General features: G+C 35.3%; 2 protein-coding genes across 13 annotated transcripts; one reads left to right on the forward strand and one right to left on the reverse strand.

Annotated features, from left to right (window-relative positions):
* Positions 1 to 24,005: 24,005 nt before the first annotated feature.
* LOC101251657 (uncharacterized) lies at positions 24,006 to 36,305 on the reverse strand. 12 transcript variants are annotated; one of them, XR_011219919.1, is made up of 7 exons: positions 35,935 to 36,257; positions 35,681 to 35,830; positions 33,403 to 33,467; positions 31,368 to 32,841; positions 26,966 to 27,031; positions 26,338 to 26,427; positions 24,006 to 24,668 (listed from the first exon to the last, which is right to left on the reverse strand). XR_011219919.1 is itself a non-coding variant. In XM_069294892.1 (5 exons), the coding sequence occupies exons 3-4, from the start codon at positions 32,443 to 32,445 to the stop codon at positions 27,000 to 27,002; spliced, it is 1,110 nt and encodes a 369-aa protein (XP_069150993.1). In that variant the 5' UTR covers positions 32,446 to 32,841; positions 33,403 to 33,467; positions 35,681 to 36,305; the 3' UTR covers positions 24,447 to 24,668; positions 26,966 to 26,999. The 12 variants fall into 12 exon arrangements, 1 of the variants encoding a protein (XP_069150993.1); XR_011219917.1 differs by having other exon boundaries at positions 35,681 to 36,305; XR_011219918.1 differs by having other exon boundaries at positions 26,338 to 27,031.
* Positions 36,306 to 47,112: 10,807 nt separating this feature from the next.
* LOC138347490 (uncharacterized) lies at positions 47,113 to 54,600 on the forward strand. Its single transcript, XM_069295784.1, has 6 exons — positions 47,113 to 47,600; positions 47,913 to 48,057; positions 48,171 to 48,284; positions 51,947 to 52,120; positions 52,427 to 52,831; positions 53,542 to 54,600. The coding sequence occupies exons 1-6, from the start codon at positions 47,113 to 47,115 to the stop codon at positions 54,598 to 54,600; spliced, it is 2,385 nt and encodes a 794-aa protein (XP_069151885.1).
* Positions 54,601 to 72,089: the final 17,489 nt, after the last annotated feature.

Below are 72,089 nucleotides of genomic sequence, written 5' to 3' on the forward strand. Positions count from 1 at the left end.
GAAGCCATGATAGTCCGAATGAGCATGTAACCTGTTAAGAGACCTAGATAACACTTCCGCACCTAAAATAAATAGGACAGGAGATAAGGGTTCACCTTGTTTGAGACCTCTTGTAGAAGGAAAGAAACCATGCCTCTTACCATTGACAATGATAGATTACCAATTGTTGGCCATGATTCTCCATACCATATCTATGAAATTTTCATCAAACCCCATTTTCCTTAGAATCAAGCAAATGTGTGACCAAGAAACCCTGTCATATGCCTTTGCCATGTTATGATGATATTGCTCCCATCATTGGGTTTCTTAATATGGTGGATGATTTCCTGAGCAAGCATTATGTTCTCAGAAATACTTCTACCTTTAACAAACCCGGATTGATTGGAAGATATCAATGGAGGGAGAATAGGTTTATGTTTGATACTCACTATTTTAGAAATATTCTTGCTAGTGAAATTACTCAGACTTATAGGCCTAAACTCAGTAAACTTGTTTGGACTGCTAACCTTAGGAAGAAGGACAATACAAGAATGAGAGAAATATTTACCAATTATCTGCCCACTAAATAAGGCCTTAACAACTCCCACTAATTCATCCTTGATAATGTGCCAACACTTCTGAAAAGAGTAACCGTTCATACCATCAGGTTCAGCTGCGGAATTAGGATTCATAGAGAAAATCACACTTTTAAGTTCCTCCATATTGAGCAACCTGGTAAGATGGTTATGTTGTTCTTGGTTGAACATCCTTGGAATTCAATCCAAAGAATCTTCATTGATAAACTTTTCCTCACCTATAAAGATCTTATCAAAATTAGCACATGCAGTCTGGGCAATCTCCTCCCCATCTTGTATCCATTCCGCTTCTTCATTGATAATCTTGTGCACAAATAATTTCCTTCTTGTTCCTCTTATAATTGAATGAATGTATTTAGAATTTGTGTCACAATCTTTGAACCATTGTAGTTGGGTTTTCTGTTTCAAAATAGTATCCTCCAACTTCAGGAATTTGATATATTTAGCATTAATTTCATGTAATTCACTTTTGTTAGCATCAGTTTGGTGTATAATGTAATCCTCGTCTGCCTTGTGAACCTATTCCTCATACATTCTAACATTCTTAAAAATATCCCCAAACTCTTTCCTTGACCAAGCACTAAGGGTGTTGGCCAGCCTCTTCATTTTCTGGTGAAATCTCCACATACTAGTACCATCCACCTCTCTGTCCCAACAAGTCTACACAATTTCTAAAAGGAGAGGGGTATCCACCCAACAATTGAGGAACTTAAAGTACTTGATGTGATTTGAGTCTTTGGAAGTCATTTCCATTAAAAGAGGACAGTGATTCGAAGCAGTAGAAGACAGGTGAGTGATAGTGGTTTGAGGCATACTTTCAAGCCAAGAGTCATTAACCATAGCCCTGTCAAGTCTCTTCCAGATTTTGTTGTTAATACCTCTCTTATTGGACCATGTGAATTTTTGGCCACTGAAACCAATGTCCACAAGGCCACATGCATCTATAACGGCTATAAAATCCATGCTTTTCCTCATATTGTAAGGTGCCCCTCCATGTTTTTTCCTCCACTGCAGTTATAACATTGAAGTCACCTACTTCACACCATGTTTCGGTCTCCTCATTAGCTTGTTGAAGCATCTTCCCCCAAAGAGGTCTCCTCAGATAATCTTACACTTTGCATACACAAAAGTAGTAATAAACTGTCGCTGTAACTCGTTGTGTTTGATGTCGCAAGTGATTTCTTTTTCATCTTTATCAAGAATATTAAAGTCAATATCACTGCTCCAAAAACCCAAATATTGTCATTACATTTACTAGTTTCATTTTCCATATTGAACAGAGCTTTGAAATTCTGTATATGAACACTATCTTAAAAAGGTTCCAAGATAGTAATTATTGATAATTGTTGGGAGTGGTTCGTCTTGAGTATGTTTATCCCTAGGACTGCCAAAGGCTCTAAAGTAAGGGCTAAGGTCAGTGTTCAACCCCTCATGAATAACATGAGGCAAACTCCCCCCTTTGGTGCCCTTTTTGTGCAGGTTAGTAGTTTCCTCCTGACTCCCCCCTTCCATACCTCCAAAAACATATTCATTCTCATTCAAAACACCAAAAGAGTTAGGTTGCATAGCTATGATACCTGATTTTTTGAGTGTTGGATTCTGATCAGCTGTTCATGTGTTCCTGCTACTTCTGTTTGTATTTCCTTGTGAGGATGTCTTGTTCCTGTCTAGCTACTTCTCTTGATTTCTTGCATGAGGTTCTTGCATAGACAAATTGCTGGCAGGAATATATTGAAGATTATTGAGGTTACCTGTTTGCTGAGATGTGTTCTGCATTTGTTCATTTGCTGGCTGATTAGAACTTTGAACTGGTTTTGATGCAGTCTTATTGTTTTTCTCCTCCTGTTTTTTGGAATTTTTCCTCTTTTGTGTGTTCCATTCTCCTTTTTTTTGCTTTTCTGTTTGTTTCTGCTTTCCCTTATCATTGTTGTTTTGTTTTCTTTTTTCCTCATTCTCCTTGGTTTGTTGTTGAACATTTTCCTTCCCCTTTTGATTTTGTTGTTCCCTGCTTTTGTCTTTTTTCTCTTTTTCCTTTTCCATCCTTTGTTTGTAATCATCATCTCGAATCTTTGCTGTGCATTCCTCTATATCATGTCCTTGATTTCTGCAATACTCACAATAAGGTGGGATATTTTAATATCCACGGGCTGCCAAATTCCTACAATATCATCCTCATTGTCTAAGCCAATCCACACATGTCTTGGTCTGGGTTTAGTCAAGTCAATCTGTATTTTTTCGTTTGCCACACCTTCTCTTGTTCTTGTAATAGAGGTTGTATCTAAATATAAAACATTGCCTATATTTTCTAGGAGTGGGACAAGTTTGGGCTTCTTGAAGCAATGCCATGGCAGCCCTGCTAAGAGAATCCAAACTTGAACAGTGGGAGTATCTTCCTTAGGTGTAAAGAAAGGTGTCCAAGCTTGTAATCTCATCAGCTTACTCTCAATGGTCATCCTTTTTTGAGTCCCAGTAGTGTTGTAGTCTTAACTCATTTTGAAGAACAATAAACACATGCCTAGAATTATAGTGAGCTATACTAACCCCCTTCCCCCCCTCACTTAGCTGGGTCTGTTGAATAAAGCTCTTTCTGATGAGCTCCATTTTAGGAATTGTAACACTAAATTTTCCCACCAAAGTATATTTACAATAAACTGCTAAAGTATGAAAAAAACCATACATATCAAAGATGACTACAGGCTGTCCTGTGTTGGTAGTCTGTCTAGGAGGAGTTTTGAGCACAATGGTGGGTTCTTGGGTAGCATGAATGTGTCTCAACCTTGCAGCCAAGGTCTGAACCACAGTGTAGGGAGCAGGTTCAGGTATTTTTTACTGTTGGATATTTTGATGGCTTTTAAGAAGGTTGTTTTCTATCACTTTTTGATGGGGGGGTGGGCTGGATTTTGTTTATCAAAATTGCTAGAGACTTTTGGAAAATCACTATGGTAATTTGTTTGACCTTTATTCCCCCCATTACTCAGATTGGTTTGTCCTCGATCCCGCTCCTTTTTCCACTGATTGTGCTCATTTTGAAACCTAGATTTATTAGCTATATTTTTTGTACTATATTACCATAATAATCTACATTTCCCATGGAATTTTCATGCACATGGACAACACTAGAATAATTAGAATTCTGAATTTGTTTAAGGTTGGGTTGTCGATACTTACCTGATTGTTGTACCTTCTCCCTTTGGACGTTGTCATTCTGCTTTTGTTCTTGTATCTTAGCTTGATTAGCTTGCATACTTGATTAATGTTTCCTCTCCTCTTGCATACCTGTTTGCTATTGTTTCAGTATGTTAACATCCCTGCCATGATCATTGGAGTCATCCTGCATACCTGCCTGCGAGTGATCTTCCTTTGTTATTGTGTTAGCAGTAGCCTTTACTCCAAACGAGAATTGCAAGGAATTTTCCACTTCAATCACTTCTCTTGGTTGCGTTGCTGATGTGCCTTGTTGAATATTGCTAGTATTCCCAGTTGTGCCTCTTCCAGTCCCTTCCCCGTGTTGGATTTTTGACTTGTGATGCACATAATTTCCAATTGGATTATAGTCTTGCGGAATTTGATTGAGTGTGTTAGTGATATGCACTACTTAAGTATCAGACTCTACTTCATTTTCCCCATCTTCAACCATTTTCGTTCGACTGATATTTGTGTCACAAAAATTCTTGTCGCCGGCAACCTAGTCATCCTTTGGGGTGGAAAATGATTCATTAGAGGCTCCTTTCCAAGAGAAATAAACCCCAGTAGGTATCTCACCTCGAACCAACTGGGAAGTTGTTCGATTTTGAGATCGAGTTTCAACATTTATCGCGACTTCTCCAGAAACGAATTTCTTGTCGCCAGCAGCCTGAGTATCCATTGGAGCTGAATTTGTTGTGGGAGGTGTGCCTTTCCAAGGGATAAAAACCCCATTAAGTATTTCACCTTGAATTAGTTGGGAAGCCGTTCGAATTTGAGATCGAGTTTCAGGGTGTTTTTTCGCGACTTCCTTAAGAGTCTTCTTTTCATTTCTCTCAATTGGCAAACCAAATTACCTAATTTTTTAGTATTTTGTTGCCATTGTTAAGGAGAATCATCCCCCATATCCCTATCTTCTTGATTTAGTCTGATGGATTCAGGGAAATAATTTTGCGATTCCCTGCCATTTCCCTGTTGGAGTTCGCACTATTTATCGCTTCATTCAAAGGCGAATTCCAAGATTTGTGAGATGAATTAGAGGGTGATTCTTGTTGTAATATGTTCATCTCCTTCATGCGTCTATGTTGGAGTTTGTACGGCGGCCTCCGGCGGCTCACGCGTTGACTCCATTTGGCTGAACTAGCCGTTGGAGTTAGCAGCTGCATTTTCCTAGAGAGTGTGCGTTTAGTGAGAGAAATTAGAGAGGTAGAAAATTCTTCAAATGATTAAGCGATTAGTTAGTTTTCTTTAGGTTTATGGTTTTGGGGTTTAGGTATTTTATTTAAAAATTTATGTATAAGGTTTGATGCTTGGGTTTTGATATTTTGAGCATGGGTTTAGGGTTAGGGTTAGGGTTAAGGTTACGGTAAGGATTTGCGCTAGGGTAAGGGTTAAGGTTTAGGTTATTTTTAGGTTTTACTGTTTGTGGCTTAAGGATCTGAGGTTTAAAATATATGGTTTGGGTGTTCGTATTTTGGACTTGGGTTTTTTTTTGGACATAGATTTTAGGGTTAGGGTTAGGATTAGGGTTTGAGTGTAGATTTGTTATTAGGATTTATCTTTCAAGGTTTAGCATTTGAAATTTCAAATCTATAATTTAGAATTTAATGTATGGGTTTTGGTATTTTGCACTTTGGGTTTTGGGTTTATCTTTTATGGTTAGGGTTAGAGTTAAGGTTAGTGTTGGGGTTAGGGTTATATTTTTGATTTTTTTTGGGTTTAAAGGTTTAGAATTTAGGATATGAGGTTCAATATCAATGTTTTATCATTTAGTGTTTGGGTTTTGGTATTTGGAATTACGGTTTAGGGTTTATGGTATGGTTAGGGTTAGGATTAATTTTGAGGTTAGGGATTAGGTTGTTTTTTTAGGTTTTAGGGTTTGGGGTTAACTATATGAGTTGTACTAAGTTTGACTTGGTGTTTAATGTTAGGGTTTTGGTATTTTGGGCTTTGGTAGGGTTTAAGGTTTAGGATTTGGGTTAAGGATAGGGTTAGGGTTAGAGTTTGTGTTAGGGATATGGTTAGGGTTTGGTTTGGTTTTAGGTTTTTGGGTTTAGGATTTTTTCTTTAAAAACTATGGTTTAGTGTCTAATGTTTTGGATTTGGTATTTTAGGCTAGGGGTTTCCTGTTAATGGTTAAGGGTTAGGGTTATGGCTTGGTTAGGGTTAGAGTGAGGGTTTAGGTTTTTTTCATTTTAGGGTTTGCTATTTAGGATTTGAAGTTTAAAATCTATTACTTAGTGTTTAATGTTTGGGTTTTCCTATTTTGAACTTAGCATTTTTTTTGGACCTTTTTGGATTTTTTTTTACTTAGGGTTGAGGGTTAGGGTGTAGGTCCTCTTATGTTTTATGGTTTAGGGTATATCATTTCAGGTTTAAAATATATGGTTTAGTATTTAATTTTTGGATTCTCGTATTTTAGGTTTAAGGTTTCGAGTTTACGATATATGGTTAGGGTCAGGATTTTTTTTTAGGTTTTTGGGTTCATGGTTTGGGATGTGAGGTTCAATATCAATTGTTTAGTATTTAATTTTTCGGTTTTTGTATTTTGGGCTAGGGTTTAGGGTTTGTGGCAGGGTTAGGGCTAATTTTAGGGTTAGGGTTATGGCTTAGGTTTGTTTTTAGGTTTTAGGGTTTATGGTTAAGGATTTGAGTTGCAATATCAATGTTTTAGTGTTAAGTATTAGGGTTTTGGTATTTTGGGGTTAAAGTTTAGGGTTTAGGATTTTGGATTATTGTTAAGGATAGGGTTAGGGTTAGGGTTAGGGTTTATTTTGAAGATAGGTTTAAGGTTAGTGTTTAGGGGTTTTTTATGTTTTCAGTTTTGGGGTTTAGGGTTTTTTGATTAAAATCTATGAATTAGTGTTTAATGTTTGAATTTTCAATTTTTTTTGGGGGGTTTAAGGTTAATGATTTAGGGTTAGGGTTTATGTTAATGTTAGAGTTAGGGTTTTGGTAAGGGTTAGAGTTAGGGTTTAGTTTTTTTAAAAGCTTTAAGGTGTGTGGTTTAGATTTTAAGGTTTAAAATCTATTGTTTTGTGTTTAGTGTTTGAGTTTTCATATTTGAACTTAGAGTTTTCTTTGGTCTTTTTTTTGGATTTGTACTTAAAGGTTAGGGTTAGGTTAAGGTTTTAGGTCATTTTCTAGGTTTTAGGGTTTGGGCGTAAGAATTTGAGTTGTAATATCTATGGATTAGTGTTTAATTTTAGGGTTTTGGTGTTTTAGGCTTTGGGTTTAGAGTTAGGGTTAATGATAGGTTTGGGATTAATGATAGGGGTAGGGTTAGAGTTAAGGTTAGGGTTTAGTTTTTTTTCGGTTTATGGTTTTGGGGTTTAGGTATTTTTGTTTAAAATTTATGTATAAGGTTTAGTGTTTGGGTTTTGATATTTTGGGCATGTTTTTCGGGTTAATGGTTTAAGGTTAGGGTTAGGGTTAAGGTTAAGGTTAGGGTAAGGGTTTGGGCTAGGGTTAGGGTTAAGATTTAGGTTTTACTATTTGTGGTTTAGGATCTGAGATTTAAAATATATGGTTTAATCTTTAAGGTTTGGGTGTTCGTATTTTGGACATAGGTTTTAGGGTTAGGGTTAAAATTAGGGTTCGAGTGTATATTTGTTATTAGGCATTATTTTTCAAGGTTTAGCATTTGAAATTTCAAATCTATGATTTAGAATTAAATGTATGGGTTTTGGTATTTTGGGCTTCGGGTATCGGGTTTATATGTTAGGGTTAGGGTTAGGCTTGAGGTTAGTGTTATGGTTAGGGTCAGGATTTTTTTTTAGGTTTTTGGGTTCATGGTTTGGGATGTGAGGTTCAATATCAATTGTTTAGTATTTAATTTTTCGGTTTTTGTATTTTGGGCTAGGGTTTAGGGTTTGTGGCAGGGTTAGGGCTAATTTTAGGGTTAGGGTTATGGCTTAGGTTTGTTTTTAGGTTTTAGGGTTTATGGTTAAGGATTTGAGTTGCAATATGAATGTTTTAGTGTTAAGTATTAGGGTTTTGGTATTTTGGGGTTAATGTTTAGGGTTTAGGATTTTGGGTTATTGTTAAGGATAGGGTTAGGGTTAGGGTTAGGGTTTATTTTGAAGATAGGTTTAAGGTTAGTGTTTAGGGGTTTTTTATGTTTTCAGTTTTGGGGTTTAGGGTTTTTTGATTAAAATCTATGAATTAGTGTTTAATGTTTGAATTTTCAATTTTTTTTGGGGGGTTTAAGGTTAATGATTTAGGGTTAGGGTTTATGTTAATGTTAGAGTTAGGGTTTTGGTAAGGGTTAGAGTTAGGGTTTAGTTTTTTTAAAAGCTTTAAGGTGTGTGGTTTAGATTTTAAGGTTTAAAATCTATTGTTTTGTGTTTAGTGTTTGAGTTTTCATATTTGAACTTAGAGTTTTCTTTGGTCTTTTTTTTGGATTTGTACTTAAAGGTTAGGGTTAGGTTAAGGTTTTAGGTCATTTTCTAGGTTTTAGGGTTTGGGCTTAAGAATTTGAGTTGTAATATCTATGGATTAGTGTTTAATTTTAGGGTTTTGGTGTTTTAGGATTTGGGTTTAGAGTTAGGGTTAATGATAGGTTTGGGGTTAATGATAGGGTTAGGGTTAGAGTTAAGGTTAGGGTTTAGTTTTTTTTCGGTTTATGGTTTTGGGGTTTAGGTATTTTTGTTTAAAATTTATGTATAAGGTTTAGTGTTTGGGTTTTGATATTTTGGGCATGTTTTTCGGGTTAATGGTTTAAGGTTAGGGTTAGGGTTAAGGTTAAGGTTAGGGTAAGGGTTTGGGCTAGGGTTAGGGTTAAGATTTAGGTTTTACTATTTGTGGTTTAGGATCTGAGATTTAAAATATATGGTTTAATCTTTAAGGTTTGGGTGTTCGTATTTTGGACATAGGTTTTAGGGTTAGGGTTAAAATTAGGGTTCGAGTGTATATTTGTTATTAGGCATTATTTTTCAAGGTTTAGCATTTGAAATTTCAAATCTATGATTTAGAATTAAATGTATGGGTTTTGGTATTTTGGGCTTCGGGTATCGGGTTTATATGTTAGGGTTAGGGTTAGGCTTGAGGTTAGTGTTAGGGTTAGGGTTAGATTTTTGGTTTTTTTTTTAGGTTTTAAGGTTTAGGATTTAGGATTTGAGGTTCAATATCAATGGGTTAGTATTTAGTATTTGGGTTTTGGTATTTTGAAATTATGGTTTACTGTTTATGGTATGGTTAGGCTTTTTTTTTTACCAAAACCACCCTTGTGGTGGGTCAGGGGCGGAGCAACACCCCCAGGCCTTATCATTAATAAAGCAAAATTTACACGAAGGGGGACATAAACCTTACCTTCTATCCTATGGTGAGTATAGAGATGATTTACCTACTAAGGTTAGTCAACTAAAACTCTTACATTGAGTTGAATTCTCTAGAAAATCTAACAAAATATAGAGAGGACTCCTCTCTTTATACAAGATTCCTAAGAAAATATAAATAAGTAGACTCTCCCTTTACACGTAAAAAGAAAGCCTTTAAAAATTGACTGTATTCTTAAGAATATATTTCTTCCAATTGTCCAATTGTATATCGGAATATGTTTCCTCCTCTTCACTGCATCAGATTATCTTCAATTGCTATCTTTGCTAAGTTTTCCTTTCCTTTTCTAACTGTGGTTGTAGTAATATATATTACTACTTGAAAATTAAACCTTATGATTGCCGCTCTCTTTTAACCTTCAACAACACAAATACCATGCAAGATACAGAAATCTATATCTATACAATATTAAGTATATGTTATAAGTAAAATAATGGAACAATCAAGGAGGTAAGTGAATCTTTCTCATTTTCCTACGTCTGAAGTTTTGTACACCCATTTTCTCCAGATTATAGCTACCTTTTGCAGCCTTTGGAAGTTGATTATAAGTGTAATAATGTTGTATGATGCCCTGTTGATGATTATTTTTGGCAAGTATATCAGCTGTAATGTTGGCTTCTCTGTAGATGTGCACACAAGAAAAGAAGGAACATTGATTAGTAAGCATATGAAGTTCTTGTACTAACCTTTGAATTTTCCAAGGAGGTTTTTGTTGTTGTAATAACCACTTGGTCAATAACTATGAATCAACCTCAAGTATAATATTCTTATAACCATGCTGGATACACCAATTCTGTCCATATGAAGCAGCTTGTACCTCTGCCTGATTGTTAGTACCTTCTCCAAAGGGAACAGAAAATGCATATAGAATGTTACCATATTCATTCCTAAGAATTCCACCTCCTCCACTCTTTCCTGGGTTATTCAGTGTACTACAATCTGTATTCAACTTGTATTTGGTAGTAGTAGGTGGTTTCCAAGTGACTATTTTAACCTTAGTCTCATGTTTGCAATTTTCCAGTAAATCTACCATATCAGTCTATTTCCCTGTCCACTGAATACTAGGAAAAACTAAATACAGAAACAGTAGAATATCCTTATGAATAAGGTATTTAACTCTAAATATACTGGACTTTTTTCCTCCATATTTAACAGAGCACCTATTCTTCCACAAGTTCCAGCAAATCACAATAGGTAATATATTGATAATTGTTCTATGAGCTTCATTTTTCCCCTTGGTGTTACACCACTAAATTAACCTATTACTCAAAGAAGATTGCTGAATTGATTCCCATAGTATTGGCAAAGTATTTCGAAATATGTTGAGAAAAGTACCCATAAATGAAAATGTGATCAACATCAGCCCCAACATTTATTCTTGCAGCAGTAACACTTAATAGGTTCCACACCAATGATTTCTATATTTTCATTGGTTGGTAACTTATGTTTTAAAGCTCTCCAAAGAAAAAATGATATTTTAAAAGGCAAATTTTTGTGCCAACTAAAATTATTAACCACATCATCATCACCTCTATTTCTGCAAATTTCCCAGCCAGATGTGCAATTGAAATTACCAGATTCTGTAGGTTTCTAGACTATGCTATCCTTGTCTTCAGTATTGTAGTGAAACTTGGTATACAAAATCATAGGAATTAATAAAGGATGAACATGGCTGTCTTACTTTCCTTTCATTCCAATATTAGAACTTGTGATGTTACTATTAAATTTTTCCAATGCTCCAATTCCTAGCCAATCATCCCACCAAAATGAGCAACTGCCTGAATTAATTTGCCACTTAATATGCTTTTCCACTTTAGTTTTATTCTTCATCATATATCTCCAAATCAAAGATTGACCATTCTCAAACTTCCTAGCAACTGGATTAGTTCTTCGACTGTATTTAGCTTGAAGAAATTGTTTCCAAATGAAGTTTGTAGATCTAAATAACCACCATTTTTTGTATTGTAATGCAGTACATATATCAGAAATCCTTCTAATCCCTACTCCCCCTTCTGCTTGAGGTTTACTCAATGTATCCATAGATGACCAATGATATTTCTTATTATCATGTTCTTTTCCCCAAAAGAAGTCTGAGATTAAGGAGTCAATATATTTGATAGTAGTATTTGGAGGAGATATAGCAGCCACAATATGAACAGGAATAGAATGAAGTACATGCTTGATCAAAGTTACTTTTCCTCCAAAACTGAGAATCTTAGTTTGCCAACCAGAAATCTTTTTGGAAATTTGTTCCACTAACTGTGAGTAATACATAATTTTTTTTCTTCCAACATACAAAGGACAACCTAAATATATAACAGGACTGTTCTTCTTGGAGAAGCCTGTAATCTCTTAAATATCAGAAGTTATATCATGAGGAGTATTATCAGGAACCATAAAATAACTCTTCTGTTTATTTATAAGCAGCTGAGAAATTTGCTGATATTCAGTAAGAATGTTCATAACTACATGAAGAGAATCCTTATTAGTAGAAGTAAAAATTATCACATCATCACCAAAACTTAAGTGATTTGTTTGAGGACCTTTACACTTCATGTAAAAGCCTATATATACATGATTATTATACAGATTATTAAGCATTCTAGACAAGACTTCTGCTCCTAATATAAAAAGGGCTGGAGATAAAGGATCCCCTTGTTTAAGACCTCTTGTTGAATGAAAAAAACCATGCCTATGTCCATTAATGATAATTGAATACCAATTATTACTCATGATTCTCCAAATTAAGTCTATAAAAATCTCACCAAAGCCAAATATTCGCAAAACAATACCAGTATAAGACCAAGACACTCTATCATAAGCCTTAGTCATATCTAGCTTAATAAAAGCATTATTACCTAATTGAGGTTTCTTAATTTCATGAATTATTTCCTGTGCAAGCATAATATTCTCAGTAATTCATCTTCCTTTTACAAAACCTGATTGATTATCAGAGCTTAAAGAAGGCAGAATCTTTCCCAGTCTCATACTTAAAAGCTTAGAGATAATTTTATTAGTAAAATTACTTAAACTAATAGGTCTAAGATCAGTGAATCTATTAGGAGGAGCAATTTTAGAAATTAAAACCAAACAAGCATGAGACATGTATTTAGGCATAACATGACCATAGAAGAAATATTGGACAGCAGCTAATAAATCATTTTAATGATATTCTAACAAGCTTGATAAAATTTACCCCTAATACCATCAAGACCGGGGGGGTTCATGGCAAAAATAACCTGTTTTAACTCACCCGTAGTAGGCATATCTTGAAGCATTTGATTTTGCTCAGAGATAACTAGCTTAGGAATATGATGAAACTGTCTTTCATCCACTCTACTAATTTGACCAGTAAAAATATTGTGATAATATTCACAAGCAGCATTTGCAATCTAATTATCACCTTCAATCCAATTCTCATTATCAGTACAAATTTTGTGTATTAAAATCCTTCTTCTCCTTCCCCTTATTAAAGCATGAAAATATTTAGAATTAGAATCACCATCCTTGAACCACTGTAATAAAGTTTTCTGTTTTAGAATAGATTCTTCCAATTTCAGATATCTAGTATACTCAGCATTTAATCTCTGCAATTCCTGCCTATTGATATCAGTTCTATGAAGAATAGATATCTCCTCTGCCTTCTTAATCAGATCCTCAAATTCTCTAACTTTAGCAAAAATGTCTCCTTATTCTTTCTTTGACCAAACACTAAGAGAAGAACTCAGCCTCTTCAATTTTTGGTGTAATTGCAAAAAAGGATTGCCATTAACCTTAAACTACCAACACTTTTTCGATTGTATCCATGAAGCTTGGATTCTCTACCCAACAGTTTAAAAACTTAGAATCTTTGATATAATTTTCTTCTTTCTTAACAATTTCTATCAAAAGAGGACTATGACCAGAATCCACACCAGATAAATGTTCAATAGTAGTTTGAGGCATGTTTTCAAGCCATTTATCATTAACCATAGCTCTATCTAGCCTCTTCCATACCCTTGCATTAGCATCCCATTGATTACACCAAGTAAAAGGAATCCCATTGTAACCTAAGTAAGTTAATCCACAAGCCTCTATAAAACTAATAAATGCAAAGTTGTTAATAATATTATAAGGAATACCCCCTATCTTCTCCTCTATAGAAGTGATGACATTAGAGTCACCAATAGTACACAAAGGCATATCCATATTAAAAAAATGCATTAATCTATCCCACAAAGGTCTCCTCAAATGTTCTTTACATTTAGCATAAATACAGGATATAAAAAAATTCTCATGATAATCTGCTAAAGCGAATTCCCAGTAATATGTTGATCATTGATTTCAAGAATTTTGACAATAAGCTCCTTAGACCACAATAACCAAATTTTACCATTAGAATTAATAATTGCATGATCCATTTGCAATTGCATCCTCACAATATTAAGCTGGTTAATATTTGAAAAAGGCTCAAGAATAACTATCAAAGACAAATGATGAAGTTTTCTCAAAGTTTGAATTCTTTCTAGGGAGCTTTTGGTGTTAATACTACTAGCATTCCAGCAAATGGCTTTCAACATTAAAAATCTTTAGATTTAGATCTAGTCATGGGCCTACTAGAGGTTTCAGATGTTCTAGGTTGGTATTGGGAAGCATGCTTGTCCTGTTTCCTATCTCTAGGGGACAGGCCTTGCTTCTTAGTTATATCCTGAAGTTCATTGGACCAAACATTCTGGTTTTTAGGAACTAAGTCTGTACCCTGAGAATTATCAATACCAGGCTCATCATCCTCAGAATCATAGATAGACTTATTATCATGATCCCATTCATCCTCAGAATTAATAGCCTCATAATCATCCTGAGCAATATTCTTATTTTTCTCTGTTTCACTTCAATTCTTCTGCATCTTTTTGATATTATCTCTTTCCTTTTACTCATCTTACTCCCAGATTTGTTATTAAATCCTTCTGTTTGTTGACACGTATGCAGATCAATTTGAGAACCAGTTTGTTTAGTAACAGAAATAGAGTCATCCATGTTTTTAGAAACATTTTTATCCCCCCTCCCAATGTTTGCCCCAGTCTGCACAGCAATAGGTAAATCCTTCACCCGATCTATAACTACAAAATCTACACCAGCTGATACAATATTTAGGGGTGTGGAAATTGCGAGCATTGAGTCAATACCTGTTCTATGTATATTATCTTGTTGATGTCATTCTCTGTCCTTTCCAGCCTCAGAATTATCTCTATGTACTCCCTGAGTATTTGCTTTTCCTTGATTTTGTTGATTGTTTCCACTAGCAATATTTTGAGGTCTTTCCTCATGTATGGGGTCTATATTTTCCTTCTTTTTCTCTTCTCCTGTTATATCATCCTGCACATCCAAGTCTATATATGTATTTTTTTTTGTAGGAATAGAAGTTATACCTGTTTGTTCTTGGTGCTGTTGAGTTGTTACTCTGTTTGGATTATATCTAATCTGTTGTTGATTATTTCTTCTCCTTTGAGTCTGCCATTCTTGTTGCAAATTCTTATGTTTTTCTCACTTTGATAACCTTGTTGTTGAGGTACATCATCCCTTATACTTGTTTCCCTGTTATCATACACTTGCAAATCTCTTTGAGCATTATTAGTATTGTCTTTTTTTGGCCTATTTTTTCCATTTGTTTCCTTTTTTTACTATCCTCATCCCTTTATTTAATAATACAATCACATTCTTTATGACCTCGATGTTTACAATAAAGACAGTAATCAGGGATACTATCATACACAATTTTCTGCCACCTACCATCAGTGATATCCTTCTCAATATAACCCATCCAAATATATGGAGGTCTATCTTTAGTTAAATCTACTTGAACTTCAACCCTTGCTTGACTACCCCTAGTTTTGTTAATAGAAGTTGAATCAAGATACAAAACTCTACCAATAGGAGTTAATAAACTAGAAATAAATTCCTTATTGTAGCAATGCCAAGGCAGTTCAGGGAGAGAAATCCAAATAGGCACTAAAGGGGTTTTTTCCTCAGGTTTGAAATTAGGATTCCAAGCATGAATTCTCATAGTTTGTCCTTCAATAGTCATATGTTTCTTAGTACAAACCATGTTATAATCTAACTCATTATCTAGGTCAATTTACACATGTCTAGAGTTATAATGGGCTATCTTAACACCCCCTGAAAGTTGTGTCTGAAGGATGAAGTTTTTCCTAATTAATTCAACTCTAGGCATAGTATAAACAAATTTTCCTATGAGAGTGAATTTACAAGCAGCAGCTAAATCACTAATAAACTCATTTTTAACATAAAGAACAACAGGAAGACCTTGCCTAGTGGTGATTTCAGGCTTAGATAGTTTAACACTAACACCACATTTACATTGATTATAATGCAATCTATTAGCATAAATTTGAATAACTGTGTAAGGGGCCGGTTCTTGGTTTTGATCTTGTTTAGAAAAATTATTAGGATTTCCAACAACATGATCAATATTTCCAGAGGCAGGCTTAGAATTATTCCTATTGAAATTGTTAGTAATCTTAGGAAAATTTGAGTTATAATCAGCCTCTTGATTTCTATCAACACCTTCAGCAGTTCTACGATTATCAGTAGCATTTGGAGGAGGGTTACCTGGCAAATTGGTTCTTGTATTGGGTAAAGTAACTTGAGGAGACTCACCAACTTGATGAACAGTATTGTGAATCGTTACTATACGTTGAACATCATTTGTACTAGTATTTTGTTGAGATTCAAAGATAAGGTTAGAAATAAATGTTTGGTTAGGGTTAGGGTTTAGGTTGTTTTTTAGGTTTTAGGGTTTGGGGTTAAGTATTTCAGTTGTAATATCATTGGTTTAGTGTTTAATTTTAGGGTTTTGGTATTTTGGGCTTTGGTTTTAAGGTTTACCGTTTAGGATTTGGGCTAAGGATAGGGTTAGGGTTAGGGTTCTTGCTAGGGATATGGTTAGGGTAAGGGTTTAGGGTTTTTTTGGTTTTTGGTTTTGGGGTTTAGGATTTTTGCTTAAAAACATTGGTTTAGTGTCTAATATTTTGGATTTGGTATTTTGGGCTAGGGGTTTCCAATTAATGGTTAAGGGTTAGGGTTAGTGTTTGGGTTAGGGTTATAGTAAGGGTTTTAGGTTATTTTTAGTTTTAGGGTTTGTGATTTAGGATTTGAGGTTTAAAATCTAAGACTTAGTGTTTAATGTTTGGGTTTTCGTATTTTGGACTTAGGCTTTTTTTTTGGACTCTTTCAGATTGTTTTTTACTTTTTTCTTAGTTGAATTACCCTAGGAGGGTTAGGGACTGAACAACACCCCCAGGCCTTATCATTAATAACAAAAAGCAAAATACTAGGAGGGGGGCATAAACCTAACCTCTAACCTAAGATGATTTAAAGTCAACTTCCCAAGGAAGCCAACTCCTCCCCTTACAAAAAAAGATGAAACCAAAATACTAAGCACCTAAGGACTCAAATAGTAGCTCATGATACTCAGTTGTTGTTGGTGAGCTCCAGGTTGATTCAGGTCTTTGTTGAGTCTTTAGTATGCGTATTTTCAAAGCATGGATTCCAGTAGAGGCTACGTAGACATTGTAAAACTATCATTTGTATTCATAGTTTCACTTGTCACATGTATTGGTTCAACTAGTCACTATGTGTTGTATATAAGGCTTTTCATCAGTAATTTGCATAATAATTTACTTTCTCATCATAGGTTACTTGTAAAGCATGTGTTCATAGGGTACTTGTCCGCCTCACCTAGGGTTGGGGTGTGAAATATTCTTGCCCTTGTTACTATTCTCCATTTGAATATTAGAATTATTCCTTCTAGTTTGATATTATTCCTTGGAGACTCGTCTTCCTCAATAATAATCGGAGTTCAGGGGACGTCACCTTATTTTTGGGAATCTCCAACTCTAATAGCTAATTGCTTCAATTTTTTAGCTTCTTCCTCACCTAAATCTGGGTTAAAACCCCCAATATTGGGATTCACTCTCACCTCACCAGAACATGATCAATCAGAGATTCCCTTGCTAACCGTTTAAAGATCATTATTGTGGATTTTTCCAATGGGACCTCGGAATCTATTAATTTTTTATTGAACCTGAATCTTGAGATGTAGATCCAATCCTTTGCTCGATTTAACCCACATCAAACAAGAATCATCCATATCCATAATTCTTGTCACCAGTACAATTCCCTTTTAGATATCACAACATGTATCGCCTCCTCACATCGCAAACACAATGAATTGGCTGATGAATTTGTGGAAACATCTTGTGGGATTAGATTAATATTAGCTTGCTGAATTTCCTATTGTTTATCTGATGGCCAGCGTTTCTCCACCGGCGGCGTAAGATCCATACTCGTTGAAAGCAAAACCAGCGATTGAGAGCACACTAGAGAGAGGTACTTTTTGTTTTGGGTTTAAAATTTATGGTTTAGGGTTAGGCTGTAGGTTTTTTTTTGATTTTATGGTTTAGCGTTTAGCATTTGAGATTTAAAATCTATGGTTTATTATTAATGTTTGGGTTTTGGTATTTTGGTCATTAATTTAATATATTTTAATTAGTCTTAGAGGGGAGAGCTTGAGCAGCACCCCTAGGACATAACATTAATAAAAAAAATATAATGAGGGGACATAAACCTAACCTGTGAACCTATGATGGTTCAGAGTCAATTTTCCAAAAAAGGTAGTCAACTCCTCCCCTTACAAAAAAAAACAAAACCAAAATACTAAGCACCTAGAAGAATGGACTCCTCTCAATACATAGTATCTAGGAAGCATAAACAAGGGAGACTCTCCCTTTACATTTTCAAAAAATTAAAAACATATTCTACCCCATTCAAAGAAGCTATAATTTTAATTATAGCTAAGTTGAAAAGGTAAACTCTGTGATCAAGGAGGTTTTGTAATATTTTTTGTTATTCTCCTTCTAAAATTGGGTTTATCCATTAAGTCTAATTGATAATAGGTCCTATCTTCTTTTGGTGGATATCGGTTGTTGAAAAAGATTTGTGGAGAGGATATCATATGACTTTAGTTAGAAAGAGCATCAACTACCCAATGAATGTATGTATTTGAATCTATGAGTCTGTGAGATGAGCTTTTGTAGTCGTTCCAGCTGAGTTGTGATGCTCTATCGTGGGATTGGTTTTTCCAGAATCCAGTTCACCACCAGCAATGAATCAACCTTTAAAACTATGTTTCTGTAACCCAACTCCAGTGCCCAAGTTAACCAAAAACTAGGTACTTCAATTTCTGCCTTATTTTTTTATTACCTACTCCATGAGGAGTAGTAAATGCCATGAGAAGTTTACCTATTTTATCTCTTAAGATACCTCCAGTTCCAATTCTTCCTGGGTTACTTACTACACTTCCATCCGTATTAATTTTGTTTTATTGGTCCAAGGGTCGTATTCATGTAACCATGTTAACCTTAATGACATCAACACTGTTTTCGCATAGTTGAAGTAATTTTGTCCATTTTGCTGGCAACCTGATTTGGGGAAAGGTTGTTTACAACATCTTATAGTTATCTTTGTAAAAGGCATACCTGACCCTACTGATATTGGGATTTTTGTCTCCATATTTGAAGGCACACCTGCTCTTCCACGGGTTTGTAGCAAATGAAAATGGGGGTAGCCTGTATTACCAGTCTGTGTGATGCATTGTTGTGCTTTGCTGACCATCAGTGTTTGATATGTTGTTGTAGGGAGTTGTGATGTGTCTTTATTCTAGTTGTACCCTCGAAGCTCTTCCATATATATTTTGCAAACTGTCTAGTGTTAAAGATATGCTTGATATTGTACAAACTTATTTTGTCACAACAACAAAAACAACTAGTCGGATCAATGCCAAAATTAGTCAGTTTCTCATTAGTAGGGAGTTTTCCTCTCAAGTATCTTCATAGTAAAAAAGAATACTTAAAAGGAATATATTTCTGCAAAGTAAGAGAGTTAAATTGATTTGTGTTTCTTTTTTCTCTAATCTCATACTAGTCAGATGAGCAGCTGAATAGGCCATTGTTGTTGAGTTTCCACACAGCCTGATCTGACAGTTGAATCTGTTGAGGTATATATGTTGCAAGAATGTTGGCTAATTGACATAATGGTTCTTGTTCCACTAGTTGGCTCCAATTTCGTTGTCTTTCATGTCCAAATTCAGCCACTATTTTGTTATTAAACATGTTACTGTGTGTGGAAAATTGAGCAACTGGTCCATTGCCAAGACAATTGTCCCACCAGAAAGAGCAGCTTCCAGACTTGAGTTTCCATTAGATGTGCTTTTCTACTTGTTGTCTGTTTTGCATCATATATTTCCAGGTTAATGACTCCTCATTGTCCCATTTCTTGCACATAGGATTGTCTCTTTGACAGTACTTTGCCTTCAAGAACTCACCTCAAAGTGTTTGTTTGGTCCTAAAGATACACCATTGTTTAAATTAGAAGGCCATGCAAACATCTTTGATGTTCCTTATTTCAACACCCCCTAAACCATAAGGGAAACTAATGTTTTTCAGAGATGCCCAATGACATTTCTTCCTATTGCTTTTCCATCCCCAGAAGAAGTCAGCCATAAGCATTTGGATTTGCTTAAAGGTTATGGAAGGTGGGGTGACAGCAGACAGTAATTAGATAAGGAGAGCTTGAAGTACATGCTTAGCTAGGATTACCCTACCCCATAACTTAAATGCTTCGTTTGCCAACCTGTGATCCTGCATACAAAATTGCTTACAAGGTCAAAAAAATATATAATTCTAAGCCTACCAATGAAAAGAGAACAACCTAGATAAACTAAAGGAACCTGTTTTTGCCTGAAACCAGTATATCTTTTGATTCTATCAATTGTGTTATTGAAGGCATTTGAATGAACCATAAAGTTACTTCTGTCACCATTGATAAGTTATCCAAAACTCTCTTCATAAGTAATCAAAGTATGCATGAGAATATATAAGGTTTTATATCTTCTAGAGGACAATAAAATGATGTCATCAGCAAAGCTTAAATGATTCATCTGAGGCCCTCTCTTTTCCATGTAAAGCCATGATAATAAGGGTGGTTGTGAAGTCTATTGAGGGACCTTGACAGAACTTCAGCACCTTAAATCAATAGGGCTAGGGACAGTGGGTCACCCTATTTAAGTCCTCTAGTGGATTGGACGAAAACATAACTCTTCCCATTGATTATAATTAAGCGCCAATTGTTTGCCATAATTCTCCATACCATGTGAATTAACACCTGAGAGAAGTTCATCTTCCTTAGAACAACACACGTGTATGACCAAGAAACTCTGTAATAGGCTTTTGCCATGTTTCATTTAATAATAACATAGCTCCCATTATTGGGATTCTTGATTTGGTGGATGATTTCCTAAGCTAGCATGATGTTATGTGAAATACTTCTACCCTTTACAAACACAAACTAATTAGGAGAGATTAAGGATGGAAGAATAGGCCCAAGATTGTTGCTCAATAGCATAGAAATAATCTTACTTGTAAAGTTTCTAAAACTTATAGGTCTAAACTCAGTCAACTTACTGGGATTTTTCACTTTTTGAAGCAATACAATTCAATAATGCTCAAAATTCATGATCACTGCCTCTAGTGGCTCAACACCGAGACTCTCTTCTATTTGTACCTCAGAAAAACTCTCAACCTTGTAGGATATTGCAGACACCGATTAGAGCTCACCATTCTGCCTCATTGACCTACAAATGTTGAAATTCGCTTCTTCATTGTTCAATCGAAACTTCACGGACTCCCAAGAATAATAGGCACCTCAAAGTCAACCTCACAATCAAGAATCACAAAATCGACATGAAAAATAAATGGCTCAACTTTTAATAGCACATCATAGAGTATCCCAATAGGCATCTTCACCGTTAAATCAGTCATCAGTAGCCGTATCACAGTGGGTTTTGGGTCATCTAAACCAAACATATTGTAAATAGAGAGAGGCATGAGATTTATGTTTGCCCTAAGACCACATAATGCTTTACCAAAGTGTAACACCCCGATTATACATTGAATAGTAAAAGCACCGGCTCTTCTTTTTTTTTGCACTCGAGACCTTGTAGAAATAGCACTACACTGTGGCATCTGATAATAATCCTCAAAACTAACCACTTTCTTCTTAGTGAACATATCTTTTATGAACTTGGCATTATCGGGAATTTGTTCAAAAGCTTCTATCAAAGGGATATTGATGCAAAGCTATTTCAACATAGTAATAAAATGCATGTATTTACCATCCTCGGACTTTTTCACCAATATTTGCGGAAATGGGAGTGGTGATCTACGAATCGGAGTATATTTTGGGGGTGTCTCAGCTTCTTTCCCCAATTTATCTACCAACTCACCACTAACTTCCTCTACCTCATCATCTTCTCTCTTCTCATCTTCGACGCCTGACGGCATAGGTTGATCTATGGTCTTCTTACCCCCTATGGTAGTGACTATCATACAACGTCCATCATTTTTCAGATTCACAACAATATTGCTAGGAAGAATACCCGGTTGGCGTGAATTCACAGTAGAAGAAAATTGGGCCATTTGCAACTCGAGATACTTGATTGAGAAAACATGTGCATCCACCTTTTACCAAATATTTTCTTAATCGCATCTCAACTCTTTGGTGTGCTCATCACTAGCATCAAACATCCTCATCATCTTCTGCAACATATGCTCAACTTGCGTCATACTACCTCCACCATCCCTAGGAGAAACTTCCACATTTTGAGGTGGAAAATAGGGCCCACTAGGATCGTATTTGTTCCCATACTTACCCCAATTGAAGTTGTTTTCGCGGATGTAGTTGTCATCTCAAACATAGACCCTCTCGCTTGTAATTCTCATAGTTTCGACCTTGATTTCCTTGATCTTGGCGTCAATTTTCCTGATTGAAGCCTTAGGCGTTTAGCCGGAAACATCCCTGTTTGCTCATTCACTGCATAAGAATCTTCTTCATAAAAGTACTCATCAATCGATAGTGGTGGTTTAGCGTAATAGTTCACCGCATTGACCTTTTTTGAACCCCCGGTAATATGTTTTAATACAAAGCCAAGCTCAGTTCTCATTTGAGTCATCTCTTCACGAATCTCATCTCCTGCTAGGTTATGTGAGGCTTGCACTGCAAAAGTGTTTCTCCCAATATTCGACTTCCTAGTGCTCCACGCTTTATTATTTCGAGAGATTTTCTCTAACTTGTCTGCGATCTCTGCATAAGTATACTCCACATAAGAACCACTCTCAATCGTATCAAGCAATGCTTTAGTATTATCATCTTTCCCCTATAGAAGTACTCTTTTGGTGACTAATAATCAATGCGGTGCTTTGGGATACTTCTCAAGAATGAGATGAACCTATCCGAAGAACTGCTTACTAACTCCCCCGGTAATGTCACAAAGTTGTTCACCCTATTTTTGTGGTTTAGCTTTTTAGAAACCGGGTAATACCTCGCTAGGAACACATCCTTCAATTGCTCCCAAGTATAGATTGAATTGTAGGGAAACTCATTAAACCAAATTGCGGCCTCCCCCCGTTAATGAGAAAGGGAACACCCTTATTCCAACTACATCCATGTCTAAGTCTGCCCTCACTACACAACTCCTACACACGGACCTTAGTTTGGCGATGTGAGCATGTGGAACCTCAAATGGTAGCCCAAAAAACAAATCTCTAATGGTGAGCATCTGCATCAAGCTTCTAGTTACCACAAATGTATGACCATGTGGTAGAGGAGGTAGGATAAGTGGCCCATCAGAGTCAAGGATGTTAACATTTCCCCTATAGTACTCTTGAGGGTGTGGGGCGGGAGGTTGCCTCCTTGGATTACCTTCACCAAGGTTATCAACAACCACTAGATTATGAGCATCAACAAGCCGGGGAAGCTGAGGGTTGATATCAGCAAGATTGTTTTGAATATTCATTCTGTTAATTGTGCGGTTTAGCTCTGGATCAAGTGGGAGTATTGGTTCTCCTCGACTCCATGTACTTGGCATACACTAAAGCTAGACCTACGAGAGACAAAACCAAAATTTAAAAAAAAGTAAAATAAGGAAATTGTTGACTAAAATTCGGTAATCTGCTTAAAGTTGATAGCCACTTTCCCTGAAGCGGAGCTAGAATTTGATACACTCAAACTATACTTTCCTAAAGAAGTATAAGCGACCGTATCAAATAAAGAATCCAAATGTTTTTTTTGGGGTCGATCCTACGAGGAAAATGGTTTAGAAATAACTTTAATGTACGATTACATCTATTTAAGTCAAGTCCTTTCCTGAAACAAACAATTAAAGGGGGGTTTGTGTAACAAATGTAATTAATTAAGGCTAAGTAAACAAGTAGCTAGTTCAAATATTTGATGTTTATCAAATGATGAGTGAAACAAGGGTGTAAGTGTTCCCCATAGGTTCATAGATAAATAACCCTAGCTATAACAGTTCTTTCCTAATATCTTGCATGCAAAGTGGTAAGTTATGAATCTCTAATTCCTTTGTCCGGCAACTAGTTAATTTCACTCCGCACTTTGGTCCGGTTACGTGTGTATACTTTACTAATCCTTATCTTTTACCTCATATTAAGCATCATAATCGATGTATGGCTTAGTTATTACTTCGCACCAATCGACACTAGTCTAATACATAGTGTATACTAAATCTACGTTGATAATTCTTTTCTTATTATCTACATCCTTGATCCAGCAAGTAGCAACAAGGGGAGTTCTAACATTGGCCATCGTTAAAAAGAATTCTAAACGAAAGAATTATCAATAAATGCAAGACACTATTCTAGAATTGTTATTTTAGCTAGTTCTACTTTGTTAGTTACCCATGGTTCCCACAACCCTAGTTGTGGATTAAGTTACCCATGTTAAGAATTACACAATGCATATTGATTAGACAAGAATTCATGTACTTAAATTAACAAGTTTGAAAAAAATCCAGAAAAGCACTTGAATTAATCAAATTATTGTAAGAATCGATTCTTAAAAGTGAAGTATTTTCCAAAATCCAAAGTTCAACAACCAACAATCCAAATTTGAAAATTAACAAAGAGTCCTACCCCAAAAATGAGGTTTTTGGTCCTATTTATAATAAAAGAATCCTAAACATAAAGGGAAACCTAAATATGGAAATATGTCCAAAAATGTGTCTCACGTCAATGACCTTACCGACGGAGCGTCGAGGCAGCGACGGATCTTCAACACCTCCGTCGGTCCATACTTTAACTATATTTTTAGCTGCTTTCTTATCCAAGTGTCTGTTACCATCAACAGACCAAGACGACGATCCGTTGATATGACGATGGGCCATCGATGGCCTTCGTTGCCCCACACTTAGAATCTTTTCAAATCAGGTACTGGGGCTGCATGTTGTTAACACCAACGGATCACCAGGACAGACCGTCATGCCTTTCATAGACCCACACTTAGTAGGAATCCCCCGATCTTTCCTTGGCAGCATAACATCTTCATGGCGATGGTTTCCACCTACGGACCGTCGATGGATCGTTGGACCGTTGATGGCTCCGTAGGTCATCTTTTATGTAATTTTCAGCACATCTTCAGCGTTTTCATTCTGGACAGTTTGTCCTGCAAAAACAAAGAAAAATTTATTAAAACTACTTCAAAGAGGCCTTGAACACACACTAAACTTAAGGAAAAAGCATTGGAAGTACCGTGAAACCACGGTACATCAACACCCTCAACTTAAATTCGTTGTTTATCCTCAAGCGACAAACTATGACTCACCACAAAAACCTTTGTATAAAAGTATCACTATTTTATCTTTCACAATCATCTGGCTAGCAATTTCGATTATTTTCATTATGTTCATGCATGATATTACTATTAGGCTAACTTATGTGGATCAGACCATGACACAGACTAATGATGCACCGACTCCTCTTTTATCTCTCACGAAGGTGCCAACTCTGCAGTATTGCAACTAGTGCGTTTCTTTAAAAGCAATATCCTCCTTTTCACACATGATTTCAATTTGAGTATAAGTATTATTTTTTTCAACACTCACTCTCAAAATAACTTATCACCTCATTGGTACTTTGTCATCATATGCTTGCCCTTTTTTCACTGCTTTAAGTTCACCATATTAGACTCTCCTGATCACAATAGAACTTTCTTAGCTTATAATGTAGGCTCAGGGTCAGGTAGGGTACAATTGGATGCATTTTAGTGAATTTTTTCCCTCCATGATATAACGGCTAAGCGTCCTACCTTTACGTTGTTTATTCCGCCCTATTCTTAATTTTCTTATATTCTTTTGCCTTGCTTTTCTCCTTTCTTTCTCCTTTTGAGTAAATGACTCTTCTTTTTAATTTTTTTTTAATTTTCAAATTTTTCACTTGATTTCAACTTTGGTTGATTCACTTTTCTTTTCTTCTTTATCTCTCTTTATTCTTTCAACCCCACTTTCTGGAGCATTTCTCATAATAGTCACCCTCAACTCATGGCTTTATCATGAGTCAAGGTACACAATACCGAAGGTTGGGTCATGTCCAAGACGTGGTTGTTTTATGCATTAGCCATCCTCCATATATGCTTTTGGCATAAGCTGAGGTACACATGACCAAGGAGAGACAAGGGCCCACACATTATTCCCAAAAAAGATGAATTTAGGTAGAAAAGAAAGGTCCATCTTAAGCTCAAATCATTTGGATCAAGAAGGGAATAATTTCATTTGGTTTTCTTTTATCTAGGCTAAAGATTTGTTGTCTTTGAACAAAGGTGTATGATCCTTTTCCTATTGTCTATCACATATTACTTTTAGCAGGACTAACCGCGCAACTTCTAGCTCAGTATCAATGGTGGAATACTCAAATTTCCTCACTCACTGAAAACCTCATTACCCTACCAGATTATCAGACACCTAGTTCTAGCTGAAGATTGAGGGTCATGTAGGGGTATATCTCTATGTCATGCTTAGAGCCACACATTCATCATTCACTATGTCTAATCATGCAAGCATTTTCTTTAAATTAGGATATCATTTTATTTATTCATCATGCTTCAGATTTCATATCAATACTATGTACAAGATACTAATGTGTCAGTTCCACAGTAAAGTAAATAGTCTCTTGGAGAAAAAGAACATAGGCAAGAAAACTCCAAGAGAGTATATTGCATTGGGCTATTCAGACTTCACCCTAGCACTAACTTTCCATTTATCCCACCCCCAACAAAAGAGCGTGCAATTGTCCCCGATGCATAAAAAATATAAAACTGAATGGTAGATGAAGTAAACCTGAGGTGCAAAGCACCGATGATCAACAAGGTGGGGGGTCCTATTTCTCGCAATCTGCTCCCTCTGTAGTAGGGACACCGTCAGTAATGTCTGCAACAATAACAACAACCTCAATAGTGATCCTCTCAACATCAGCAATCCTGGAGCTAGATGCCCCAGCAGCCAGCGCTTGAGCCCTCATCTGTCAGGCCTCCTCATTAATCAACGAGGCTCTTCTCGCAGCCTCCAACTCAAGATATTCTCTCTTTCTAGCTCGAGTCTCATCATCCTCTCTAGATCGGTGCCTCTTGGTGTCACGACCCAAATAGGATCGCGACTGGCACCCACACTTACCCTCCTATGTGAGTGAACCAACCAATCTAAACCTTAACATTTCAATGTAATAACAACAGAAAGTAATGCGGAAGACTTAAACTCATTAATAAAAACCAATTCAATAACTATCAATATTCAACATCTATTATTCCCAAAACCTGGAAGTCATCATCACAAGAACATCTACTTTAAACTACTAATTCTAAGAGTTTCTAAGAAGCTAAAAATACATAAGAAGCTAGTCCATGCCGGAAGTTCAAGGCATCAAGATATGAAGGAGAAGATCCAGTCCAAGCTAGAAGCGTTAGCTCACCCTGAAGATCCGGTGTGACGAAGACTGGCTTGAGTTACTGTTGAGTCGAAGATGACGGCACGTTTGCTGCACTCCACAAATAACAAGAAGAAAAACATAAAAGTAGGGGTCAGTACAAAACACGGGTACTGAGTAGATATCATCGGCCAACTCAAAATATGGAACAGTATATATCAAATATTATCGTAAATCAACTATAAAACTCAACATGTAGCAACAACAAGTACTATAATCATCAATAAGTACCATCAAGTTCATCCATGAGGGCTCAAGTCTCAATACCATACTCATTTGGGAATTAAGTTTATTAAGTTGAGTATATTATCATCTTTCAAGATTCATTATCTTTCTTCCTCTCGTGTAGGTACGTGATACTCCGATCCCCTACTGCTATGTGTCGGTACGTGACACTCCGATCCCCTAATTCTACGTGTCGGTTCATGACACCCGATCCCCTATATGTGTCGGTACGTGACACTCCGATCCCCTATATGTGTCGGTACGTGACACTCCGATCCCCTATATGTGTCAGTACGCGACACTCCGATCCCCTAATTCTACGTGTCGGAACGTGACACTCCGATCCACTAATACTATGTGTCGGAACGTGACACTCCGATCCACTAATACTATGTGTCGGAACGTGACACTCCGATCCCCTATATGTGTCGGTACGTGACACTCCGATCCCCTAATTCTACGTGTTGGAACGTGACACTCCGATCCACTAATACTATGTGTCGGAACGTGACACTCTGATCCACTAATACTATGTGTCGGAACGTGACACTCTGATCCACTAATACTATGTGTCGGAACGTGACACTACGATCCACTAATTTCATTCTGTAAATCATCAAGCCTTCTCTATACCAAGGCATCATCAATCACATTACTTTAATTCATCAAGCCTTCTTCTATGCCAAGGCCTCATAATTAATAATGTATATTAAAGTTTCTTTTCAAGATTTGGGATTCAATATTTTCATCATGCTTATCTTATCACAATCACATAATCATATTCATGCAAACATACCATTAAGCATATAGTAGGGTTTACAATACTACCAATACATATCATTCACTATTAAGAGTTTACTTATGAAAGCATGAAACCATAACATACCTCCACCAAAAAATTGAAATCAAGCAAGTTAATCCTCAAAGCTTTGTTTCTCCCTTCTCGTTTGATTCTCTCTCTCTCTCAACTTTCTCTCTCTTTCTCTTGTTCTTTCTATTTTCTTTATTCAAACCATCTTTCTTTTACCCTAATTAGTATATAATTAAGAATAAAAGATGGCAATAATACCCCACTAATTAACTTAAGGTTAACTCTTTTAACCCCCAAGTAATTAGACTTATAATCCTTAACCCTCTAACTTTATAATTAAGGCAAGAATAGTCAAAAATGTCCCTTAAAACGTATCAAGAAAACCGACCCAGACTGGGATTGCGCAAGCTGTGACGGGCCGTCGTGCCTGCGACGGTCCGTCCTGCAGGTCGTCGCAAGGGTCAGAGAGTCAATTTCCACTGAACAATCTATGACGGTCCGTCACGCCTGTGACGGTCCGTCCTGCCATTCCGTCACGAAGTTCAGAGAGACAATTTTTAGTACACAATTTCAGATTTTCTAAGTGTTTTGAAACGAGACCCTGCGACGGTCCGTCGTGCCCATGACGGTCCGTCGTTGGGTTCGTCGCCTCAGCCTGTTTTTCCAGAAATAAAATCTGCTGCACAAATGAATCGTTCGCTCAGACTGACCATCGGTCTGAGGATGGAATGCAGTACTAAGGTCCAACCTAGTACCCAATTCCGCATGCAATGTTTTCCAAAACTTAGAAGTAAACTGCGTACCTCTATCTGATATGATTGATAGTGGAACCCCATGCAATCGCACCACTTCCGAGATGTAAAGTTTGGCTAACTTTTCTGCATTGTAAGTCACCTTGACCGGAATGAAATGAGCATATTTAGTTAACCTATCAACAATCACCCAAATGGAGTCATACTTACCCATTGTCTTCGGAAGACCAACCACAAAATCCATTGCAATTCTTTCCCACTTCCATTCCGTAATGGGCATTCTCTGAAGCGTTCCTCCGGGCCTTTGGTGTTCATACTTTACTTGTTGACAGTTTGGACACTTGGCAATAAAGTCAACAATATCACGCTTCATTCTGCTCCACCAAAAGTGTTGTTTTAGGTCACGATACATCTTGGTTGCACCCGGATGTATAGAATACCTTGAACTATGAGCCTCTATCAAAATAGTGTTGATCAAATCATCGACGCGGGGTACACATACCCTTCCCTTGATCCTCAAAACACCTTCCTCATCGATTTGTGCTTCCTTAGCCTCCCCTCGCAACACTTTATCTTGGATTCGCCTTAGTTTCTCATCATCAAACTGTTTTTCCCTTAATTTTGTCAAGAAAAGAAGATCTTGACTCCACACTAGCCAACAATCCTCCCTTCTCATTTACTTCTAATCTCATCAAGCCATTATCTAGAGTCTGAACCTCTCTAGCCAATGGGCGTCTAGAAGCTTGCAAGTGAGCTAGACTTCCCATGCTTCCTGCCTTTCTACTTAAAGCATCTGCTACAACATTCGCTTTTTCCGGATGATACAAGATAGTGATATCGTAGTCCTTTAGTAGCTCCATCCATCTCCGTTGCCTCAAGTTCAAATCCTTCTGAGTAAAGACATACTGAAGGCTACGATGATCCGTGTAGACCTCACACTTAACCCCATATAAATAGTGTCTCCATTGTTTTAATGCAAACACTACCGCAGTCAATTCCAAATCATGAGTTGGATAGTTACGTTCATGCACTTTTAATTGTCTTGAAGCATAAGCAATCACATTCTTCTCTTGCATTAGCACTGCACCCAAACCCGAATAGGATGCATCACAATAAACAATGAAGTTCTTACCCTCTACTGGCAAGGTAAGGATAGGTGCAGTAGTCAACAAGGTCTTGAGCTTCTGAAAGCTTTCCTCACATTCGTCCGACCATACAAATGGAACATTCTGCTTAGTCAAGTTCGTCAATTGGGAAGCAATAGAAGAGAATCCCTTGATAAATCGACGGTAGTAGCTAGCTAACCCAACAAAGCTCCTTATTTCTGACACATTAGTAGGTCTTACCCAATTCTTCACTCTCTCAATCTTAGAAGGATCCACCATCACTCCATCCTTAGAAACCACGTGCCCCAAGAAGGACACTGCATCTAGCCAAAACTCACACTTAGAGAACTTGGCATAAATCTTTTTCTCCCTCAATATTTCCAATACCATTCTCAAATGCTCTTCATGTTCCTTCTTGCTCTTTGAGTATACCAATATATCATCAATAAATACGATCACGAAGAGGTCCAAATATGGCTTAAAACTCCCGTTCATCAAGCTCATGAACGCAGTAGGGGCATTTGTAAGACCAAAAGACATAACTACAAATTCGTAATGCCCATACCTCATTTGAAAAGCAGTCTTTGGCACATCCATTGCCCGTATTTTCAATTGATGATAACCGGATCTCAAGTCAATCTTAGAGAAGACACAAGCACCTTGTAACTGATCGAACAAAGCATCAATGCGGGGAAGAGGATACTTGTTCTTTATGGTTACCTTGTTTAGTTGTCTGTAGTCTATACACATTCGAAAACTCCCATCCTTCTTCTTTACAAACAAAACCGGAGCACCCCAAGGAGATGCACTTGGTCTAATAAAGCCTTTGTTTAACAACTCTTGAAGTTGGGCTTTTAACTCTCTTAACTCCGCGGGAGCCATTCTATAAGGGGGTATAGAAATGGGGCGAGTACTCGGTTCAAGATCGATACAGAAGTCAATATCCCTATCTGGTGGCATACCAGGAAGATCTGCAGGGAACACATCCAGAAACTCACGGACCACCGAAACCGACTCAATCGAGGGTACTTGGGTAGTGTAATCCTTGAGATGTGCCAAGAAAGCTAAACACCCTTTACTAACCATTTTCTTAGAACGAAGAAAGGAGATGATACGCACCGGATTGGAAGTGTAGTCACCCTCCCACACTAACGGATCTGTCCCAGGCTTGGCTAACGTCACCGTTTTAGCATTACAATCCAAGATCGCAAATTGTGGAGAAAGCCAAGTCATACCCAGAATTACATCAAAATCATCCATTTCTAAGATAACCAAATCTACATAAGTGTTGCTCCCCACAAAGTTCACCAAACAAGACCTATATACCCTTTCAACTATCACAGACTCACCCACCGGAGTAGAAACACGAATAGGTATGTCAAGCAATTCACAATGTAAATTAAGACCATTAGCAAATGCGGAAGATACATAAGAAAATGTGGATCCGGGATCAAATCATACAGAAGCCATGCAATCACAAACCAAAAGATTACCTGTGATGACAGCATCAAATGCCTCCGCTTCAGACCGCCCAGGGAAAGCGTAACAATGGGCCCTATCGTTCGTCTGTCTGTTGCCCCTACCATGTTGTGATGTAGTGGCTCCAGTTTGCCCATCACCTCGGCCGTTTTGGTGACCACCATTTCCTCGACCACCACGCCCTCCAGAAAAACGGCCTCTACCATGACCACCTCTACCTCTAGCTATTGGGGGTCTGTAACTCTGTTTTGGACAATTTCTCCTAATATGTACAGTCTCCCCACATCCGTAACACTCTCTGGAGTCAAGCATAGGTCTCTCGGAGGAGTGTTGACCGGTCTGAGGTGGTCCCCCAACTACAGTTTGTAGTGAAGAATGAATTGGTCGGACTGAGTAACTTCCCGAACCCTGTCCTCTAGTGTAAGCACCATTAAACTCACCTCCCTTTCGAAACCTTTTTGATGTCGATGTCATAGTGAAGTCGTCTGGATTCACTCCTTCCACTTCTATCACAATGTCTACCACCTCTTGGAAGGATTTTGCCGTTGCCGCTATCTGTAAGGCCGAAATCCGCAATTCTGACCTCAACCCCTTCATAAACCGGCGAATTCGCTCTTGTGGACTGAAACACAGTAGGGTGGCATACCGGGATAATGCACGAAACTTAGCCTCATATGCATTGACCGACATCCTACCTTGCTCTAGGCTCAAGAACTCATCCCTTTTCCTATCCCTCAAAGTTCGGGGGATATACTTCTCCATAAACAAGCTAGAGAATGAGGCCCAAGTCATAGGTGGTGCCTCTGTTGGTTGACACTCAATATGTGACTGCCACCACATTTTGGCGTTCCCTTGAAACTGATAAGTCACAAACTCCACACCTAACCGTTCTACTATACCCATCTTATGTAGTAGCTCGTGACAGTCAACCAGAAAATCATAAGCATCCTCCGATTCAGCACCCTTGAAGACCGGAGGTTTCAATTTCAAGAACTTACTGAAAAGTTCATGCTGATCATTTGTCATTATAGGCCCAGTAGTCAGACGTGGAAATGTGCCTATGTCCAATGAGGCCTCCATACGATGAGCCATAGTGGCTGCATGTTGTACTTCTTAAACTGGAGGTTTTGGCGCAGAAAACACTGGAGGTGCCTGACCTTGATCAGACAACCCACTGAGATAAGCGAGCACTTGATTTATCATCTCTGGGGTAGGCTGGGGTGGCAATACCTCATTCTGCACTTGTTCAATTTCCCCATCCTCCCCTTCTCTTATTACTTCCTCAGTCGGTGGAGGAGTCACTGCCCTAGTATCAGATGGACTAGGTGCTCGTCCTCTTCCCCTAGAGGACGTCCTCCCACGACCTCTACCACGGCCTCTTGCCGCTGCTCTTCCTCGAGCTATAGCCCCAGTGCCTGGCTCAGACGCACCCTGTCCCGCCGGTGCTGGTGTTGGTGTTGGCGTAGTCGTTGCTCTAGTTCTAACCATCTGCGAAAGAGAGTGAAGATGGTCAGATACCAATTCGTATCGCCTAGATACCAATTGGACTCAAGTAGTAGCACGAAAGAAAGAATGAAAGAGTGAAATTTTACCTAAAATCTTATAGCCTCTCAAGGAAAAGTAAAGGCGTCCCCCTACCGTTCCTTAAGACTCTACTAGACCTGTTCTTGTGTGATGAGACCAACGAACCTAATGCTCTGATACCAAGTTTGTCACGACCCAAATCCGAGCCGCAACTGGCACCCACACTTACCCTCCTATGTGAGCGAACCAACCAATCTAACCTTAACATTTCAATATAATATCAACAGAAAGTAATGCGGAAGACTTAAACTCATTAAATAAAGACCAATTCATTAACTTCTAAAATTCAACATCTATTATTCCCCAAAATCTGGAAGTCATCACCACAAGAACATCTACTTTAAACTACTAATTCTAAGAGTGTCTAAGAAGCTAAAAATACATAAGAAGCTAGTCCATGCCGGAAGTTCAAGGCATCAAGACTTGAAGAAGAAGATCCAGTCCAAGCTAGAAGCATTAGCTCACCATGAATTTCCGATGTAGTAAGACTGGCTTGAATTACTGTTGAGTTGAAGACGATGGCACGTTTACTACACTCCACAAATAAACAAGAAGAGAACATAAAAGTAGGGGTCAGTACAAAACACGGGTACAGAGTAGATATCATCGGCCAACTCAAAATAGAAATCAATATATACCGAGTAATATCATAAAATCAACTATGATACTCAACATGTAGCAACAACAAATACTATATCATTAACAATTACCGTCAAGTTCACACATGAGGACTCAAGCCTCGATACCATACTCATTTGGGAATCATGTTCATTAGATTGAGTATATTAACATCTTTCAAGATTCATTATCTTTATTTCTCTTGTGTCGGTACGTGACACTCCGCTCCCTCAATATTCATTAATCCTCTTGTGTCAGTACGTGACACTCCGATCCCCTAAATCTATGTGTCGGTTCGTGACACCCGATCCCCTAATACTACGTGTCGGTTCGTGACACCCGATCCCCTAATTCTACGTGTCGGTTCGTGACACCCGATCCCCTAATACTATGTGTCGGTTCGTGACACCCGATCCCCTAATTCTACGTGTCAGTTCGTGACACCCGATCCCCTAATCTCCTTCCATCAATTCATCAAGCCTTCTTTCTTACCAAGGCATCATCAATCCCATTATTTTAGTTCATCACGCCTTCTTTTATACCAAGGCCTCATTATTAACAAGGAGATTAAGATTTTGCAAGATTTGGGATTCAATAACTTCATCATGCTTATATAATCACAATTATATAATTACATTCATGCAAGCATACAATTAAGCACATAGCAGGGTTTACAATATTATCAATACATATCATTCTCTATTAAGATTTTACTACGAATATCGTAAGAGAAACCATAACCTACCTCCACCGAAGAATTGAAATCAAGCAAGTTAATCCTCAAAGCTTGGTGCTCTCCTCTTCTCTCGATCGTTTCTCCCTCTCCCTTCTTGTTCTTTCTGTTTTCTTATTCAAACCCTCTTTCTTTTACCCTAATTAGTATATAATTAAGAATAAAATATGGCAATAATACCCCACTAATTAACTTAAGTTTACCTCTTTTAACCCCCAAGAATTTGAGTTATTAATATAAACCCACGAAATATATAATTATAGCAGGAATAGTCCAAAACGCCCCTTTAAAACTTAACCAGAAATTCGACTCCAACTGGGATTACGCAAGCTGTGACGGGCCGTCGCGCCTGCGACGGTCCGTCTTGCTGTCCGTCGCATAGTTCAGAAACTTGATTTTGGGTGAATGGCCTGTGACGGTCCGTCCTGCCACTCCGTTGCGAAGTTCAGAGAGTCGATTTTCAGTACCCAATTTCAGATTTTCTAAGTGTTTTAAAATGAGACCCTGCGACGGTCCGTCCTGCCCATGACGGTCCGTCGTTGGGTCCGTCGCCTCAGCCTGTTTTTCCAGAATAAAATCTGCTGCTCAAAATGACTAAACAGGTCGTTACAGAGATAAATAGGTTTTTACCGGTGTTGCCGACCTTGTTAAAGAAGAGTGTCGTACGACCATGATCCACAAAGATATAAACTTTTCTAGGCTTATAGTGCATGCCGAATTCATAAAGAACAAAGAAAGAAAATAAAAATAAAATCACATTATACAAGTTATAATATTGATTCTGCACAAGATAGAAAATATGCAGAATTAAGGCCAACATGACAGAGAGTGCTGGCAGCCAGTCCCAACAAATGAACAAACTAAAGATTTCTTAACATTCACCATTTTGAGAGAATCATCTTGAATTCATGCTATGAACAAGATCTTATTTTAAAACAACAATCGATATTTATCCAAATCAATGCTTATAAGACAGGTTAAGGAAACCAATTTTTGATAAAAACATAGTTAAATTCTAATACAGAAGACAACAAATTAAGGCAGAAAACAACAACTATATAACATGGATTTCGAAGTCGAATAAGAATAACAATATCTAGAATCACATATATGTACATATTTATGAGCTCAACTAAGTAAAGAATCAGATTCATATCTTAAGAAAACAACCATCAATGAAGCAAAATATTTAATAAACTCATTCAAAGTTGACTTAACTAAGAGATCAGGATAATGAAAACTTTTGGTGCTAATCACATAAACATCACCCTTATTTTAACTAATCACATTGAATCTAAAAGATGATTAACAATACTATGACAAATAACAATTCTACAATGTAACACAAAGAAAAGGTTGAAGAAAAGACTGAAGAAAGAGCAAGAAGATTACATGGTTTTGGGAAGCAAATTGGGCGAATGCGTTCGGCAGAGACGATTTCACCACCGCCTCAACTCTCAACTCGAATAACCACAAAAGCCGAAATTTTGAAATATTGAGATAAGAATTCCCAAAACTTTTAGGTATACAGTGAAGAGAATCCTATTTGTAAGGGGAAAAGGGGAAGAAAAAGGGGTCTAAATCAAATGGGAGAATTCCAAATTCAAAATTCTCTAAAGATAAGGCTTTGATAGCTACAACCATACCAATTTCAAAAGACTGAGGACGTGAGCCCACTGATTTAGGGCAAGGACGACGAGGCATCAAGATTGAGACACCTGGCCTTGTTATCGAACGTTCCTCATACGAGAAGATAAGGGAGAGCAGAGCAAGTCACGCGATGCTTGGAGGTCGCGATTACACAGGGTTTCGATTTGGGTTTGCAGCGCGTTGAAGAAGACAAAGAACGAGTAGAAGGTCGCGTATGTACTGGTTGTATTGTACACGCCTGTTTTGCTGGATTTGGAACGGGTTAGGTCGATGGCCTTGGTCCAGATTTGGGTCTGTCTGGGCTTATCAAGTTGAAGTCCAATTGGATTCAAAGAGAACATGCCCTTGGTCTCGAAAATAATAAGATGATAATATTTGAAATAAAATAAATTATATATTAAATTAATTAATAAATTTTTTGATTTTGACAAATCTGAAATAATTAAATTAGTACCGAGAATAACATTAATTTCCACACTAATTAAAATTTTGATTAATTTACGAAAAATAAGATAAGTACTAAGTAAATTGCCTCTAAAAACAATAACAAAATCTAGTTTTAAGCATTTATGGATTTTTCAAAAATAATTAATTTTAATTGTTTAAAATTTCATAAGCTTAAAAATTAAACAAATCGTGGAATGTCAAAATTGGGTTTCAACAATTACCTCTCTAGGGCACCGTATTGAGACACCGAGCTTGATGATCATTCCCATGACAAACCATGAATTGTATACAAGAAAGAGAATTAAAGAAAGAGTACAAGATTTTTAAATCTAACAATTGTTTACGCCTACTCCGTACTAACATTGTTCTTGACCTTGCACACTATTGATTGAAATGAAAATAATACACAATTCTAGGATTCAAATAAAAAACAATCAATTGGGAAGATTTGGACTTATAAATCCGTTATAGAAAAACTCTTTGAGTAGAAGTTTTATGCGAAAATTAAAAATGAACTGTTTAAAGGTGAAAACGTTGGTGAAGAAATACAACTTTTGACAAGTCCTTCATCGTACTAGGTGAGTTTCATTGAATTTTCCAAGATCTGGGTGGTAACATGGATAGGATTTCAAAGAAGACGTACGACATCATCGATAGTGAAAGTAGGGGTTGCTTTGTTTTCTAATGGTGTGAAAATGAAGAAGTAAAAAGGATTTGGAGGTTCAAAGGCTTATGTTTGAGTTGGGTATTTTAGAAGTGATTGTGCGAGTTGTTGAGAAATTGTGGCATTACAAATATAACATCTAAAATATGACCAAATAAATAAAATTTTGCAATAAAAAGGAGATAATTAATTATTTAAGCTTTAAATTTTAATAGAGTAAAATAACCGTATACAAAAATAGATTAATTATAGTATCATAAATGACCTTTATTTTGAAAAAAATAAAATACATGTTTGATTAAACCTTTTCTATTTTTGAAGTAAATTAATTTTCAAAATAGATAATAATAATAATAATATATAATAGTGTATATATATATATATATATATATATATATAAAAAAAAAGTATCTTAATCTTTTGTAAATATTTGTTTCACCTTTATGACTTATGAGATTAAAGAAATTTCACTAATTAATGAAATGAGGCGAAAATAATAGGTGTGATCAATCGTGGGTGTCTTTATTATCATCATTAATATTTACTTCTATATATATATCAAACCATAATAAAAGATGTTGTTAAACTAGTTATTTGTGTAGTACTTAATAGAAGTTTAATTTTATAAATTAATTTTTTGGGTCAATTTAATTTATGTTTAATTATATACCTCCTAATTATATAAATTTAATTTTATCGATCAATTGAAGTTTATCAATATCAAATTTAATATATAAATATCCTTAAATTGATGATTGATATTTCTTTAATTGGTAATGTATATCATATTTTAACCACTAATATATAAAACTTAATTTGCTAAACTACTAAAGAAGTATATAATCAACGTATTCATACTCTAATGAATTATCCTTTACATGTCCTTGCCTACGATATGATCACTACGCTTGACATCCTTTCAAGATCGAACGTAATAATCTTCATAAAACTTGCTTTGTAAAGTAATTTACGATGTTCTATTTTCTATTCATAAAACGAGATAACGACATTGAAGGTTATATATATAAATAATTAAATAATTAATTATAAATATAAAATTTTACTAATTGTTATCATGACATTACTACGAGTATTATCTCACATTTCATATTCGAATGCATTATATGTTAGATCTTCACCTCTATGTCATTACATGATATATTAAGTTTGTGATTTGATGACGGACTGGTAGAATTTGTACATTATTCTAAAAATATAAGTAAAAGTATCTCCTAATTTATATCAACTTAGTTTCTTACACTAAATTTCAATTATATATTTTTTTTTGTTTATTCCATGAATTCTAACTTTTTATTTATTAAATATACAAATTTGTTATACTTTTTGAACAATTAATTGTAGGTGTAAAATAAATTTAGTATCATGCACAATAGCAAAATTATGATTAATGAGAATATTTTAAAAAAACTGACCTCTAGATGTCACTTTTATTAAAAGTAATTAGATTTAATAAAAAATGTCGACCTCATCTGTATCACATTAAATTTTAAGATAAATAAAAATCAATCATGTTAATTAAATAATATTGACATTGGAAGATCGATATTTTATATTAATTAATATTTGAACTTGTATAAAATCATCATTCCGACAATGATTTTATTTAAAATTAATTTAAAAATATTAATTTATTAATTTTTCTTGAAGTCACTATAGAAATATGAGAAAAGACATAAAGAGACCATCGAAGTTGTCCCATATTTGTATAAAGACACCTAAACTTTTAAAGTGTCTCATCACCCCACTAAACAACTATATATCGTTGTAAATTGGTCATTTTTACCCATTAACTCATCTGGGTTGTTTACACGTACGTTAGGCGCGTCATGGGTCATTTTTCCTTTTTATTTACCAGTTTAAAACAGCCACATGTCATTTTCTTTCGTTAATATTAATTGTTTAATCAATTTTTGTATCTTCCCCAATTTAAACTCAAAAATAGCCTTTGGTAGCCCTAAAATTTTGATTTCCATGGAAAGAACAATATTGGTTCTCTCTTTTTGGCGACTTCATCATCTTCCTCAAGAAAATAAGGTAGGAATTCGCCTTTTCTCTTTTAATTTCCAGTATAAACGTTAATTTGAAGTTTTTTTATGGTTGAATTTCTTCTCAATTTTGTGGTTAGTTTTTGATTGAAAATGTCAAATGCAATGTTGAATCGTATTTGTAACAATGGCAACTGTAGGAGGTCGATTCTAACACTCCTACACAATAATAATCCATTAAATCAGAATAATCGAAAATAGTGAAGATTTTAGAACCTTAACATGTTAGACCTTCAATCTCTAAGAATCTTCACAAATACACATCAACAACGATCAACAATGATCAACAACGAGATTGTCAACAACAACACTGTGTATTTGGTTTGATTTTTTAGGGAAAAGTTGAGAAATGAAATGAAAAGGAGTTCACGAATTTTCTTCAAAAAAAAAAGGTCGGGTCGGGTTACCTAAAGAGTGAGCAACACGCGCATTACATAGATGACGGAATAAGTAAAAATGGTCAATTTACAACGATATATAGTTGTTTAGTGGTGTGATAGGATACTTTAAAAGTTTAGGTGTCTTTATGCAAATAAGAGACAACTTCGATTGTGTCCTTATGTCTTTTCTCTAAAATTATTTTAATGAATGTGTTGATATGATTATATACTATATAATTTTAGCGACTTCCATAAGTCGGGATTATAATTTTTTTGCTTTTTATTTTACACAAAATCGTCCTCTGGAAGACGATTTAAACAAAATTAATTTAAAATAATTCTCAATTTAATTTTTTTAATTTAAAATTGAGAAAAAATATATTTTTATTTATTCATTTAATAGCAACATCAAGAGGCCGATTTTTATTGTAATTCATTTTTCTTTGAAAAAGTTTGACCTCCTCATGTCAGAATTTTATTTTCCGCTTTATTTTGCATGAAAATCGACTAGTTGTAGTCATTTTTCTTTAAAAAAATATTTTTTTCTTTTTAACAATACCGGCCTTCGGATATCAAAAATACCCATCTCAATTTGAGGTCGATAATTTTTAGATCGATATTCACTGTTTTTTTAGTAGTATATATATTGTAAATAGTCATTGAAATTTTGATTAATCTTAATGTAGAGTTTGTGGAAATCTATGGCTACTCGAGTTACCACAAAATCTATTTTGCAAAATCAAACATTACCAAGTCATATGCTAGTGTGTGTGTGTATATATTTATAGATACAAATAAAAAAATTTCAATTAAGATCACAACTGCCATGTATTGATATATTTCTCTTTCTAATAAGTTAATGTTAAATAACTCTCATTTCAAATTCCTGTTGATTTGTATTAGATTTATTTAGTAACAAACAACTCTCTCTAAATAATTTGTAAGCTAATTTCTTTAGATAAATTTACTAAGACAAATATAAAACATAAAATCAAGAAAATAAATAAAAAAATTTAAAATGATTTGTGGGATATTATTGTCTTTACATAGATTTATCTCATGGTATTATGTCCTATGCATTAGTAATACCTCCAAATGCAAGGTCTTAGGAACACATCCAATAATTTCGTGTAGGATGTATAACTAATTCGGGGATTAGTTATAATAGGCCAAAAATCCTACCAAACATAGTACTAAATAATACAATACATAATACATTGACTATTTCTAGTAATGGGGCCTACCAAATGACCCCTTAATTCATTGTTTGGTTGCAAAGGTAGGGATAACTTATCTCAAGATTAACATTTAATCCATGAATAAGTTATACCTCACAAGGGGAGGTATAGTAATTCCAGGATAAGTTATAATGGATAAGATGGGTAAATAACAAAATACCCCCCTTAAACTCTCTTTTATACACCACTTTTACGTTCAAACATATTAACATAATTTTTATCAATATTCACAATCTTAATTATTCGTTGTTTATATGATAAATATATTTTACTATTAATAATTTACATTTTATAATTACAATTTATATTTCTGAATATATTATAAGATGAATATATTATAATAATGATTATGTTTATTTATGTTTTGATTTCTCTTAAAATGTTCACTCCACTACTAAATTACATATTTTCGTTATATAGTTTATTGGTTACTAAAAATATATATTTTATCTATAATTAAAATGTAGATGACTTTAATAATAATTTTTTTACTTTGATAAACTTAGTCTTAAATTTTAAGCTGAATAAAATGAAAGTTTTACTTTTAAACTAAATAAGATGAAAGTTTTATTTTTAAGCTAAATAAGATGAAAATATTATATTAAGATAAATAAGAAGGAAGATTTATTTTGATGATATAAGTAAAGTAAAATGAAAGTTTAATTTTTGAAATATACGACACAATCATGGAAATGCACACACAAAAATATTTAAGATAAATGAGATGAATATTTTATTTTTAAGAATGAATAACTAATGCTTGCAATGAAAATGTAAAGAAAAAACAACATGAGGTGAGGGTATTTTTGTAAACAACCAACTTATTCTAAGAAATTACACAATGAATATTGGTTTAAATATGACAAACCAAACAAGAAATAAAAACTAGTTCCAGCATAACTTATCCCAGAATGACTTATCTCAACATAACTAGTATTCAAACCAGACGACCCCTAAAAATTGATCATTTCTTTTGTAATCGAACTTTCTAATACCTCTATTTATAGGACATAATATGAAATTTGAAATGATTTCATAAACATGCACATTAATATGATTTAGGATTTATGATTATTAAAAATGATGGAAGTAACGAAAATAAAAATAATAAATTTTTTTATATGAAAGAATATGAATAAATAGGGTGGTAAATGTGACATTAATTTTTTATAATAATAAAAAAGTAAATAAATAGATTTTTTTTTCATAAAAGAGAGGGAAAAAAAGATAAAGAGGAACCTTGACCAATGAGAGGTGCCTAATAGTATTTATTGATGTACCTTTATAATACACGAAGGTGAGGTTCAATTGAAAAATACTCGATCTTTGGGGATCTTTCAACTTCTCTAAAATAAAAGGAAAACGTTATTTCTTCTCCCACAACGGGTATTGTAACGAAGTCAAATTACATTTGCTCATAAAAATTAAACTTGACTCATTTTAATAACAACGAGAGTAAAATCGAGATTTTTTGTTATTATAAAGTAATTTTTTTTTCAAATCATATAATCTATAAGACAAATTTGGTCAAACTATCCATATATATTGATAAATAATTTTTTAAAAATAATTAGATTTTGAAAATTAGGTGTAAATATCCGTAATTAGTGACTGATAATATGTTTAATCAGTGACAGATCCAAAATTCAAAAAATAAAACTATAAACATATAAATAAGCCTTTAGAAATGAAAACCTTGAATCCTTTTGGGTCAACATGTTTTTAAGAGTAAGAAAAAAAAGAACTTGAACTACAGAAATGAAAATAAATAAAAAACTAAAAAAACTGAAACAAAAAAAAAAGAAAGATAAAATGATTACATAGAGACTAAAACCATTGACATACAACCTAGTTTCAAGGGGACTTGCCACAGCACCATCAATTTTTCTTTGTTATTGAGGGGGTTCGAAATATATATTTTTACAAATCCATAAAATTTACCATATATATGTCGTGTAATTTTTTGCCGAAGGTTCACGAACTCACGTGGGTCCTCCCTATATTTAACAGTACTTTTCAACATATGTCATAAATATAAAGAGAAAAGACATAAAATCAACATCGAAATTGTTTCGAATTTTTAAAAAGACACCTTCCTATTACCCCATTAAACAATTTCAAAATAGAATATAATAATATCTACCCCATTTTTCACTCAATACCACTTATACAAAAGTATTTTTATGTCACGCACTAATAATCACTTGCCACGTGTAAAACTATTTTAAATTATTTTCATCTAATTTTTTGTATTTCTTTTATTTTTATTTTTTCCTTTTTCTCTTTCTTCTTCATCTAAACTTTGTTCTTTCTTTTTTCTTTTTCTTCGTCATCTCAACTGAGTTGCTCTTTTCCATTCTCTTTATGCTACAACAACATCAAATCCATTGTGGCTGAGCAGATTTCGCAGCAATACTGTTAATTTTTAGTCAAATTACTATCAATTAATTTATTTATGAAGATAAATATCATCAAGTAATTAAAATCCAAATACTTAAATATTACCAAGTCAAAATCTGACATTTATATCATCACCTTCTCCAACTCTTACTTTCGAATTGAATTTTTCATAGTTTAACTACTCCCAGATTCCAATGTTGATTTGTAAGACAAAAAATCACTAAACTAATTTAATTTTTTTAAAAATAAAACTGAATAACATTAGTTTAAAATAAAACATCAAAAAGCAAAAAAAAAAAATGAAGGAAGCCATGGATGCTAAAGAAATATGGTTAAGCTAGTGATGGCACGGAAGATGAGAAAAAATATTTTAAAAATTTAAAATTATTCTTAATAAAGTTTTAAAAAAATAATTAATACATGAATTTTTATGTTTTTTTCAATAAGGCAAATTGGAAGTGCCAAATGAAAATTTTACATTGGTATGAAGCTGTATCAACAGTCCTTCGTGCGCCTATATGTTGTACAACACGAGTAGTGTTAAAATTAGTCAAAATTGTATATTTATTGTAGATTTAGATAGTTTTGTGGGGTAATGGGACACTCACAAAGTTAAAGTGTCTTTTTGAAAATTCAAAACAACTTTAATGGTGATTATATGTCTTTTCTCTAATTTATAAATGACATTTTTCAACATAAGACATAATAAATTCAATATGTGTATAAAAATTTCACTGTTTTAATGACATTTTCACTATATGTCGATTGGATCAATGACATTCTGCAATAAATATCGTAATATATTCAATATTTGTATTAAATGTCACTATTTTAGATATATTTTTGCTAAAATTTGCTAAAATCAATGACATTTTACATCAAAAGTCACTATTTTAGTGACATTTTTTCTAAACGTCATTAAAATCAATGACATTTTGCAGAATGTCATTATATATTCAACATTTATGTTAAATGTCAATATTTAAGCGATATTTGTTCTAAATGTCACTAAAATCAATGACATTTTCTGATAAATGTCATATTATATTCGACATTTGTAGCAAATGTCATCATTTATATGACATTTACGCTAAATGTTGCTAAAACAACTACATTTTGCAACAAATGTCGTTATTCTATTCGACATTTTTAGCAAGTTTCATCATTTATATGACATTTTGCTAAATGTCGCTAAAAACAACGACATTTTGCAATAAATTGTCACTAGTTTAGTGATACTTTTTCTGAATGTCACTATTTTAGTGACATTTTTTTCTAAATTTCACTACAATCAATGACATTTTTTGGGTAAAAGTCATAATATGTTTGACATTTATAGAATGTCACTATTTAAGTGACATTTTTCTAAATGTCACTAAAACCAATGACATTTTGTAATAAATGTCATATTATATTCACCATTTGTATCAAAATGTGATCATTCAAATGACATTTTCACTACGTGTCGCTAAAAGTAATGACATTTTGCAATAAATGTCATCATCTTAGTGACATTTTGGACCAAATGTCATTATATTTATGATATTGCATACCAAATGTAATTTTTTACGACATTTGACATCAAATGTCATTGTTTTATGACATTTTATTCTTAAATATTGTGAAATTCTTTATTTTCCGACATTCGTTTTAAATGTCACTAAATTAATGTCGTCCTATATATATTTTCTTGTAGTTTTGTGAGATTGCGTTGATGCTATGTTGACCTAACTTTCTCTATATCGTATAGTATAGGTCTTGAATTATGACTATGATTGTTTTGGTCCACTTATAGTGACGGTGCTTATGTGCTATACTTGTGAATAATGTGGCCTCATCGGCATTACTTTATGAATGGTGAAACAATGTGTCCTCGTTGACATTACATTATGAATTGTGGTATTATCATGTTATAACTTAATATGTGAGATTGTGAAGGTCTTGATGACTTATGTGTATATGTGAAGTCAAAGTTTGTGTTCTTCCAGTTGATGATAAGTGATCATGATAGGTTATAGTGATGCCTTATATGTGTATGCTTGATGTTGAAGTGTGAATCTTCTTATTTAACTATATGATCATTATGTTGTGTCATGTTTATGATTCATTAGAATTGAATAGGTTTACTTGTAAGTATACTTAACTGACCTTATGTGCTACATGAAAGATATTAAGAGGATTATGAAGAGTGTCTTGTGTAGGTAGACATATATCCCTTACTTGATACATGAAAGAATGTGGATATGAATTGTTGCCTTAGAAGGCTAGAACACCCTTTGTCATGAATTTATATGTATGAATGAAATATGATCTTGAATATAGGAAAGTAGGCCATTTATGTAGAACCTTTTAGAAAGAAGATTATGATATTCTTGAAGTTGAAAGCCATAATTATATCCTTCTCGTGTGAATGGTGGACTTAGTGGTGGTTTGCTGGATGTGCATGAAATCATCCTTAGGAAATTCATTTATATATCTTAATAACCATTGAATGCAGCCTAGAGGACCCTCCTTGGTAAGTTGTTGTATGATTTGGTTATAAACAAGTTATGGTACCTTTTCATCTCTTTGAGAATAAATTCTAGCACGAGTGAGTACGCTTGGGGATTAGTTCTAGTAAATATGGATATTATAGTACAAAGAAACCCATGATATTTCTTAACCATGTGGCTACATGGATGTTGTCCTAGTTCTACCATTGGAAAGTAGAACACCCTTTATGGGAGTAGGGTGACTCTGGATTCCGTGCTTAGCTACCATGGTCCATGTTACTTATTTCCTATTCTCATCATGTGAGATACATGCTAGTCTTGGTTAATTTTATAAAGTTTAGGTAGTGGAATGTGACTCTATCTAGACATTGCATGATTAGGTTATGAAGATATTAGTATGTGAGTGCCTAAATCTTCTCTAAGACCATTATATGAATATATTAAGTGTTGAATGTATCTTAAATTAGTTAGTCAATATATTGACATAAGTAAAGGTATGTTAACGAAAAGGGTATCTATGTAGAGTAGCTTTGAGAACTTCTCTGGTAGGCTTGGAGAGGGTTATGTGTGTTCTCTTCATGTCTTACTTAGGTGAGTCTTAGAGTAATTCTAGGTAGAGAGTTGAATGTATGAAATGGGAAAAATCTTATCTTAGGTAGTCTAAAAGATCACTTTGGTGTGTGTGAAGGTATTATTTGAGTGGTCGCTTCATAACTCACTTAAGAGAGCTTTAGAATCACCTTTGGTAGGAGGGTCTCATGGTTATGTGAATTGAAGTGATATTAATGTATATTGATTAAATGAGACTATATATGCTTATGTTGATCTAATGTGATCTCTTATACTTGTTTTATGATGTTTTACTAAAAAAAGAGCATGTTTTATATAAATATCCTTTTATCATGATTTTATGCATTATGCCATACTTAGTACATTCTAATTTACTAGTTCCATATATTTTGTCTATCTCTAAAAGTGTAGGTGGCGTTTGAGAGTAGTCTCGAAGTGGAAGCTTGGATTAGTGTTCATTCAAGAAAGAGTTGGTATGTCCTCACTATATTTGTAGACATCTTGATGTTTAGATTTCCTTACTGTAATAGACTTAGTATTTTATATATGTTGAAGTATGGGCCGTGTCCCAATATTTTCGTATGTCTAAGATGGAGACTTTGAGACTTAGCCTTTCTGTATTTTTTCTATAAAAGAGATATTTTGAAGTATTACACTTTCGTGTGAAAAGTTTTAATTCCACACTACTTTTCATACATGTATGCAATGAATGATTTCAAAGGGCTTGTACAAGACCTCCAACACGTCAAGTACGCCGTGTCGCAATTTGAGAATACCATATTTTCTAGGGTGTACTCTCGGGTTGTGACAAAGTTGGTATCAAAGCATAGTTTATGAAAGTGGTCTTAGGAATTCAAAAGTCTCAAAAAGCCACGTCTAGTAGAGTCTAGTTCATCCGTGTGAGTCACGACACTTATATGAGCGAGAGACTATATGACGATAGAGTTTCACTTTCTTCATCAATCTTGTGTCCTGTCAATAGAGTGAATGAGGAATCTCCCCAAGGTGTACTAGCTCCACAAGTAGTTCAAGTCCCTCAAGATGCTCAAGTTCCTCCCCAAGGTGATCAAGTTCCTATTGGAGATGAAGGTAATGATATTCCATTAGTTCCCCCGGACATGACTAATGGGGATATTAGAGAGGCTCTACTTACGTCAGCTCGAGCCTTGACAACCTATGTGACTAGAGACATTGAATCTAGAATGAATGCTTTGGAGAGTACCATGACCTCTAGGTTGAGACTCTTTGTGAGAGTGAATCCTCCTATCTTTCTAGGCTCTAAGGTGGGAGAGGATACCGAAGAGTTTCTTAACGGTGTGAATAAGGTGTTGAGTGCCATGAGGGTGACTTTTAGGGAAAAGGCGAAGTTAGCTTTATACCTATTGAAGGATGTTTCTCAACTATGGTACACTCAATTGAAATATTATAGGCCGATTTAGTCGGGTCCTATAGAGTGGGAAGAGTTTAAAGAGGCTTTCTTAGAAAAGTACTTTCCCCGTGAGAGGAGGAAGGTGAAGGTTGAAGAGTTCATTAACTTTAGACAAGGGAACATGAGTGATAAAGAGTATTATTTGAAGTTCACCATGTTCTCTAGGTATGCTCCGTCCTTGCTGTCTAACCCTAGGTATGATATGAATAGGTTTTTTACTTGTGTTGCCGACCTTGTTAAAGAAGAGTGTCGTACGACCATGATCCACAATGATATAAACTTTTCTAGGCTTATTGTGCATGCCCAATCCATTGAAGAGTCCAAACTTAGTTGGATTTCTAGAAATTTGAAGAGGAGTGTATCCAATGAGCAAAACCAACCTAGGTTTAAGAAGAGGGATTCAAACAGGTCCATAAGGTCAAGAGTGAAAATGGTAGTAATTATCTACGTGTTAAGCCTACTTGGTCTACTTGCGGGAAGAAACACTTTGGAAAGTGTGTAGTTGGTACCAGAACTTTCTTTTGTTGTGGTAATGATGGTCATAAGGTGAGGGATTGTCCTAATATTATATATAGAGGAAACGAAACTAAGAAAGATCCTCCAAGTGTTGCAGAAGGTGGTGCTCCAAAGAGGAGTCACTTCTATGCTCTTCGAGCAAAGGTAACTAAGTCGGATGATGATGATGCCGGTAAGTTATAGTTTTGTCTCTTTTGTTGTGTGGGTTCCTTTTTATTGGGGGATTATGGTGAGCAGTGGATTTATAATTTTTTTTCTTTTCTCTTATATTCAATTTAAGCTTGAGAGATAAAAATTGTAATATTTCAAAAATCCAAGACTTGTCGTAGAGCCTAACATAGGTGTCTTGAGGTCTAGACACTATTTTTTGGAATATAATAATGAATATAAGTCATTTAGGAGGTTTAGAAACCAAAACATCTAAAAATGTCGATAACTTTTGGAAATTTAGGTCAAGGACGTACTAGTGTGTTTTAGCCTATTTAACTAGATTTTAGGAGTCATAAATTCAGAAAATTAGATGGAAGGGTGTATAACATGTGTTTAAGGTGATTCTTGGTCTAAACGTCCGGGTACGACTCACCAGGGACCAACCAAGGGCCCTTGAGGAGGACCCTAACACTTAGGAGGCAATACTGCCTAGGTAGTGTTGCAAACCACGAACGCCAAGGAACGACTCGTGTGTTGATCGACGGGGTGTCGATGCCGATCTTCGTTCCACACTTAGTAAAAAATGGGGGAAAGCCCTCGCCTACACAAGTCTCTGACCAAAATAACGGTTGTGCAGGATGGAGGGGGGGGACCAACCAACCGTCGACTCACAGATTTAGGGGTTATTTATAGATTAAATGAAGATTAATTAGGGGTTAAATGAAGATTAATTAACTAATTTAACCCCCATATAAAGACCCCAACCCTCATTAGCCTAAACACAACTGACAAAATAAACTCTTTTCCTTCTCTCTTCTTTCTCTCTATTGAAGACACCTCTAAAGACAAGCTAGAGGGAGATTTTGGGGGCTGGAAAGGGACGATTTCACCATCAAATGTTCATCAAACGATAAGTTGTGTGACCTAAGTCACCTTTGAGACTTCTTTCCTCAAATGGATCCTTCAAATAAATTCCTAAAAGTTGAGTTTTCAAGTGGGTTGCCTTCAATTATGATTTTAATGTTATGAACTGAGTTGTTTATGGTTTTTTTAGGATATAATGGATATATGTACATGTATTTTAACTTGATTATGGTAATTTGATATGGTTTGATCGAAATTGAAGAGCATGATCCTGAACCCTTAAACCTAGGTTTGATCTTGAGGAAATTGGGTTGTGATTGATTCAATTTACTTGATTATTGGTTAAATCACTATTATATGATGTTGTTACACTAATCATGAACAAATTAAGATGAATTGTAGTCTTTCACACTAGTTCTTGAGAAGTGATCTAGGTTATGAGAATTGACCTAAGTATCTTGTCTTAAGATTTAATTTGGTATTGAATTATGGTTATTGATTCTCTTTATCTTTTATCATGCTGATTATCGAATTATGATGTAGTACATCTAAATTGAATTGAATTGAGGGTTTTATGGTACGTCATCAATGATGAACTATGAGGAAGACTTGGTAAGTCTTAGAATCTCTATCTTTACTTCCAATTGTGATTAATTGTGGTTAAGTCATGATGTTATATTAGAGAATACCTTGTATTAGGATTGATAGAATGGTATGATGTTGAATTGAAATGTCTTGACTATGTTGTAATGTTGATTAAGGTGTATGTGTTATAATGATGGTGATGACTATAAATGTGCATTATTATGATATGAAATGCTAATGTGCTAACTTCATTTATATGAATTGTAATGAAAGGACTTATACTCATACAATTCTTATTGAGCTATTGATGTTGTTGATTATACAAGGGGTATACCCTATTACAAAAACTAAGCTATGATTGATAATTAAAGACTTAAAGACATTTCAATAAAGGGACTTAGCTTAGTACCGAGTGTGAACTTGACAATGGGAAGTGATGACTTCCTAAAGAGGAAGATTCACCCTATAGTTCTACATTAGATGTTGACTTCCCCAGGAGGAATAATCATCCAATAGATTCGCATGAGAGGAGACCCCAATTACCAAGTGGTATGAAGAGGCAATATACTATCTCATAGTTCTTGAACTATGTTGCCCACATAGGAAGACTAGCTAGTGGATACACCTAGAAAGCACGTTTATGTTTGGTTTTACTTTGTCTGGTAGACCGTCTTCCATCGGTATAAGGTTTTACAACACCGGATTCCACACATAGATTTTGTGGTATATGTTGGTTAAAGAAAGTGTTCCCTAAACTAAAATAAAGTAATGAAGTATAAACTAACTAATGTGACTTAAGAGGTTTGACTTGCTTATGTAGGGGTATGGGACTCTACTTACGCATTGCACTAAGTGGGCGTTGATGGGAGATTTAGGGAGTTGATTTTATGTATTTATAGGATAATTATGTATATAATGATAATATGTTTATGATACACTATATGGCATTGCATAATGATGATTATCCTTATGAACATGTATTTGGAATATGTTATTAAAGTTGGACATTGATTATGTTTTCTTGTTGGGGATACTTGATTTAGTAAGGTAATGGGGCCTTACTTGGTCATTACACTTGTTTACTTGATGAGGATTTCATGAGTCCTTGTCTTGCTTATTATGATATGGTTAACTCTTATTCATGCTTATGATGTCATTCTTATATGATAGGGTTGTAGTAGATTATGGCTTCAAGTATGATGGTATGCATATTACTTGATTGAGTTGGTAAACATGTTTTGTTACTTGGTATGACTTGCTTGATTATGCATAAGACTTCTAAAGGGTAAAATGACATGTTTTAAACTAAATGTCCCTTTTGGGGATATTTGATCTTATATGTGCATATGGTCTCATACTTAGCTTAAGTGGCGTACTGACCCCATTTATTCTTTTTTCCTAACCATTTTAAGTTCCAGTAGTTGAAGGATCATCCAAGACGACTTGAAGAAGATTTGGATATTCTCTACCATCCAAGTGGGTGGGTCCTCACTTTCCGAGGGCGATGCCATATCTTTCTTATGAACTTACTTTGTTTTTCTAAGACTCTTATGTTCATTTCACTTTCATTTGGGTATGATTTGTATAAGCCTACATGTGGCTTATTTACATTGATGTAGGGCTATGCAAAAATTTCTATAATCGTTAGATGGTATGAAATGAGAAAATCATTAAGACTATGTTTTATCTTATGTATATGTTTATGTGCAATAAAAGTAGAAGGCTATGTAACCTTCCTATATGAAGGGTCTATTAATACTCTCTCTCTATATATATTATGTGTATGTAGAGGTCTATGTAAACCTCCAAGTAGAAGTAATAAAAGTTTTAAATTTTCCGCTAAATTCAACTTATGAATGTGATGATGTAAGATAAGAGGCTAGTCCTAGTCCTCAAAGAGGGCGACGACGCCGGTTATGTCTAGGGAGTAAAATCTGATGTGACAAACATGGTATCAGAGCATGAGCTTGAATATCTTAGAGTCGATGTCTCTCTCTACCACGTCTATGTAATTTCGTGTTCATAATTGTGAAGCGCGCCACACTTATGAATGGGAACCTACATGTTGCCTAGGAAATTTCATTTTCTTGGAAATCTTATATCGTGCAATTAGAGTATACTTATGGTGTGCTTTTGCATCTATTACTATTATTGTGCTTATTGAAAGAATAAACACTCGAAGGAATGCGACACGAAGACTTGAATAGGAAATTGCCAATCCGGGAGCTCCTCCCCGTGGTGAGCAAGTCCCTTCACTTGAAGAAGATGATAATGTTGACCAAGCTCCAGTCAATCCTCCACCCTTGACTGATGGACATATATGGGCTAACTACATCCAATTGGATCAAGCCGTCACTGTTCAAGCCCAAGCCAACCAGGAGGTGTTACCCCTCCTCATCCACAAGTCACTATTATGACTTCCCTCTAAGGGACTTCACTAGAATGAACCCTCCTACCTTCTACTGGTCTAAGATCGATGAAGACCCCCAATAATTTATTGATGAAGTCTCTAAAATACTTTTATCTATGGGGTTGACCACAAGTGAAAAGGCCGAGTTGGCTACCTATCAACTCAAGGATGTGGCTCAAGCATGGTATGTGCAATGGATCAATAATAGGCCATTGAGGGCTGGTCCTTTGACATGGGAGATCTTTAAGAAGGATTTTCTAGATCGATTCTTTCCTAGGGAGATGAGGAAGGAAAAAGTAGTGGAGTTCATCAACCTTCACCAAGGAGGAAGAGTGTTCACAAATACTCCTTGGAGTTCATTAAATTGTCGAAATATGCTCCCTCTTGGGTTTCCGATCCTAGAGACCAAATGAGCCGCTTTGTGATGGGGGTGTCGGAGGACTTACCAAAGGAGTGTAATTCAGCTATTCTACATGACAACATGAACATTTCCCGTCTTATGGTGCATGCTAGAAGGGTTGAGGAGGCAAGGTCTAAGATAAAGAGTATAGATGCTAAGAGGGAAAGATCATATGATGGAGGTTCTTCGAAGAATAGGCTTGAGAAACAAGACAAGCCTAAATTTAAGAAGAGGGTTTCTAATCAAGTTCCATCCAAGATCCCTAAGGCTCGGTATGACAAGGTAAATAAACAGAGATCTCAAAAGGGAAGGAGTGGAAACTCACCAATTTAGAAGCCTATATTTACCAAATGTGGAAAGGGTCATCTTGGTGAGTGCTTGGTAGGAACGGGAAATTGCTTTGGCTGTGGCAAGAATGGTCCCAAGGTAAGAGATTGTCCAAATTTGAAAGGTCAAGAGAATGGTGGTCTCAAGCAAGTGGTTCAAATGAGGCTCCTAAGAAGAACCAATTCTATTCTTTCCGCTCTAGGGGTGAGCAAGAGACTACTACCAACGTGGTGGCTATATGTTGAAAGTCTTTACCATAGATGTATATGCTTTACTTGATGTGGGTGCTACCTTGTCATTCGTTACACTACACCTCTTGTAGCTAAAAAGTTAAACATTTTACCCGATATTTTGCATGAACCTTTTATAGTGTACATCGGTGGGTGAGTTGGTTGTTACAAAAAGGGTGTATAAAAATTGTCATATAATGTTTCCCAATAGAGTTTCTCTTGTTGAACTAGTAGAACTAGATATGCTAGATTTTGACATTATATTGGGTATGGATTGGTTGCATGCATGTTATGCCTCTATTGATTGTAGGACAAAGGTAGTGAGGTTTAACTTTCAAAATGAACCCGTTGTAGAGTGTAAGGGGGGAAACTCCATTCCTAGAGGTCTTATTATCTCTTGTCTAAAAGCATGCCAAAATTTCTCCTATTGAGTAGGTCCCCGTAGTGAGTGAATTTTCGGAGGTTTTTCCTAATAACCTTCTCGGTATTTCTCCCGAACGGGAAATTGATTTTGGTATCAATTTGCTACAAGATACAAATTCCATTTCAATTCCTCCTTATCGGATGTCTCCGAACGAATTGAAAGAGTTAAAGGCTCAACTTAAAGATTTACTAGACAAAGGTTTTATTAGACCTAATATTTCTCTAAGGGGTGCTCCGGTTTTGTTTGTGAAGAAAAAAGATGGATCCTTAAGAATGTGTATTGAGTACCGCAAACTCAATAAGGTCACAATCAAGAACAAGTATCCTCTTCCTCGAATTAACGACTTTTTTGATCAACTCCAAGGGGCAAGTTACTTTTCAAGAATTGACTTAAGGTCGGGGTATCACCAACATAGGGTGAGAGGTGAGGGTATACTAAAGACGACATTTCAGACTAGATATAGTCATTATGAATTCTTGGTAATGTCTTTCCGTCTCACTAATGCTCCAATGGCGTTTATGGACCTAATGAATAAGGTGTTTCGAAATTACCTAGATTCATTTGTCATTGTCTTCACTGATGAGAACTTGGTATATTCGAAGAATCAGGGTGATCATATGGGTCATTTGAGGGTGGTATTGCATACCCTTAAGGAATATCAATTGTTTGCCAAATATAGAAAGTGTGAGTTTTGGTTGAGGTCGGTAACATTTCTTGGCCATATCATCTCTAGTGAAGGAGTTGAGGTTGATCCAAGGAAAATGGAGGCGGTGAAAAATTGGACTAGACCTTTGACTCCCACCAATATTAGAAGTTTATTGAGTTTAGCAGGTTATTATCGGAGGTTCGTGGATGGTTCTGCATCCATTGCATCTCCCTTGACCACTTTAACCCAAAAGTGTAAGAAGTTTGAGTGGTTGAAGGCATGTGAGAGAAGTTTTCAAATGTTTAAAGATAGGCTTACTTTCGCTCAGGTGTTGACCTTACTGGTGGGTACAAAGGATTTTGTTGTGTATTATGATGCTTCCCGAGTGGTTTTAGGTGTGTGCTTATGCAACATGGGAAAGTGATAGCTTATGCTTATAGGAGACTTAAGGTACAAGAGCGAAACTATCCAACTTATGACCTTGAGTTAGCAGCCATGGTGTTTGCCTTAAAAATATGGAGGCATTACTTGTATGGTGTTCATGTTGATGTTTTTACTGACCATAAGAGTCTCAAATATGTGTTGTCCCAAAAGGAGTTGAATCTTCAACAAAGAAGGTGGTTAGAATTGTTGAAATATTATGACACGAGTGTTCTCTATCACCCCAAACAGGCTAATGTGGTTGCGCATGCCCTAAGTTGTATGACTATAGGTAGTATATCTCACATTTATGAATACAAGAAAGACCTAGTGAGAAATGTTAATAGGTTTGCTAGGTTGGGGGTGAGATTATAAGATTCTTCGAATGGTGGATTTATGATCCATTATAACTTTGAGTCATCTTTAATGGTGGAGGTAAAGTCAAAACAACACCTTGATGAACCATTAATGGATTTGAATGAATTGGTCCGCGACAAGTTAAATGAGTCATTCTCCTTAGGGGTGATGATGTGTTAAAGTACCAAGGGAGATTGTGCGTTCCCGATGTAGATGGGTTGAGGGACTGGATCTTAGAAAAATCCCATGGGTCCTTCTACTCTATTCATCTGGGTTTGACAAAAATGTACCAGGACCTTAGGGAAATTTATTGGTGGAAAGGTATGAAAAAAGACATAGCAGAGTGTGTCTCTAAGTGTCCAAATTGCCAACAAGTAAAAGCCCAATATCAAAAGTTGGGTGAATTACTACAAGAAATCCAAGTTCCTACTTGGAAGTGGGAAGACATCAATATGGATTTTGTAGTGGGTTTGCCTCGGACTCAAAGGCAATATGACTTTATTTGGGTGTTTATGGATGGGTTGACCAAGTCCGCGTACTTTATTCCCGTCAAGTCTACTTATTTAGTGGAAGATTATGCTAGGATATTCATAGATGAAATTGTGTGTCGCCATGGTATTCCGTTATCCATCGTATCGGATCGGGGTGCACAATTTAGATCTAGGTTTTGCAGGTCTTTTTAAAAAGGGTTGGGTACTATGGTGATATTGAGTGCCGCTTTTCATCCCCAAATGGACGGTCAATCTGAATGTACTATTCAAACCCTTGAAGATATGCTTAGGTATTGTATTATTGATTTCAAGGGAAATTGGGATAAGCATTTACCTTGGTGGAGTTTGCTTATAATAATAGTTTTCATTCATCCATTTCCATGTCTCCCTATGAAGACTTGTATGGTAGGAGGTGTAGGTCTCATATTGGATTGTTTGAAGTTGGCGAGCCTTCGCTTCTTGGTCCCGATTTGATTTATAAAACTTTGGAGAATGTTTATATCATAAGGAACCGATTGCAAACGGCCTATAGTTGGCAAAAGTCTTATGACGATCATAGGAGAAGGGATTTGGAGTTTGAAGAAGGTGATAAGGAGTATTTGAAAATTTCACCAATGAAAGGGTTGGTTAGATTTGGAAAGAAAGTGAAGTTGAGTCCACATTATGTGGGTCCCTATGAAATCTTTCAAGGTTTTGTAAGGTTGCCTATGAATTGAAACTTCCTAGATAATTGACTTCCGTTTATTCGGTTTTTTATGTTTCCATGCTTAAAAAGTGTATTGGTGATCCCGAGTCTATTCTCCCTATTGAGGGTCTTGGTGTCAAGGATAACCTCTTCTATGAGGAAGTTCAAGTTCAAATTCTTGATAGCCAAGTCAAGAAGTTAAGGAATAAAGAGGTGGTTTCCATAAGAGTGTTATGAAAGAATCACTTTGTTGAGGGTGCAACATGGGAGGCTGAGGCATACATGAAGTCCCATTACCCTCATCTTTTTGATAATTATGGTTAGTCATTCTTTTTAATAATATAAATATGATTAGAAATCAAAGATTCATGATTTTTAGTGAAGTTTTTCAAAAATGTGCATTCTAGGTTGCATTATAGTGAAATATAGTAAGTTGATGCATAAAGCTTGAAATTGTTGACTTTTTGTTTGTTGGAGTTATGTTGTGCATTTTTACATGGTGAGTCGTAGTGAAAAGATATGTGTCATGTTTTATAAGTTGAACTTTGTGTTAATTGACTCATAAATGCTATTTTGAGATCATGTTGTTGTTGTGAGAAGGGAATTCCTCATAATGAAAAGTTGATCCTTATGTGTGGAAATTAATGTTTTTTATTGACTTTGTGTAAGTGATACGATGATGTTCTTATGTATTGTTGTTGGTCTGGCTGCTAGTCTTGAGTCTATTTCTTCCTTCAAAAGAATTTTAGTGTCATGCGGGGACGAATGTTCCTAAGGAGGGGATAATATAACATTTCAAAAATACAAGACTTGTCGTAGAGACTAACATAGGTGACTTGAGGTCTAGACACTGTTTTCAGGACTATAATAATTAATATAAGTCATATAAGAGGTTTAGTAACAAAAATGTCTTAGAACGTTCATGACGTTTGAAAATTTAGTTCAAGGACGTACTAATATGTTTAAACCTATTTGGCTAGCTTTTAGGAGTCAGAAATTCATGAAATTAGCTGGAAGGGTGTATAGCATGTGTTTATGGTTATTCGTGGTCCAAATATCCAGGTACAACTCCCAAAGGACCAACCAAGGGCCCTTGAGGAGGACCCTAACACTTAGGAGGCAACACAGCGCGGACTTAATCCCGGATGTGAGTGAAAGTCATAGAAGCATGTTGCATGTTGCATTGTGTTTAGGAGTCTAGTTGAAATTAAATTTCATTGATTCCTTTCATTGTTGATTTTATGATGTTATGATTATGTTGTATATTGAATTTATATGGTTTTATCTCTCATAGTGTCATGCTTCTTTCATAAATTGCTTAACAATTTGCAAAAATGATTAAATTGTTCTTTTGTTAAAATGGTTGTAACGTGTTTAGAATTGATTTATATGAGCATGATAATGTGTGGAGAATGGGTTCCTAACATATGTACGAGTGTATTTGGGCTGGAAACGTCCGGAAAAAACTCCCCAAGGACCAACCAAAGGGTCCTTGAGAAGGACCCAACTTTGAGCAAAACTTCCAAAAATCTGTCTCTATCAACGTTGGCAAATGACGCCCCGTCGATGCAATGATGCCTTGTCATTTAAGGTCTGTTTATCCATGCTTATTGTGGGAGATAAAGACCCCATTTTCAGGGTCTTTCATCAAAACAACGCCACAACAGTACGGCTTGGCATCTATACAACGGAGCGTAAGTGAGTTGTAGTGCCTCGACCAAGTGAAGGGTAAGTTGGAAATTTCACCTAGCATATGTTTGAAGGTTTATTAAGGTTATTTTGGGTATTTTAAGTAGGTTTATAAGTCTTGAACATTAAGAGGAATTCATTATTCAAAATAAAAACCTCAAGACCCCTAAAAAATTCTCTAGAACACCATCTTTGGTAGGAGGGTCTCATGGTTATGTGAATTGAAGTGATATTAATTTATTTTGATTGAATGTAACTATACGTGCTTATTTTGACTTAATGTGATCTCTTACACTTGTTTTATGAAGTTTTATTCAAAAAGAGCATGTTTTATACAAATGTCCTTTTATCATGATTTTATGAATTATGCCATACTTTGTACATTCTAATGTACTAATTCCATAAATTTTGTCTATCTCTGAAGGTGTAGGTGCTATGTGAGAGGATTCTCAAAGTGGAAGCTTGGATTAGTATCATTCAAGCAAGAGTTGGTATGTCCTCACTAAATTCAAGGACAGTTTGATGTTTAGATTTCCCTTATGAAAGTATTGAAATAGACTTAGATATTTTCTATATGTTGATGTATTGGCGGTGTCCCAATATTTTCGTATGTCTAAGATGGCGACTTTGAGACTTAGCCTTTCATTATGTTTCTCTATTAAAAAGATATTTTGAAGTATTGCTATTTTTGTGTGAAAAGTTTAAATTCCTCACTACTTTTAATACATGTGTGCAATGAATGATGTCAAAGGGAATTTACAAGACCTACGAGATGACAAGTACGCCGTGTCGCGATTCGAGAATACCATATCTTCTAGGGTGTACTCTCGGGTCATGACAATGAATTGTTAACTTTGCTGCAGATTCAAATTAAATAGTGGACGGTTATGTTATGTGTATTTAGGTATTTTAAGAGATATTAACAACTAAAATGTAGAATTAGACTTCATTCTTAAAAACTTAAAACCCTTCCCTCCCAAAAGTCATCTCAAAACTCCATGGAAGCATAAGGTAAAATTGAAGCACGGATTGAAGGTTTTCATTGCATCATTTCAATTTCGTAATCTTATTAATTCTAAGTTATGGTGAATCTTATGTAGAGTTAGAGTTTTTGCTTATTAATGCTAAGGTATGGTGACTCTTTATCTAGAGTTAGATTTTTCTCAAGGAGTCAATTTCATGTTTTCCAAAGATAATGAAAAACCCCAATTCTTTTTCAAACTCATGGATTCTTGCATTAAATGATTTCAAACAAATCAATATGATTATATAATGGTATAATTGATGATTTCAAGTGAAAAACTCCATGAATCCATGATCTTCAATAAATTCCTAAATTTGACTTATTATGTGGATTTTTATGATTATTAATGGATATTGATTAACTTGATTTTAGATTGAATGGTATTGTTACATCTTATTTTTATCTACATATGATGATAATTTGTTAGTAAAAGGTCGAGATTGGAATTATGGCCTTGTGGCAAGTTATGGGTGAGTCCTCTTATGATGGTAGAATCGTTTGGAGTTGGATGATGTTGATTTGGCTTTGGAGGATGGTAAATTGTTATATTTTAATTGTTAATGTAGAATTGATATAGAATTGCTCTTGTATGGTATTTTCTACTTATGGTGAAGGTTTTTACTTATTGTATATAGGTATATGTGTGTATTATGACCATAGCCTTGAACGTATTATGTGATGAGTATGAAGTATTATCATGATAAGGTGTAATGTAAATATGTTCATGTGATTTCAAGGAAACCTTGTATAAAGTATTATGCATGGTAATGTGATTTTAAGGATGATTCTCTTTATATGATATGTAATGATTATAGAATATGAAGTGTCTTTATATGTAATATGGTGTCTTGTTTAGGTAGACCTAGATGTCCCTACTTGATACATGAATGATATGATGAATGTGCATCTTGATTTGGTAGGCTTAAATACCATTGTCTTGCAATGAATGAATGAGACTGACTTGAATCAGATAAACCTAGCATGGTACCTATTTCATGAATAAGCTATCCTAATGAGCCTTGATCGGTAACCCTTGTAGATCCCTTCTTGGAAATAGTATTATTAGTTAGTAGGACTAGTGATGGTAGCCTCTATAACATTCGTATGTGAATGTAACTACTTTATGGGAACTAAGGCAAAGCACCAAGTTGATATGCTTAAGATGGTATATCTACTTGAATATGAGACTACAGTATTGACAAGTATTTCAAAATTCATTAAACTATTTTCTTACATGGGATATTTCCTAGTTCTACCCCTTGGAAAGTAGAACACCTTCCACGGTGGGCGGTCTTATGACACCGGATTCCATGCCTATCTAGTATGGTCAATGTCGATTACTAACTATTCCCGTAATGTGGGATGTGAACTCTAGTTATTGGATGGGTTCTATGACCTGTATGTAGTAGTATGAGATTCTATCTACACATGGAACGAGTAGGCCTTGAAGTTATTAGAGTGAGTTCCCTAGGTCTCCTAAGATCATTATGTTAAATCCTTAATTATTTAATTGCATCTTTAATGGCTTAAATGAATAATGTTCACTTAGTGATAGAATGTTGAAATAGAAGGGTTCATATCTAGTGTGGCTTTGAAGAACTCTTAGGTGTGCACGAACAAGGTGTATGGGCGGTCTGTTCATGTATTACTTCGGTGGGTCTTAGAGTAACCTTAGATATAGAGCCCAAATGATGAAAGTCTTACTTGATGAATGTGGAGTTATGTATCATATATATATTGATGCTATTTGAATATTGCTTATATGTCAATGTTGACTTGATGGGGCTTTTAAAACTTTTTTTTGAAGTTGTACCAAAATGTCATGAAAAACATGTTTTTATATTAAATGTTCCCTTTTGTATTATTTCTTGCATGGTCATCATAATTAGTGCTTAATTTTACTAATTCCATATTTTCACCTTTTTTTCTATAAAGTGTAGGTGTTGAAAAGTGAGGTGATTTCTAGAATTGAAGCTTGGGAGTTAGAAACTCTCTCAAGATTTGGTTATGTCCTCATATGCCAAGGACGAAATGTCTTATTCTAGTTTGTTGTTCAATTAGAAAATTATATAAGACATGTAATTTTCTTTCAATGTAAGGTCTATGTCTCTAGTTTAAGATTCTTAATGTTTGGGTCTATGATGGCCATATAATGACACTAGAATTTCGTTGCTCATAAAGACATGTTTTGAAAAGTGTTGGCTCCTTAGCCTTATGATTTCCTTAAAAATGTTTTTAGTTTCGCACTATCTTATGAAAATGATATGAATGAATGTTAAGATCTTATATAATATCTCCAAGAAGTCGAATACGCAATGTGACGTCTAGGGGGTGCTCTTGGGTCGTTACAAATAAAGAAAAAAATATGGCTAAAATGATGACACAGCTAGATATCTTGGGAAAAATGTGTTGAGGAGTAGCTTGAAGAGAGTAAATTACGTGAGTGTTTGTGGAATAAACCACGATGAAGCACATTTTAAAGCATTGTACATTGAGGAAGTGAACTTCCTTACAAATCAAAGAGAAGGTTATCATTCCATCTATCAAAGGCTGGGTGGAAATCTAGGTGGAATAGAGGTGATGGTCGGAGAGATCGTGACAGAGTATGACATGATTGTAATGCTATATCAAAGGAAAGGGATAGTTACAAATGTATGTACGTCCCACCTCATGAACACCAAAAGTCTAAAGAGCAAAGAGCTTAGTGGGAGAACTTTCATACTAAAGACATGATTGCACCCTTTCTCAATAAAGTTTAAGGGTCGAACAAAGTTTTGAAAGAGATGAAGGAGGATGTCTCAACTCTCAGTTAGACAATGACTTCTCACACCTTTATTAATTAGTTGGAGAGACAAAATAGGTCAAATCTTGACTCAATCTAATCCATGACAAAAAGGGGAGGGGGAGGGGGGGGAGTTTCCTAGTTACACAAGGGTAAATCACTAAAATGCAGCGTCAGTTAGTATTTCCCTCATGCCATGTTAAATAAGGAACTTTTTGGGAGGCAACCGATGTTTTCGTTTCATTAGGTTTTATTTTAAATCAAGGGTGTGCATTTTTCATGTTGACAAGCTAAAAGTGTTGGAAATGTGTAATTTGGTGAGCAAAAACTCTAGTTGGCGACTCGCCAAACAAGTTGGTGAACCCAAACACTGGACCACCGTAAGAATCACCCTTCTTTAAAGGGGACTCTATAAAATATGGCAAGCTAAAAGCTCAGTTAGCGACTTGGCAAACACTTTATTAAGGTCAACTTGTTCGTCGTTTGAACCCCCATTTTTGTGGGAGTTATGTAAAACATGGCGAGGAAAAATACCAATCAATGAATCATTGAATGGTTCAATGGGTGTGACTTATTCTGCCGAACGGAGAAAGAACTGAAAGCTTCTAATGCTCAAACAGTTTAAAATTTCAAAATCCTTCATCTTATCCCATTTTTAACTTTCATACTATGACACCCTATATTAGATCATTAGTATTTTTGTTTTCTTATCCTCGTATCTTTTGATATATTTGCCTGGGGATAAAATTCAGATTTTACTTTGTTGCCTAGCTATAAAATCTCATTTGGGCATAAAAGCTTGGCTTATTGGAACCCCAAACTTTATCTGTAGTTGAACTCAAGTTGTCAATAATTGATGATTAGTATGATTTAATCATTGTTTAACTTTTAAATTACATGTAATTAATTAGATTAGTTCCTAATTAAGTGTAAATGGATTATACATGTGTTTTTTGTTTCTAAAAGTTAGTAAAAATTATTGAGTTATGTTAAAAATTTGTTGAGTCAAGTGGGGTGAAGTCTGGGTAACCCCAGATTTGGCTAAATGTCGTACTTTGTAAAATTATGGAGTGGTTGACATCATTCTTATGGGACAAACATGTTTAATGGAAAAATTTAGCCTGATTGGGAAAGTATGAGTACCTAAAGGGATGGGTAGTATGGGACTTTGCTTTAATTGCATAGGTTGGCGTTGAAATTTTATTTCAAGGGCTGCGGGCTTGATTTTGAAGTAAGGGGTTAAACTTACACCTTTTTCCCTTTGACGAGCTTTTACTGAGCTCGATGAGAGGTTCAAAGTTTTTCTAACTATCTCATTGATCAGTCTTAATTTTCTTAAATATTGAGATTTTGTTTTGTAACTTTTGGTAATATTCCTGAGCTTGCCTAATGTAATTCCTAGTCATCCTTCTCTGCCTCCTGAAAATGCATTGTATCATTTGGAAAGTTTCTTTTAGTTCACCGATTGGTTTCAATGATCCACCAAATTTTCCTGGACATCGACGACCAGCCTAGAAATTTAAAAAATTTTTGCTCTGAAACTTTCGTCGAGCACACTTTTCTCTCCAAAGTAATTCGGTGACTCACCGACCGGCTCGTTAATTGTTTTTTCAAATTAATTTCTGTTCTTTTTCTGGAACTTTTTCTTGTGTTTGTCTATATTTTTCGTAAAAATTGCTAAACTTAATATTTCCTGAAGAGAAATGCCACCTCACAAGCAGGCACATGGACTGTTTGTAGATGAGGATGCACCGACATCCAACGCAAATGCAGTCGTACTCCATACAAAAAAAGGACATGTAAAAGGTAAGGATAAGGTGCATGTGGCTGACACACCAATGTATATATCTAAACGTAAGGGGGTTTACGAGCCTTACAACACAAGTACACTGTCATCCTCCCTAGTCTTACAACAAACTGAAAGCGAAGGGTTGTGAAGAGATTATTAACAAATGGTGTGATAGACAGGTATCCAGATACATTTAGCACTCTAAAGTTCCATATGTTTGAGATTTTCAGTAAACCCCGGGGCACCTACATTCTAAATTGGGTCTTAGTGTTCTACTCTTCTTACAAAGACTTGGTAATAAAAGGTAAGGAAAATGGTAGGACCTTCAAATTATTAATTGTGTTATAGTTTTGTGTAAGAAGGTGAGTCCAAAAGTTCTAACATTGTCCTTTTGGGATGCACTTGACTATATGCATTATTATATAGACTTGGTTTAAAAGAAGAACTAGGAGGACCAAAAGGGTTAGCTAGCACCCTTTATCTCCAACATCACCACAAAATGGATTGAGGCCAGAGCACCAATAAAGACGAATAATCTTAACGCGGCAGCTAGGTGGTGGTTTGGGTTCATCTACAACACTATCATGCCATCCAAAAATGAATCCATACTCGGACACCTTAAGGTAGAATATTTAAAGTTTATAATTTCCCACATAAAGTTGAATCTGGCGTCATTGATTGAGCAAGATATAGTCATGAGGGTAAAAGATAGACATACTTTGCTCTTATTAGCAATGTTGATCACCAAGCTATAACATGGGCATATGTTCTTCGAGATAAGAAGATTGATATGAAGGTTATACCCACTTCCTTTACTGACAACCAACATATTGAGGTTGAGTACAAATAGGATGAGGCTGACAGAAGGAGGGAAACCCCGATGGACATAACTCTGGAGGTTGATGTTTATATGATCCCTATAGATATATTCATGCATAATCAATCTACTTGGCCCTCAGGTACATCTATACCTCTTTCTTCTCAGACTCCTAGCTCATATTTTGCACTCTATCCCCTATATCATATATTGCTTCTACTACTACTTCTAGGTCTTCGGTCACCCATTCCATGCTTTACAAGATGGGGCACTTAATCCATTTTCCTAATGTGTGTGACTCATGGTTGGAGTCTTCTATTCCTGAAATGATCATGAGGGTTATTATTTCTACATTGACACCACATAGACCTTAGATTGATAGCCACAAGTTTACCCTGGATTCGTTTGACGATAAGAGTGGAGTAATGTGAAAAGGGTTAGGAAATCACTGATGAGGTGACGACTTTGAAAGGTGAATTACTAATTTTAGGTAGAATGTGTACAAGTTAAAGTGCACTATTATGTCCTTGATCATATGCACTATTGATATCTGTGATGGCCTAAGTATCGATGTTCTAGTTAATATTGATGTGCCTCCAACTACCATCGAAGATAAGATTAAAGCTAATAAGGATGCTACAAAGTCCAAGGTTGAAACTGATAAGGAATATCTTAGTGTTCGTGAGGATCTTCTCTATGAGGCTAGGTTGAACTGGAGGGTGCCATGAACGATACAACTAGATAAGCCTCTCTGAGATATGTTTGGACGGTGAGCTCTAGTGGAGCTAAGGATCATGTGATATCGGGCACTGATATACAGACAGATAGAGAAACATAGAGTTTAGGGAAATAAATTAGTAGAGTTCATGAAATTTCTTCAAGGGGGTAAAAGTGTTAAAGAATGTTCTTTCAACTTCACCCAACTATCTAAGTATCCTCCAACCTTTGTGGCATGTTCGAGGGCAGTAACAAACAAGTTTGTAATGGGAATTTCCAGTTTGGTTGAACAAGAATGTCGGACATCAATGCTCCATAATGACATGTATATTTCAAGTCTCATGGTCTTTTTTCAACAAATTGAGGAGACAAAATTTTATAAAATAAATAAAGAGGCAAAAAGAGATAAAGACGTTGATCAAGGTTAACCAAGGTCCGAAAAATAGGTACACTAACCATGATACCTCTATGGTAAACAAGTATGGTGTGTCTAACCCTAATTCTCAAGGAGCAAATGAATGTGGTTCTTGTTTCGAAATATTGGAAGAAACATTTGAGAAAGTGCCATTTCGGAACAAATGGTTGCGTTGTATGTGGAAACAAAGGTCATATGCTTAATAAAGAGTCAAAGAATTTTTTTGATGTTTTTACGGTTCCTATTCCTCTAAATTATTGTCATTTCTATGCACTGTGGTCTAGAGTGGACAAAGGAGCCCTTTCGTATGAAGGCACCGGTATGTGATAGTTTCTTATAGTTTTGAATATATTGTAAAGGTCCTTATGTTATTTTAATTTTAAAATTAGTGGGTTTACTCAACGTGGAGGATAGTATGTTGAATTGTTAGTGTTTCAATATCTTTTTATCTTTCCTTCTATTCCTATTTAACTTTGATACTAAGAGTTCCTTGTAGCTTGGTTGCTGTTTAAGAGTCATGTGTGATTATGTGTTTCCATTGTATCCATATGATATGCATGCTCTTGGTTAATTTATGTTTGAATGATAAAATGAATTTTATGAATTATATTCCTCATGTTTATGTGCACTTAGTATGAGTTCCCTATATGCTTCATGAGGTGAATTGTTGAACATGCTTAAATGTGTTTTTTAGAAGACTTGCATGTGTTTGCCTAATGATGATATTATGAGGATGATTTGAGTTAGAGAAGGTAATTTTCTCAAATGAAATGAGAAATGTTGATGTTATGATGCATAATGAGTTTGTAGATGTAGCTCCTATTTCTCTTGTTCCATTGTGTATGTTTGAGGTGGAGTTGATATTTCCACTGAGTTTTCTGCATTAATTATGATGTTTCATGAATTATGGGATGATAGTATGGATTATTAATCCCTTAATATGTTCAAAGATCCATTCATGGATGAATGTTCTCAACAGTAGAATAATATAACGATTTGAAAAATGAATATGTCAAACTAGAGCGTAACTAGTGTGTTTGAGTTTGTTGCGAGGTTATGAGTTGCAAAATGATGTCACAAGCTATGGATAAGGGTTTTAGGGGTTAAATGTCAAGGTACGACCCCCAAAAGACAAAATAAGGATCCTTGAGGGGGGGAGGACCTAAAGCCCTAAAATAGAAGCACAAGACCCTAAAGAAACAAAAAATTGGCCCAAATGTTGATGACCTACATATGGAAAGTTATGCCTTGTAGGCCCAGAAACACCTTGTGGATGACCTCCATAGCGCAGGGCACAAAATGGACATCCACAGCCTCAAACTACAGACTTCAAGATAGGTTGTCACCCTGCATATGGTTCGTAGGTCTGGGGCGTAGATCATGCCTATGTTGTTGTCAAAGTCTCGGCCTATGTGGGGTTACTTTAGCAAATTCTTTTTCAAGTTAGTTTAGTTAGGGGACGATTATTATTGGTTTATTAATGTAATTTAAGGGGTTTTAAGGTTTTAAACTCCTTTTACAAGATTTTTACTCAAATAACAAATTTGAAACATCTCCCCTCAAAAGGTTCTCTCTCTAGAAACCTCACTATTTTCAGTCAAGTTTTGTGGATTTCATCCCTAAAAGGTACGGTTGTTATGTTTCTTGACTTAGTTTCTTTAAAGGATCCAATTTCAAAGATGATTTCAAGTCTCCAAAGTTCCCCCAAAACACTAGATATCTATATATGCATGGGTTCAATTCCAAAACGATTTTAAATGTTTTGTATGATCATTTATGAATAGAATGTTGAATAAATCATGAATTAATATGATTTCTCCTATAAAATCATATTTTCATCCAAATTCTTAAGTTGTGAAATGTGTGTGAGAATTTATTGGTCATGAATGTATGTTTAATTGTATATGTTCATATCGAAATGGTTATTGAATAATGTTAACTCCATAATCCGTTATAATATCTTGGATTTATGGGTTGATGTTCGTTCCTAGCCTTGAAGGGAAATTTTATAAAGGTTAATGTTTGATTATAATCAGAATTATATGTGTGTGATTTCTATTAATGTATTATGAACATGTTACAATGCAATTGTGTTATGGTGGAAAGGATATTTCACAACTTGACACATATAAATTATGCTCATATATATGTGAAAGGTTATTGTCACATACACACACTCATGAATGAAAATGAATGAAGTTTCTAATATTATGTTAATGAGGATGTATTAATTGAAAGGCCATTCTCAATTGTACACTAATGAATGATAATGACATGTTGTGAAATGACTTTCTCATGATATCTAGACTCTTATTTAAAAGGTTATTCTCATATTCAATCTATGAGCAATCTAATGAATGAATTTTGGGTTTGAGATGGATGCCCTCACGTGATTTGAGGCGGGGTATCTACTAACAATCTTTTATCCCATAATAATGACTAAACTTTTGAATGTTAAGTACGAATGCTAAGCACCGAGTGAACAGTGATACGAAATGGAAAGCCTCACTTGAGTTGAGGTGGGGTTTTTCCAATAGAAATCTCTTAGATGGATGATCTCACGTGAGATAACGCGGGGTGTCATGTAGAAATATTCCTATCTCTTTAACTATGTGCCTTCAAAGGGTTATTAGCTAGTAGATCCACCTTAGCTTAAATATAAAGGTCCTAACTTTGGCAAGTAAGAATCCCTTATCCGGTTAGGGTACATAGGGATTCAATTAATTGCTCACATGGTCTATGTTGGATAAGGCTTACCCCCATAAAGAATGATAATGAACCATGGCTTCTCTGGAATATAGTATTTAGTACTAGTGGTAGTTGGGATGCCATCTAGCATTGCAGAAGTAGGCATTTAGAGTAGTCATGGTGTGTTCCTTTATAATGTTATGTGAGATGAATGTTTTCTTATGATTAGGCTATTGAGAATGTTGGTTTAATATCTAATGAATAAAGGTTCTCTTAATGAATTTAATGAAGAATTCTAATGTAACGACCAAAGGGTACCCCAAAGACGCCACATGGCGTATTTGACCTCTTGGAGGTCTTATTCAAGCCCTTAGCATACCTTCATCGCATAAACCCAAAATAGTAGAAAACAAGTTTTCATATCACAACACATTGTTAAAACATCACTTGTAATTTAAAAACAATAAGTACATAGTTAAGACATTAAGTCTCTTTTTGTCATCTTAGACTCAACATCAATAGAATAGAATAGCATCACGACCCTTAACGACATAAAAGAATAATATATACTATTACATAAAATTAAGTAACATATTGACATGAAGGTCCTTGAATCATAAGGAAACACTTGAACTTGGGGACTATCTATCCAAGTTCTTCATTCTAGGAAAGATCCTTTAGCAATCACAATCTACACTATGTGTAAAAAAGATGAAGAAGAATAGTGTTAGTACAAGAATGTACTAAGTTTGATAACCATGCAAAAAAAAAGCTTTAAACTGGACATTTTGTTAGAAAACATGCATCATGCCCCCCACCCTTTTTTTTGAAAGATTTCATGAACATCTATACAATATGCAGAATATAGACGACATACCTCATCATACACATGGAAACACTTCATAACAATACATAAAACCATTTACCACATTTTGACTCATATTCAATCCTCACCATACATTACCTTCCTTTTTATCTTAACCCTTTCTTTAAGAAACCCCTAAGTGATACTTAGTATAATGCATCACCTTAAGGTCACCAAAGATGAACTTTCACATAACTTTCATTAATGCAACCACATATATTCATAAAGTCGTAGGAACATCATAAGACGTAACCTTCACATAAGAACCATAACCTAAGACAACCTTCAAGTCACACAAGTGCAATGTATAAGTAGCATCCCATAATACTACTCACACCAAGTGTTAATAAGGATCCACCCTAGACTAGGCATATCATATTTATCAAGTCATAACATCTTAATTTAAAATTAGATATAAGACCGACATACTTCATAACGTCTCAAGGAATTATAACTAGAGTTCATATTCTTATCTTAGTTCATTACTTAACTTTCAGGAGACATAGCCATAACCAACATAGACCAAGTTAGCTATATAGAATCTGGTGTTCTACTCCAGCACCGAAAAGAGAGGGTACTACTTGCCAAGGTTGGACCTTCATACCTAATCCTATTGTTACTAAAAATCTTGACTTTCTAGATGTGGAGGTTTCCATCTCATGAGACAACAACTATGTTGGGAACTCAGACATGCTAAACATAAGGGTTCTCTTGTGGGAGGGCGGATTTACTAAAGTGAAGCCCCCACTCTCATTTTTCATGTTCACTAAGTTTCAAGCTCAAACTCCATTTTTAAACATCTTTAAGCCTTTACATAGCATTAGTTCATAAAGTAGGCCTTAGGGAATTAGTTCCCTAATGTATCATATATATCTGTAAAGTTGCTAGCATGTGGATATCCTTTCATCATAGGACCGACATTATGTGAGAATGTCCTTTTACATTATCATATAATGTTCATAACATCGTCTAGTATAGAGTACAATTGAGAGATACCTTTCAAGAGACTTGCTTTCACTAGATCATCATGAATCTTCTTTATACATACATTCATATGTGTGTCTATACATGTATGAGAAATCCTTTCACATAAACACTTTTGGACAACACATATTCATACCTCGCTAATCATATACATTTCATACATAAAAATATATAAACATGCATATGAGAATCATCCTTTGAATTAACACCATGTACATATCATATTATAGCTATGCATGGGTATGTGTGTACATATTGGTTATCATGATCACATAATAAAAGCAACCTATTTACTCAGGAAACTACCCTTTAAAGAATCAAAAAACATACACAATATCCCTTAAGTCATGAACAACTCACATTATATAACATTTAGGGACTATAGACCACACACCCACATTACATAGAAGAAGACAAGAACTTATTCAACATTTGAATATAACACTCCTAACATGCATAAGATCACACATTCATATAGGGTTACACAGGTAGTGGTCATTCTACAATAGCCTTTATCACAATTAATCATGTAGACCACACCTTACTCTAACATCATCGTTCACAATATACTTTACATTATCTATACAGCTAGATCATGATATTAGAATTGAATATTACACACATAACCTTCATACTCATCATAATCATAATATCAATTATCATTACATCTATTTCCCTTATGTCCATGATCCAAACATGTATAAATAGATAATAAGTAAACACGCCAACATAAGTGACAAAACCATACAACATTAACTCAAATTTTATACACTAGAAATTAAGTCAAGTTACGAATTCTCCAATCCATGATCAATCATATGTCAATCCTCAGCTATTCATAATTAAAATCTAAAGGTAGGAACAGTATTCAACAATACATCACAATCTAAGCATAATTCAATTAACATCTAATCAAGTTCACAAAACCCACTTTATGGGTTAAATTGAATATTAGGAGGATCATTGGTTCTTTCATATATTCCTTAGGAAATCATCATTAAAATAGTAATTAAACATTTATTCACCATTATAATGACTTAGAAAATGGTTTGACAAGGAACCCATGCTTAGATTAGAATAAGAAAGTTGATAATAAATACTCGTTGGAAAATCATTGATAGAATTCCTTAGATGAAAGACTAAACAAGGACAAAGGGTTGCCATACCTTATTGATTGAATACCCTTGATATTGGAGAATAAATCAGTTGAAAATATATCTTCTAGCTTGAGCTTGAATTTGGCCTCCAATGGAGTTTTGAGAGAATTTTTAAAGAGAAGAGGGTTTTGAATTTTTTATAAATAATTGGGTATTTTTGTTTTGATATGGTAATGGGGATAAATATGACTTAAAAAAGTTTATAACCAAGCCCGGAGTAACCAAAATACCTCGATATTAATTAGACCGTATTAAATGACTCAAACTTAACTTTCATTTTTGGAGTTTTCAACGGGGAACAAGTCTGTGTCATGGAGTTGTTCCCAAAAGATTTTTGGGACAGTAGAGTCCACGACGTGGAGGTATATTTTGTCCTTGGGAGTAACGAGTCCACGATGTAGACATGTTCCTTTCATGTACAAATTCTGCTGCCTTTGGTTGCTAGTTGGCCAATGGTTGGGTCCTCCTTAAGGATCTTTAAGTTGGTCCTTCGGGAGTCATAAACTGATATTTTTACCCTAAACATGTACCTCTAGATTTTTGGGTCATCCCCACTGACTTTAGACTCTAAGCGACTTATAAAAATAAGGCAAATATACAAGGACACATTAGCATACACAAGACTACTTTTGGGACGTCTTGGTCGTCCTTTGATGTTTGACCACAAACCTCTTTAAAACTGACTTTGAAAGTTATTCTTCCTTATTTTAAAAATTTCTTAACTTATAGAACTCATGTGAGTCTCTAGTTCATCCTATTTCATTTTGAGGGTCATTACAGTTGACTTATGTACTTAATGAGTTGGCACATGCCTTACTTAGATTGTGTTTACTTCCTTGTGATGAATTGTTGAATATGAATTTGCCTTGTCTAAGGTGGATTCAATTAAGTACTTTGTGTAAGTACTAGTATGAGATTCTATTCTTGCATTGCACAAGTATGACTTATGGTTACCGTAGATGATGTTCCTAATGTGTTGATATGATTTATGAAATTATTTAGGAAAAGGATGAATGGTAAGTTCTCGTTTGGT

Source organism: Solanum lycopersicum, chromosome 3 (assembly GCF_036512215.1).
Source record: "Solanum lycopersicum chromosome 3, SLM_r2.1".
Taxonomy (NCBI): domain Eukaryota; kingdom Viridiplantae; phylum Streptophyta; class Magnoliopsida; order Solanales; family Solanaceae; genus Solanum; species Solanum lycopersicum.

Bases quoted from the DNA above. Each gene is read 5' to 3' on its own strand.
- LOC138347490 (XM_069295784.1), top strand. From the start codon at position 47,113: ATGAGCGAGAGACTATATGACGATAGAGTTTCACTTTCTTCATCAATC. The intron at 48,058-48,170 runs GTAGTAATTATC...GATGGTCATAAG, and splicing joins TAAGGTCAAGAGTGAAAATG to GTGAGGGATTGTCCTAATAT. The intron at 52,121-52,426 runs GTGTTACCCCTC...ATTCTTTCCTAG, and splicing joins AAGCCCAAGCCAACCAGGAG to GGAGATGAGGAAGGAAAAAG.
- LOC101251657 (XM_069294892.1), bottom strand. From the start codon at position 32,445: ATGGCTCATCGTATGGAGGCCTCATTGGACATAGGCACATTTCCACGT. The intron at 27,032-31,367 runs GTAATCTTTTGG...TGTGGAGTGCAG, and splicing joins ATTTGATGCTGTCATCACAG to CAAACGTGCCGTCATCTTCG.